This window comes from Melitaea cinxia, chromosome 4, assembly GCF_905220565.1.
Source record: "Melitaea cinxia chromosome 4, ilMelCinx1.1, whole genome shotgun sequence".
Classification (NCBI taxonomy): Eukaryota; Metazoa; Arthropoda; class Insecta; order Lepidoptera; family Nymphalidae; genus Melitaea; species Melitaea cinxia.
The window spans coordinates 7,853,838-7,925,926 of NC_059397.1; the positions used below are offsets into that span (position 1 = coordinate 7,853,838).

The 72,089-nt window shown below is 33.5% G+C and overlaps 3 protein-coding genes and 1 long non-coding RNA gene across 5 annotated transcripts in view; 1 reads left to right on the plus strand and 3 right to left on the minus strand.

Moving 5' to 3' along the window:
• Positions 1-2,248, plus strand: part of LOC123670535 (glutamine-dependent NAD(+) synthetase) — a 12,691-nt gene extending 10,443 nt beyond the window's left edge. The window contains exons 11-12 of the mRNA XM_045604026.1: positions 548-724; positions 1,482-2,248. Coding sequence (XP_045459982.1) covers positions 548-724; positions 1,482-1,613 — 309 coding nt within the window. The 3' untranslated portion in view covers positions 1,614-2,248. The remainder of the gene's footprint in view (positions 1-547; positions 725-1,481) is intronic.
• A 289-nt stretch (positions 2,249-2,537) lies between these two features.
• Positions 2,538-5,931, minus strand: LOC123670536. The gene is made up of 7 exons (XM_045589360.1): positions 5,892-5,931; positions 4,396-4,506; positions 4,147-4,215; positions 3,998-4,057; positions 3,695-3,736; positions 2,909-2,977; positions 2,538-2,643 (listed from the first exon to the last, which is right to left on the minus strand). Exons 2-7 carry the CDS (start codon positions 4,463-4,465, stop codon positions 2,636-2,638), a joined length of 318 nt encoding a protein of 105 aa, XP_045445316.1. The 5' UTR covers positions 4,466-4,506; positions 5,892-5,931; the 3' UTR covers positions 2,538-2,635.
• A 16,366-nt stretch (positions 5,932-22,297) lies between these two features.
• LOC123670097 (transcriptional regulator ovo-like) lies at positions 22,298-45,507 on the minus strand. Of its 2 annotated transcripts, none has more exons than XM_045603607.1 (4): positions 45,109-45,507; positions 23,786-25,440; positions 22,975-23,400; positions 22,298-22,531 (listed from the first exon to the last, which is right to left on the minus strand). In XM_045603607.1, the coding sequence occupies exons 1-4, from the start codon at positions 45,266-45,268 to the stop codon at positions 22,346-22,348; spliced, it is 2,427 nt and encodes an 808-aa protein (XP_045459563.1). In that variant the 5' UTR covers positions 45,269-45,507; the 3' UTR covers positions 22,298-22,345. The 2 variants fall into 2 exon arrangements, with proteins under 2 accessions (XP_045459563.1, XP_045459562.1); XM_045603606.1 differs by having other exon boundaries at positions 23,729-25,440.
• Positions 40,675-42,725, minus strand: LOC123670098. The gene is made up of 2 exons (XR_006745870.1): positions 42,646-42,725; positions 40,675-41,299 (listed from the first exon to the last, which is right to left on the minus strand). It is a non-coding gene; the product is annotated as an uncharacterized LOC123670098 (long non-coding RNA).
• Positions 45,508-72,089: the final 26,582 nt, after the last annotated feature.

Sequence of the window (72,089 nt, forward strand, 5' to 3'; positions counted from 1 at the left end):
TAAATAAAGGTTTCGAATCGACAAGATGTATCCACAATATTCGGATAGTGGCGTTATTTATGTCAGTAATATAAAAGGATTGACAAATATATTGATTGTCAAATATTTATGCGTGCGTTCAGAAAATTATTTTCTGTAAATAGCTTTTTTCCATATACTAATGATGCATTTTTAACAAAAAATAAACATATGACATTAATTAATCATTATATATTATATAGGTATTTTGGTTTTTCAGTATGAATATGATGAATCTATACTAATGTTTTAAAGCTAAAGCGTTTGAATTTTCAAATTTTTCAATAAAATCTCAAAAACTACTAGTTCGAATTGAGAAATTCTTTATTATTGAATGTCCATTTTAGGAGGAAGGCTATAACGATATTGTAGCAGTTTTTCATTCCCTGAAAACATGGATGAAACGACATTTTCTAAAAAGGAATCCTAGCTAGATCGATTTATCGCCCCAAATCGATCGATTATCGATTCAGATATACAATAATTGCTCGTTTAAAGGTATTAGATTTAATTCTGAAACCGTATTTAGGTGGCAGAGAAGGTGAAGCACTTCTTCCGCTGCTACGCCATCAACCGCCATAAGATGACGGTGCTGACGCCCAGCTACCACGCCGAGAGCTACAGTCCCGACGACAACCGCTTCGACCACCGCCCCTTCCTCTACCGCGTGCACTGGACGTGGCAGTTCCGCGCCATCGACGACGCCGTACGACACCATAACACTGACTCAGACTAGTTTTAGACTTCAGCCTGTAGTATCCCACTGCTGGGCATAGTCCTCTTTCCCCATGTAGAAGAAGGATCAGAGCTTAATTCACCACGCTGCTCCAATGCGGGTTGGCGAATATATTTCTTACTATGAGTAACGGTCGCTATCAGGTTTACACGTAACAACAGGAACCGATAGCTTAAAGTGCTCTCCTAGGCACGTTAGGGAGACCCACAAGGACTAACAACCAGACAGGAAATGAATTGAATGAATTTGTATAAACACAAATAACCACTCCGAGCGGGAATTGAACCCGCGACCATCGGTGTTTTGTCGCCGCCGACACGGTGCACGCACAATTACATCAGAGCGTTCGTCAGTTTTAGACATTAGCCACAAGAAGATCACAAAATCACTAAATAAAAAACAAAAAATATTTAGAAACAAAACATTGAATAAAGAAGACGGACAGTGCTATTTATTATTAAAAATATCAAATATCTTAGTAGTTTTTTTGTTGCTGTAATAATTATGTATTATTTGTTAATTGTTAAGCAGTAGGTAACATTCGTTAAAAAATTATTATGGTACGACGTAAGCCTTATAAAAGTTATCGTTTACCATAGCCATGGCAAAGAAAAGATAATAATAATTTACATAGTAAAGTTAGTTGTTTTGTGATTTTAAAAATAAAAAACGAATTATAACCGTCACTAAATGATAATTATGCAAATACATATATTTTTAATTTCAGGTGGCGCAAATGACTAAAGAGAAGCGAATATTACAAGGTGATTGTAACACAAAACAAGAGGCTTCCAACTCGAGCACAAATATGACAACACATTACAATATGCGACGAGACAGGAGGGGAGTACTTATTTAAATAAATGGAAACAATATGATTATTGACGGAGCGAAGACATTCATGATTACATTGATGATTCTGAAAAAAAATCGCGATAAATATTAAAATGACAATTGTATACACGAGTCTCGTATTTCTCTGTTGCATTATATTTAAGTATTTAAAGTCATTATTTTTTAATTGAAAGTGTAAAACATTTTAATTTTACCATAAAAAATTCTGCATCGAAGTACTCTCCAATGTCAGTTAAATGTACAATTTATTTGAGTTACAATCCTTGTACAAAATGACTTGACATCAGTCAAGCTGATAACGTACCTAAAACATGTTGAATTACAAATAGACACATAAGTAATTCTTTACAGATATATATTTTTTTTATAATATAGTCATTCAATACTTGACATGTTTCAGTCAAGAATATATTTTCTGACAAATGATAATAGATTTTATATGTCGAGAGAAAATAGTAATATTTTCAAAATTCGTAGTCTTAGCCGTACTTTGCTACGTCAATGAAATAAAATTTATTTTATAAAAGTTACTATAACTGTGTAATATTTAATATTGTAATATTAAGTAGTTGTAACATTAAGTACTGTAATGTATAGTTTATTGCATTGTTTTTTTTTTATTAAAAATGAGATTGGGTAAATAGGTGTACTTGTAAGTACATCTTAGGCGCTTTATCGAATTTAAAATATATATATTATTATGTTTATTTGTAATTGTTCCTAAAAATATTTTAGACTTAATAGCTTATATAGAATAGCTCAAATAGTGACTTATTTTATTATGAATTTACTGTTCAAATTGTTATATATTTATAAACCCGTACAAAATTATGAATATACAGAAATTGTAGCACAAATAATAATAATCAATATAAATATATAGTATGTATTTTATTAATATATAAACATAATTTGTTTAACGACTTTATTTTTTAAATAATTTATTTTAACTGAAGTGCTAGCTGTACTTTTACAATTTAAATAAAAAAGAAAAAATTTAAATGCTTGTGAGCGTTAGCCAATCCACTATAGACCTGAAAAAAAATTAAAAGATTTCAAGTCATCACATTCAAGATTTTGTTTAATTCAATAATGTTTTGCATTACATTATAATATTTAAATTTAAGTATTAAAATTTACATAAAAAAGTTTAGACTTATTAATTGTACTACTTACATTTTAATTTACGAGTAAAATCATCAAAATTAAATAAAAGAAAATGAATCACATTAAATTTAATCTTTTAAAAATATTATTACAATTATTTTAAATTTTTTTTATGTACGTTGTAAGAATTACCGAGAGAACCTAGTGGACTGCTTATCGCGTTCGAAGCTGCGCTCACTGCATTCGACACCGCGTCTTTACCTGGAATTTCAAATGCTGTGTTTGCTCGCTAACGAAAAAATCCGACTTCAACTTACATCGATAAGTAAAATAAAGTATTCATCAGATCTCGATTATATTTAAATTGGACAACACGACAAATACCTGTTTTTGATTAAAAAAGGAATCATCAAAAACGAAACACCAAGTAAAAAGTCACGTGTTACCGTAAAGAAATCAGTCGAATTGAGAACGGTATTATTATTACTTCTTAGCATATAGTTTCAAATATTGATTAAATATACTGCTCAAGTAAAAGTGCATAAGATTTTACCAAATAGTTTTTATTATCATTAATAGTAGGTTTAAGTTAGTTATTCCTACGTTTCAGCCTGTAATATCCCACTACTGGGCATAGGCCTCTTTCCCCATATAAGAGAAGAATCAGAGCTTAATCCACCACGCTGCTCCACTGCGGGTTGGCGGATATATTCCCTACCATGAGTAACGATCGCTATCAGGTGTACATGATAACCGGGACCGACGGCTTAACGTGCTCTTCGAGGCACGGTGGGGAGACCCACAAAGACTGCACAAACACCCAGACCACAGCAACCTGTATGGCCAATACAAATGTTTGTCATGTGCGGAAATCGAACCCGCAACCGCCAGCGCAACAGGTACAATCCATGGCTGTGACCGTTGCGTTAACGCGGCGTCAATATTCCAACGTTAGTGAATAAAACAAAAACAACTTACTTGGAATATCTTTTGGTATTTGTTTCATGAGATCTGTAGCGGCTGAAAAATATTTGTAATTTCATAATGTTTACTGTTTAGAATATACCACAATAATAATATGACGATAGTTGCTAGACCTTTTTAAAAAGCTCTGTGATGAAATATGATTTTCATGATACTCGTATCCGATATATTTTTTAATGATTGCTTTAAATTTCTTTCAAGATGGTGTATATTTTTTTTTGCTTTTGAACGTTATTTATAAATATTGATTTAGTTCACTTTCCTTAATCTCTATAAAAATCATTAACTTCAACTTACGCAAAACGTCCTTTGCTTTAGAAAGTACATCTGCTCCAGCGAGAGACGATGGTGATACTTCTGAAATAAATATAGTTTTTTTTTTAAAATATATTTGTATAATTTTCCATGTAAATTAATGTTGTATGCAAGTCTTATAAACTACTTACTGGACACTTTCAAAACGTTATTCATCATATTTTTGCCCATGTTGGCGACGTCGCTAAGATTAAAGATACCTAATCAAAAAAAAAAAAAAAAATTAACGATATATGAAACGATACATAAAAATTAATAATTTGATAAATCGCCAGGCACGGGTGAACCAGGGCCCTAGATAATGTAAACAAATGACATGACAGTTGACATATTTATTATATTTTGAACAAAAATTGTGGTTAAATTTAGTAGGTACTTACACAACAGTTTAAATAAAAAATTGATAAAATTTGCCCAAGCAGATATCACGGTGTTGCGGAATGTTGACATGAATGTACCTGGTTTTACAATATCGACAGGATTAATTGGACCTGAAAAGTTGTTGGTGTTACAAACAATAGACTGTCAGAGTTTAAAGTTAAAATTAGCATTATTTAAAATATTATTACTCGACTATTCATAATTTAAATTTGTTCAAATTTAGAAAGGCAGCAAAATGCGATAGCTTAGAGTCATTCGGGGCAACTGTGCGCACTTTTGCCTTTCATACGATACTGTGTCTTAAATATTAAAGCTAAAGAAATAAAAAGTTTATCCTTGAAAAGAGTATTTATTAATCTATAAATGGAAATTAAAAATTAAACAAATTTAAAGTAAATCTTTTTGCAATAAACGATTAAAGAGAAAAAATCGAAATGCGTTTACTTGACCCATATTTCGGGTGTGCATCATTTTGGGGTAAGTCAACGCATATGGGGTAAGTAAACACATTTTCAGTAAAATACAAAAAATATTATTTTGGGGACAATACTTTCTGGAAGATCCTATTATTAATTCAGTCTTCATTTTTAGTCACAAAGGTAATTTAGAGATCAATCATATTTATCTCAATCATAGAGTTAACTGTCACCATGCAAATAATTTGTGATGGGCCTCCGTCCAATAAATCATCACGGCATCTTTTCTGAGGGTAAATAAACGCTGGTGGGAGATATTGGCCAGTAACTCTCATGCAGCAGACTGCTGTCACGGGGACGCCTCTCTCTGCGGATACAACTGTAGCCACTACCTTTTTTTAACCAACTTATATATGTATATATAAAACTCTCCTATCCCTAATTTGGTACCATGATAAGGAAACCAGGATCTGATGATGGGATCCCAGAGAAATCGAGGGAAACTCTCGAATATCCGCATAACTTTTTACTGGGTGTACCGATTTTGATGATTTTTAATTTAATATGAAATATGTATTTTTCATACAATTGCTCTGTTTTTATAGAATCTATCAACTTGAACTTTATTAAACCCCATAGCTCGAGACAGACTGGTTACTTACCCACTGCGCACAGTTACCCCTGATTACTTTAACGTAAAATGTTATGTGTACGTACCTTGTCCATCTTTAATTAATTTTGAGATATCAGTAGCATTAGATGCTGGAGAAAAAACAGTTTTTCAATTATGTATAGGTGTTAGGGACATATATTTTGAAAGAGCATGGGAATAAATGACACGTGTCTTAAAAATAGTGTAAATATACGTGATTGTCATTAAAGTAACCTAGCTCACGTTGCAAAAGAAAATGTTTACTTTTAGAAGCACCAAGAGCAGCGTCTTTTACTTTTGGTGTTTCGTTAGCAGCGTCGGCTGCTATAAAATAATAATACAATTAAACGGGGCAATTTATTTACTGGGTTTAGCAGCAGTAAGGTTGTACTCGTTTAACGAAACGAAAAAGTTACAATTAACTTACCAGTATCGGCGGGGTGAGCGTTCTAAAAATGTAAGAAAAATTAATTTGTATCTTGTAATAAAAACTGGTCCTACAAACACATATTATAACAGATTTAACTTACTAAATGTGTCGTAGTCACAATGAAAATTAATAACACGATAAATTTCATATTTTACGTTGAGATCGATATATTTTCTGAAGCTGTTTTATTATACTAAAAAAGAAAATCGAATTGAGACACTTTATAAAGAAACAGCTACGTACATACTTTACTTTCGTAGATACACCTGAATAAATAAACGCACAAGTTCAATTTGTGCAAGTGTAAATAATATTCAAATCTTGTTTGAAATTTTCAATTTGATATTGCGTTTATTTGTGTATCATAATTTGGATTGGAATGGAATAGAGTAGAAAAAATAAGCACGAGAATTGTTGTCTACATATTTCATAGTAACGAGGTCATGTTTTCTGGGTGTTATAGATATAAGCAATAACAATAGAAAGATAATTTCGTCATTGTCATTTTCCAACAAATGAAAATTGGCGCCAACTTCATAAAAATATAACTACGTGCATATAAATTAACATATTAGATTCTTTTGGGATTACGAAAAAAAATTCAATCAAATCCATTCAACAGTTTTTATGTAATACGCAACCAGGATACAGATAGAAGAAAATAGCGTGTGTATCAGCTTTGACACGCAACTGGAGTTTAGGATTACCGTGATATTTTAAAACTAGAATGTTCTATTAAATGAATCACATTGGGATTAATTAAAATAATAAAACTCTACGATGTAGTAAATGCAGTATACCAAGTATACCAATACTGTTATAACTATTTCGTGTATAAACAGCTAAAAGCGCTGTAAAGCGTCACTCACAACGTCACTGCTCATCTTTGTTTCACAGACACTACATTTTTTTTTCATACCACGCGCCTTGTATCGTTTCTTAAGAAGTAAACTCCAAAAAAGTGGTTGTGTCAGCTACAACAAGCGATTGGACCTTGGCATTTAAAAAACGAATGTGTTTTAGACCACACGACAAGTAAATCTTCTGCATAATAGTCCGGCACTGTGTCTTAGATATACGAAACGTAACTTTATAAGAGAGAAAGAAAATATAGGCTCGCACTCCTCTCTCTTGCTCCGCTCACCTCGCCATATAACACTTTTCGTGACGCTCTCGTCACGCATTCACCAGCTTCCTCCCCAAGTCAAGGGTGTGTAACGAAATTTTACTTCAAAATATTTTGCACCACATGATATGATAAAAATTATTTATATCTACTTGAGTTTGACAAAAATAAATCGCGAAATGGTTGGCTGAAAAATTCATGTCCAACCTATATACATATATACTCGCCAACCTCCATTGAAACCAGATAAACCATGTCGTTGAAAATAACCAGTATCAATAAATACCAATTTATCTGTTTATACTCGTACGTGCCAGTTCAGTAGTTACATAATACATACATACATATATATAATCTCGTCTCTTTTCCGTAGGGGTAGGCAGAGACAGTGGGGTGCATAAAGTTTTTAGATAGGGTAGGCAGTCAAAAAAAATATGAACAGCCACTGTGCACTTACTTTCTCGCAACTTTTTCATTCAAAGCGAATTACTACTATTACGAAATTACTCTGTGGAATGTTGCGATTATGCGATCGTGTCAAAAATCATCATCATCACTTGATGATGATGCTGATTTTCGACATTAATTAATTAATTATAACATTAATAAATTAAAAATCATAATTATTGGTAAAAACGGTATCGAATTCAAGACAATTTGATTTGACAGGTTATTCTTAGCCTGTGCCTACTCTCATTGTTAAACCGACCAATGTTAAAAACAGAATACTTTGTTCGTATTGCATATGACGCGCGACATTATAAAATTGCAGGATTATATAATGTCCTACTGTCATTTCTAACATTTTGTTAGCTATTGTAGGCAGAAGTTTCATAAAAGGCCCGTCGTCGATTCGCGCAAAGCGCTGATATCGCATATATGACGGCGGGTATTTTAATTGAAGCGGATTTAAATTGAATTATGGCTTATGTCTTTTTTAAAAATATGTAATGTTCATGTTTTATATATTATTTTTAGTAATATGACAAGTTAGGCAGTGCCTTTCTGCCTATATGTAATGCACGCTACGGCGCAGAGACCACTTCTTTCCACTGGCCACTGGCACGATCCTTACACACTTCTTTCGCTTCGTCCACTTTCATTATTCCCTTCATACATGCTCTTTGGTTTAGGGTACTCTTGATCTATCCTTTTTTCAAGATGTCTCTTATTTGGTCTCGAAACGTTCGCCTTTTTTTAGCGTGGGGGAAATCCTTATGGACACCCTCCGGCGCGGGGGCCCCGGAGGGGATTCAGACTCTTACTGAATAAAAACCGCCACGTGTGTCCGCCTAGGCGCCTATGTGACGGTGTCGCGGGAACGCTGTAGCATGCTTCCGCAAACCCCACCGGCACTTGCCCTTGCGGGCCCACCGCGGTGCAAAGCGCCTCGGAAGGCGCGCTCGAACACGAAGCGCCCTCCCCGACTTGGGACCATACAATGCGGACGACGAATTCCCCGACCCATCGCCCGCTTGGCTACCGCGGGTGAGGAGAAAACCCCCCGCCCGCCCACCGTGCCCTACGGCACCGTGCCCCAAGGACGCCACCTCCTCGCGCCGCCCCGGTACCCCAGGCCTAGCCCGGGCGCACCAGGCCTAGCCCGGGGCGGACAGCGCCAACCGGAGTCGACAAAGCCCAGGGTGGCCCCGGCCCCCCACACACGGGCTGACCGCGGCCTCGGCGCGAGTGCGCGCTTTCGCACGCCTTAGGGCGGGTGAGCGAACCCCACCCACCCCGTCCTCCACGTGGGGGAAGGAAGAACCGACCCCCACGTTACCGCGCCGTCTCAGTAAAAGAAAAATTTATACTGTCGTTTGTTACACAATTTATTCTTTTAACTCATCGGTGAATATTTAAATAAAAATATATTTTTTTCAATTTTGAATTTAATATAGCCTGGCAAGGATAATTTCAGCCAACTCTCGCGATTTATTTTTTAATATACCAAAGTTAATATAAAATAATTTTCATCTATTAAATAGATGGTTGAAGTTCGTTTCTAGTTCGGATCTCCTACATACAACAATAAGTAAGTAGGTACGGTACATATTTATAATAATGTTTGCAGACAAACGAAAAAAAAAGCCGACTTCAATTACATCGACAAGTAATACAACGTAGATCGACGAAAAAATAGTCAAGTAACTACGCGTTATCAAAGATTACTCAAAAAGTACAGTTACATGATAAACATCAGCTTTTGATTAAATTAAAAATTATCAAAATCGGTACACCCAGTAAAAAGTTGTGCGGATTTTCGAGAGTTTCCCTCGATTTCTCTGGGATCCAATCATCAAATCCTGGTTTCCTTATCATGGTACAAAACTAGGGATATCTCCTTTTCAACAAAAAAAAAGAATTATCAAAATCGGTACATCCAGTAAAAAGTTATGTGGTATAATACAACGTAGGTCGACGAAAAAAGCGTCAAGTAAAAACGCATTATTAGATATAACTCGAAAAGTAGTTGTTAGATCTCAAATAAATTTAAATGGGACCAATTGACACACACCACCTTTCGATTAAAAAAAATTGTCGAAATCGGTCCACACGGTTAAAAGTTAAAAAAAAAATACAGTCGAATTGAGAACCTCCTCCTTTTTTGGAAGTCGGTTAAAAATACTAGAAAGAAATATGTAGAGACTAAGAAAATTAAGACTCAAAATTTTTTGTTTACCTATTGTAAAATAAAAATTAATCACAAAAACATTTGCGTTATACGTTCCAATGTGTTCCATAGCTTATTGCCATCTTGTAGGTAATGACATAATGCGTTCCTGTAGAAACTTTTGGATTTTTGTTAATATTACCCAAATAATTCTGAAGAGATTGAAACAGACGACTATCTGAGAGTGCATAGTCAGGACTATATGGCTCATGCATAACATTTCCCAATCAAACTCACTCAATTTTTTGATGAGAATTTTTGAAAAGAGCGATGCTATCGTATTATTTCACAATGACCGGGAAAATCGAGTGTAACTGTTATTCATATTGAGCTTCGAAGTATACGCACCATTTTATATTTAAACAAATTAATATGTAAGGAAAAGTTTATGAGAAATCATCCTTAGTTAGAATTATTACTAAAAAGGCATTTCAAGCAAACAATGTTTATTTTGTGTATTATAATATTTTAGTGCTAGGTTAACATAGTAGTTTTATTTAGTGATTAGTATGACAAGATAAATAGTGCAGGAGAAATTTAAAATTGAACCAATTCGTATTGTATACTAGCTGTACCCGCGATTTCGTACGCGTGTAATTTAATAAAAAAGTTAGTTTAGTTCTCAGAGTTATAAAATAAATAAATTTTTAAAATAAGAGTAGCCTAAGTTACTCCTTATTTTATCAGCTATCTGTCAGTGAAAGTCCAGTCAAAATCGGTCCAGCCGTTTCAGCCGATTAGCCGGATTAACAAACAGACAGACAGACAGACAGGTGTTTGTAGTTAAACTCCTCCGAAACGGCTTGACCGATTCTCATGAAATTTTGTGTGCATATTGGATAGGTCTGAGAATCGAACAACATCTATTTTTCATACCCCAAGCTATAAGGGGGGAGGATTAAGGGGTTTAATAACATATATGACAAAACAACGTTTGCGGGATCAGCTAATAGATGTATAAAATTTTATAGAAAATGTAAAATGTTATTATTTTCAGTTATATTATAAGCTACTGTTGTATCTTTCACACCTTCCAATGCTATCTGTAATTGCATTGTGATATAAACTGTAAGGGCTGCCGCGAGTCTAAGAAACATTCCTGAGTTGGTTTCGATCATGCCATAGATTGTACCGAAGTAGTTTCTCGTGATTAAAGTCTTAAGAATACTATCAGCGATTTGTATAATGTTTGCTGTAAAAAAAAAGTAAAATCTATGTTAAAAGAACCATGAAATCAGCTAAATCGATTAGGCTCGAATAAGGCTTGTTATACCTTTCGTAATAATTCGAATAGGTACGTCAGATATTCTTGAAAATAGAAAAAAATGTCTAATGTAAAACAAAATTTGGTAGATAAGAGAAAAGTTCATCATTACAGCCTATACAGTCCACTGCTGGACATAGGCCTCCACAAGTTTACGCCAAAAATAACGTGAACTCGTGTGTTTTGCCCATAGTCACCACGCTGGGCAGGCGGGTTGGTGACCGCAGTACTGGCTTTGTCGCACCGAAGACGCTGCTGCCCGTCTTCGGCCTGTGTATTTCAAAGCCAGCAGTTGGATGGTTATCCCGCCATCGGTCTGCTTCTTAAGTTCCACGGTGGTTGTGGAACCTTGTTATCCCTTAGTCGCCTCTTACGACACCCACGGGAAGAGAGGGGGTGGCTAAATTCTTTAGTGCCGTAGCCACACAGCACAAGAGAAAAGTTAGTTTAATTTATTAAAAAAAAAAAATATTAAATTAAATAACTCTAAAATTGCTTTGCTAGTACACGTTGAGAACTTACGTGGAATCGAATCTTTTAATAGTATATATGTACATATTAGTTTACTTCTTTCTGTCTCGTCGTATAAAAAGTCTAGCTCGATAAACGCACACACAGAAAATATCCAGGAACCGGTTACCCAAACTGTTGCAAAAATAGTTTTAATATGATCAGGCTAAAAGAAGAATTTTTATTTAAGAAATGATTTCGAAATAATTAACTAGGTATTTTCTAAACTAAAATTTCATAAAAATTATTGAATTTTTTTTAGACGCCATTCATTTAATAGGTGACCTCGGGTTTCTTTTTTGCTTCATTTATAGCCTCATAATTCATGGAGTAGGTAAAAACTCACGTATACGCAAACAATAACACGATCTCATATACTAAGTATGACCGAAAATTTTATAATATTTTATGTGAATAATATTATTAATAATAATATTTTATGATAAATAGAATGTTATTAGATATTTAAGTATTTTTAATTATAACATAATTGACTATATTTGATTGTAAGATCATTATCCAAGATAGTTGTCCAAACCACATATAGATTTTATAGAATTTTTATTTAAGCTAATAATTATGCTTATATAAAAGAATATGAAACTTTCTCCTTTTTAAAGTAAGATACAAAATAAATAAGCAATTTCGCAATTGGGTTTAAATTTCCATTTCAGGGTTCCGTACCCCAAAAGAGAAAACGAAACCCTTATTATATTGTTCTCCGTCTGTCTGTCAAGACCCTTTTATCAGGAATGCGTGGAGGTATCAGCTGAAATTCATATCAAATACCTAGATCTAAGGGTCTATTGTCCCTTAGTGCTGTGAAAAAATCAAATTTCTAAGCCAACGCAATCAAAAGATATAGCCGTTTACGCTGCAAATTTTTGACACTCGCAAGGAAATCAAAACTTCCCGTGAACTTAGAATCTTGAAAGCATAAATTTTTAGTTACATGATGTAGTTAAAAATATTGTTAATAGTGTTGTTTGTACGAAACCCTCGTTGCGTGAGTCCGATTCGCACTTGGCCGGTTTTTATTTTAAGACAAATTTATATTAGACAGGTAATTGATTCATAAATATAATTTATGTTAAAATAAATTGACTCAATAACTTTTTTAACTTGAATTTTCAAATGTCAAAAGCTAATATTAAGATCCTTTATATATAAATAAAAGTCATACCACTTACCGTTATTAAATACTCAATAAATGCTTGTACAGCTGAAAATGTCATTACAATCAGTGTTATAATACTGGTGAGAATCTGAAAAATATATATATTAAATACATATTAAAAGCTTAAGTATTACAACTGAAACATAAATTAAATTACTACTAAGTACTATTATTACATCTTAACCTAGTTCAGCGATATTACCCGTGTTGAGTTTTAGTTTAGTTTCTTGTAAAAAAAAGCTATTCGTGGCATTTACGATCTTGGAGCTCGAGTCTCCCTACGGGATGTTTTCCAAAAAGTAGACATATTAACAGTTGCGTCGCAGTATATTTATAACAATATTATGTATATTCACCAAAATATTCATTGTTTTGAAATAAATAGTAATAATCACATTGTAAACACGAGAAGGAATAACAAAATTGTAACTCCAAGTTTCCGACTGCGCAAAGTAAACGTTTCCTTTCTGGGTCATGGTATTCGCATGTATAATAAAATCCCACAAACGATTTTGGAATTGTCTCAACATAAATTTAAAGTTTTTATAAAAAAATAATAATAGATTATTACTCGGTGCAGGATTACATAATTGATAAAGATGTGTGGACTTAGTGACGCTGCATTTTATGCAATATGTTACTAATTTTGTACTAAAACACAGTTTATATATTATTTTTCAAAAGAGTAACTGCGGAATTTTTTTGTCGATTCTTCTCTGCAGAATCTACATTCCAAATCGGTGGTAGCTCTACTTCTACAAATATAATAATTTATTTTTGAGGTTTTGATTTGTAAAATGACGATTCGAAGGTGCTCTTGGAGCCTATTTGAATAAAGCTGTTTTTGATTTTGATTTTGATTTTGATTTTCATTTAATACAGATCAAATAATTATGTTTGCTCACAAACGAAAAAAACCAACAATTACATCGACAAGTAATACAACGTAAGTAGACGGAAAAAATTAACTAACGCAATAGTCGTCACTACGATTTTCGAGGATTTCTCTCGATTTCTCTGGGATCCCATTATCAGATCCTGGTTTCCTTATCATGATACCGCACTTGGGATATCCCATTTCCAACAAAAGAAGAATTATCAAAATCGGTCCATAAACGACGAAGTTAACCTCGAACCTACATATATACGGTCGAATTGAGTAGCCTCCTCCTTTTTTGAAGTCGGTTAAAAAGCAAGGTTACTCCGTGAGTTGTAGTGAACCTACAATAATAATTTAAGTTTTTATCTTTCAATTCTAATAGTATTCTATTTTCAAAATACTTACAGTAAGCCGACAATATTTTTCAAGGATACGTAGCTGGAGATAAATAATCTTATACGTTTCTGTAAAATCTAGGCACTCAGCTCGATTATGAAATTTGACCAAATCGTCATATTCATTTTTCCAGAAAAATCCATCAAATAATATGTATTTCGGAAAATACGTAGGATTTAATTTTGCTAATTTTATTAGCGTTACATTAAGATATCGCACTCTCATTGAAAGAAATAACATTGTCGAGGCGAAGAAACAATAATTGTAAAAAAGAAAGTTAAATCCAAAAAACATTATTACGGCAAATTTCATTGACCAATCTGATGTCCACATAACACAATAAATTATAATCAAAGCAGCTTGAATAATCCCCACTATTACGCTGACAATAACATATTGTTTTGCAGGAATATCTCTCATAAATTTTGTTTCTGCACCCCCTAGGATAACATCGATGTCGATTAAATTGTTGAACAAAATCTCTCCATATGTCCAATGTATCCGTGAGTTGTTGATTAACATCGAGTCTTGCACGGCTATTGTTACTAGTATGATCAACCTTTCAGTTGTTATTGCGAGCGACTCATTTGAATTACTGTAAGTATATAGTGCAGATAAATGCCAGATAAACAAAAATGATACTAAACACCATTTCGGTGTTATGTTTTTAGAAACAATTTTTCCATTTTGTATATAGAATGGCATAAATCCTAATATTTTCAAAGGCCATAAAATGTGAAAGCGATTAATTTTTGCCTCGTATTCCTTTAGGAACTCTTTTCTTTGTCGCTCCATAGTACTGTCTAAAACCGTTTATTAACCGGTAATACACGTTTAAGGCATTATATTTTTTCATCGATCACGAAAATTAAATTTTGATGTTAAGATAGCTACGATATTTGTATAATGTTTTTAATCCCTTGTGGGCTTAATGGTGCGGTTAAGTAGAAAATGATGTCGCAAGCGAGTACAAACGAGCTGTACTTTGAAACAAAAAAATATATTTTTTTGTCTTTCAAATAACACGTCATTTATGACGTATTGAGTCAAAATATATTATATTATTATCGTTATTGAAGATAGTTAATTATATATTTTTTTAAACTATTAAGAGTGTCAAACAAGTGGTGGACCGTAGTCCACCTTATGGTAAGCATACAACGTAGCCTATGGATGCTAGCAACTCTAAGAGAATTGTAAGCGCATCGCCGACCTAGCCACCGACCTGACCAGGAGATCTGGCTACCTTTCAGCAGTACAATACTACTTATGAGCAGTATTATTGAATTGTAATCTTCTGTAAAGATTGAGGTAGGGCATAGCAGGATATATCCTGCTCCAAATAGGAGCAGCCCGACTGGGAAAGTTTTTTTTTTACGTGGGGTTTTTTTTACCTGAGGGTTATGTCTCCTACTAACAAAAAACCACCACAGGTCGAATCGTGACAAGTTATCACAGCACGTCTATCTAAATATCTTATAATATACACAGTGTCGTCTGTTCCTACGGAAAGCTATCTATTAATTTCTTTTTAATAAACACTTATAATTTATGTTGAGGCATTTGCAAAATTATTAGTGGGATTATACATGCCGTTGAGTGAGTCGTTTTCCTTGCGCAGTCGGAAGCTTGGACAATAGCCGACTTATATAGCTAAAAATGCTTTTTGTGATAAATAATATTTATCAAAAATTATATTAAGTATATTATACAATTACATACATACATACATACTACTACATACACACTATCACCGTCATAGAAACAAAACATATAGAAATGAATACAAATATTACACGCAGACTAAGGTGGGAATAGAACCCGCAACTCCCGTAGCAGACAACAGGGCCACTACAAACTACGCCAAAGGGCTTGTCAAGTTAAACCAATCTAAAATTTTATGAAAAACTTACCTTTCATATTTTTTACACGCTGACGTAATTTTGTAACCGCCCTTTCGTAAAAACTCTTCACTACCAAGTAATAATACTATACCACGTATAAACTATACGTTAAATAAATAGCATCAGGTAGAATTTTTGTCAAAGAAAAATAGTCGAACGATTTGAAAATAGAAGAAAACTACGAAGATTTTTTACTACAAAGAAAGTTTACTTCTTACCATTAAATATTATATATAAAGACTACAGATAACGAATAAAAGTTAAAGTGCATATCCAGATTATCATTAAATATCTAATCCCTATTTTCCCAAACTCTAAAAATGAAATCTGAATCTAATTTTTAGATGTTTATAAACAGCCTAGACGAAATCGTCCTTAACTTATTTATAATTTGAAGTGAAAGGGACACAGGATATGCTATAATTATGAAAACCATTTGTTGATTGATACAAAACTTTCATTATCTATATCGTTTAACAACCGGGCCGCGACTTCGTCCGCGTGGAATTAAAAAAAAAGTTATTGTTCAGTTCGCAGATTTATAAAATAAATAAATTTCTAAAATAAAAGTACCCCTTAATTACTCCTTATAATATCAACTATCTGCCAGTGAAAGTCCCGTCAAAATCGGTCCAGAAACAGATAGACAGACAGACAGAAATTGTAAAAAATGTTATTTTGGTATATTTACAGTGTAGTATCCATATGCATTTACTAAAAAGCGTTATTTTTTATATTACAAACACACTCTAATTTTATTTATATGTATAGATTAAAGGTCAGAAAAAAATAATTGATACTATTAGAACTCATACGACTAATGAAACTTGAATAGCCGTTTGAATGTTGAGAATACTATTTTGTTCTTTATTTAATTTTTAATTCTATTGCAAGTTTGTTTCTAAGACATTATGCACCTGTTTCACATTTCTTACCCTACTTAAAGAGAAGGAATTAAGTTCTGTCGTCTCAGTGAATGATCCTAGGCTTCCCTGACAACTATTGTATTCGTTTGTTCAGTGAACGTATACATACCCGCTAGCTGAGGCCGGAGGCCAATTCTAAGATATCAGTAGTTAAAGTAGTAATTAAAATTATTAAGTTATAACCAATAACTATACAAAATATTTGAGCAATTCCTTATAAGAGTGCCAACTATTTGATATTGTTTTAGCAAAATTATACATGAAAATATTTTTGTGGGATAAGATACTTTTGTCAATTTATAGGTAGTTTGTTTATTTATTCGCTAAAATTGTCGGTGAACGACAATCAATTAAACATCTGTCTCTTTAAAATTGAATTTGTATCTATGAAAAACAAAAATGTCCAAATTCCGAAAAACTAGTAATTTCTTAAAGCATGTTCAGAGTAGCACAGTGAACGATGGAGATATTCCAATTGTAGCTTCTTAAACTTAACAGTCTCCGATTTTCGAAATCAACTCAAGTGGCTCCCTGTCTGCTTTCGCAGGAATACTCACCTCCTTTCTTTACTTTATTCTGTACTTTTTCATCCAGATACTCCCCTTTATCTAAAAAATCGCTTTGACTTTCTCTGTGACACTCATGAGCGTTCCCTCAGGTCATCTTCAACCTTAACACTCAAAACTCCTTCCCATTCATTCCTTTTATTCAAACTCCTTTTCTGTTAAAGCTGAACAACTTTGGAACTCTCTTCCTCTATCCTCCTATAAGAAAAGCTCAATTTCTTTCTTGTTTTAAAAAATGTCTAAAGGCGCATTTTTTTGTCACTTAATACGACATGTCATATGCCCAAAGGTTGTCTGGAAGAAATCGCTCTTAGCGATAAGACCGCCTTTGTACATCTTTCTTTGCATGTATCACTTTTTTTGTAATGTTTCTTTATGGTGTACAATAAAGAATATTTATTATTATTATTATTGTTCAACTACTTTTTATTTTAGTTTGCAATTATTGAAAATTCTGCGAGACAGTAGTGTCCCAGAAGGAGAATGACGAGCGCCGCCGAGGCCTCCTGCAGGCGATGTACGGGGGTGCGTAGGTGGCGCTACTTAATGCGCCTCCAGTAACGCCCCTGTGCCCATGTCGGGCCAGGATTGGAACGCGGTCCTGCTAGACACGGCGTCGTCGGGGTTGTGCAGAGGTGAGCCGGACAGTCCCCATGGAGAAGTCTGGCCTTTTCGCCGAAGCCAGCCAGTCGCTGGAGGGATCCTGTTGCCTGCAGATTCGGGACCCTCCAATTAAAGCGGCTGAAGGCTCCCCGCAGGGGTTTTGGTCGGTATTGCACCACCGAGTGCTGAAGCCGACATACGGTCTAGGAATGCCTACCCGGGCATTCTGGATATCACCCGTAAATGGGTTCCCCTGCGATAGCAAAAAAAAAAGGTTTTGTAGATAATACCAGGACATTAGCAATTGCGATATCGTTTTCGATGTCTACCAGCCACCAGGTGTTTTATTTACGCAAAACTAATAAATCTATAGTGTGCCTAAACTACTGTACCCACTTGACGAATTTTTGAATACAACTTATAAACGGTATGTAGTTTATGTGGTTTAATTTAATGCCTTTTGTTTATATCCTGTATATCAATCAATTAAAGCATTGAAGTTCAAACAAATTTATCTAAATGGAAATTTTATTGGATGAAACCGAAAGAAAAAAAAAATAGAAAAACTTTACTGCCATAGAGTTCGATAAAATCAAATTGAAAACGAGAGCCAGTGCTTGCACGAAAACAGTGTGATAATTGAAAATAAAACAGAAAATAAATTTTTTAATCTGTATATATTGCTTAATAGTACAGAATAACAAGGGAGTTTCCAAAAAATATGAAACTAGAACTTGATATTGAACTCCAAATGCTAATAAATGCAAAATAACTGTAGTTATAATACCAAGGCATTGCGCTATCACAATATTATGGAACAAATGAACATGATCACATGATAAGCCGATACATTCAATAAACGTTCAGATCTATCAATTTCGATCGAATTGTAAAAATATTATAACAATTTTAACTCTTTTTAAAATCTCATATACACTAATTAGGTACTATATTATTTAGATAAAATTAATTTTACTAAATTTACTTCTACTAACTAATTTAGACATATTTACAATTTGTCATTTTACCCACTAGATTCGCTGTGAAAGCGCAAAATAATAAACAAAATTGAGCATAATAGAATTAGATAAAATGTTTCCTTTTAGAATAAAAGCTGTTCACAATATTTATCTCGAAGTTTAGGTATGCAATAACAATTTACGCACATAATAACTTAAAAATTACACAATTGGATAATTCCCGCACACACTCACAGCACAGACAAATTCCAAACATTACATAGTTTAAATTATATAAATATATCTAAAAATGCAGTTCAACTTGGTACGACTTTTGGTTGTGACTCCTGAGACGCTGTCACAAATTTAAAAAAAAATATACCATTATAAGTACCAACAAGGAAAAATATAACATTAAGTACATAACACTTAAAACTTGTGACATTAATATTTTGTGTTATAGTTTTGAGAGACGATTAGAAGCTAATATCACTAAACGAGGAAGAGATTCCTTATTTCTTATATTGAGTTATTTCAAAACCTTATAGTCCGGTCAAATTAAACCAGAAAAAAAGAGTAAAACTACATAATTTAAAACTAGCTGAAAATTGGTGAAATCGTTCAAAATATAATTATAAATAAAATTTTAAAGTTCCCCATCTTTCCCCTGTATGGAAGGTCAAAGGTAAAAAAAATGAGTTTTTCGCAATTTTCAGCAAAACGGTAGCTTTATCATAAAAATACTTCAGATAAAAATTGTAGAGCATGAAATTATCTTTAAATAAATACTTTTTTCCTATGAGCCACCGTTTCTGAGATATTTCATATCATAGATTCAAAAATTTGTAAAAGTCGTAATCGTCATAATATTAGCTTTTATTTTATTTTTATTTATTTTTTTAACTAACTGATTTCAATTTCGATTTTGATTTTTGTTTTTAGTCTTGATTTTAGTTTTGATTTTTGATAGGGTGATAATTTGTGATAATTTAATATATTGTAATTTTTTAATTTTAATTTAAACTGAATGTCATTATTTTTATCCTTTTAATTGATTGAATTTTGATTTTAGTTTTAATTTTAATTTTTTTTTTAATTTTAATATTGATTGGATTTTAGTATTGATTTTGTCTTTAATTTTAACTATTGTAATTTTGATTTTTAGTATTTTTTTTTAATTTATATAAATTTTAATTATTGTAATATTAAACATTTTTGAATATCATATCAAAAATTTACCGCTCCAGCGGGATTCGAACCCGCGTCTCCGACTGACCGTGTCGGCGCTCTAGCCAATTAAGCTATGGAACGATATACCCGCTAGAGCGAAATTTATGATATGATGATTTTTATTTTCGGTTTAAGCGCCGACACGGTCAGTCGGAGACGCGGGTTCGAATCCCGCTGGAGCGGTCAATTTTTGATATGATATTCAAAAATGTTTAGAATTCCTAATGTGTGGGTAACACAAAAATAAAATCGTACATATTATTGTAATATTGATTGAATTTTAGTATTGAATTTGGTGATGATTTTAATTTTGGGTTTGATTGCATTTTAGTATATTCATTTTGATTTTAGTGTGATTTTGATTTGGTATAATTTGTTTTGTCACAATTGTTAAAACTAACATAGTTTAGGAAAAACATGTAACTAACAAAAATATGGACATATCTGAATTAAATTATTATTATTATTAATATGCAGTCATCTTTTCCGGGAATATTATCAAGTTCAAGTGTGGCTTGGTTATCAGCTAGATCCTACAAACTGGGGTTGGAAGTTGGTCAACAATACATTAGAACCAGTTCAAACCTTCCACACCAGTTCAAAAAGGGATGCAGTGCAGTATGGTTGCAAGAAAGTTGCATTGTTTTGTACAAATTGTCAAGGCCGGTCATGCTCTAATGTTGAATCACCAACAGTGAAGGATTCGTTTGATTCCAACGAAGTGACATGCGATACATTGCTATTGATGCAATTTACTTGCACCCAGAATGAAGATCAAGAAAAAGAACAAGAAGCTGAAGATCGAGAAGAAGAATAAGAAGAAGAATTTGAAGGCTACGAATCAGACGAATTTGTGGTGTCATGGGACACCATGGACATCGGATAGTATAGAAGCAACACAATTTGAAAAAAAAAATGTTGATTTTTTTATAATATTTTCTAATTCGATTTTTTTTTTAAATTTTGTTACAAATACCGTAAAATAAAATAAATCAAACAAAATAATAATAATAATAATTCAAACTATAAAGTAAAATAAAAAAGTGTCTATTTATTTTTGTCGACAGTATAAAATTACATAAATAATTTAAAAAAAAGTTTCCTAGTAATATTTTAGTTTTACAAACGTCATATTATACAGTCGTGTGACTCATATTAGGTCACTTCCGTTATATATTTCTCTAACGGTTTTAGTATCACATTTTTTTTCAATTCGCTCGCCTAGCCAAATGTCAAGCCTGCCGTAAGGAACTTCGTTCCAATAAACTTCACTATTTTGTTTTAATTTACATCGCTTTTATCTTTTCCAATCTTTGGTAATTTTCGTTATTTTGCAATAGTTTCAAATTAAACATGATCATAACTGACCCGTGGAATAGGCCTACTGGGGAAACCACGTTAAAAAAAATCGCGCTAAGTACGCTACCTCATAGGTGGCGTGGAATCGTGTGCATATTATGACAATTACAACTTTTACAAATTTTTGAATCGTTAAATCTCAGAAACGGTGGCTCGTAGGAAAAAAAGTATTGCTTGTTGTTAATTTATGTAGCTTCGAATGTCTACATTGACCGGACTATTATTGGCATTGATTTAATTATTATTATTTATGATTTGGACAAAAACTGTCATCCGAATCATAAAGGTTTCGTTTCAAGTCAGCGAAAATATTAAGACATATTTAGCACCGTACTCGCCCAGCCAATCTTGTCAAATTAACGCTGGTTTGAAATGAACCTAACAATATAATTTCGATAACATTACAAATATTCGTCAACTTATAATTAATCGTTATTAATTATATTATGTCTAAACTTAAAATAAATCCCGTACCATCACCCATGATTGCACATAATACCCGATACTTTGATTTTAAATTGCAGTCGCGCCTTTTTGTAAGGCCAGTGGATTTCCGTGACTGTTAGTTAACAAAAGATATTTTGGAGCGGAACACACGATAACGATGTTGTTCTTTATGTTGAACCTAAATCGCAGAGGAGTTACAAATTCAGTTAATACCTACATTAAGTTTGGAAGACAGAAGATAAATATTATAAATAACTGGCGTGAATTAATTCCACTCGCACTGGGATTTCAAATCCGTTTGAATTTGTTGTTTTTTTTTTAATGTAAGGACGGAATAAATTATTTCATTGTTTATTATTTGTACCGAAAGAATAAAAACACAAAGTTTCTTTTTCAAACCAGTACAAAATTGCTTTTATTTATTAGGAATTTTTTAATTGTGAACTGGCATAGGCAATTGGCCCAGTAGTTGATTGGCGAAAGATGCATTTGTAAATTTGAAATGCCGCTTGTCGTAAAATTTTAGCAGCGCAGGAGAATAAGGATGTTGCTTTTTTAGATGCATGTAATGTTCTTCAGGTTCTGATGTTGTGTGACCGCATTCTTCACATACGTACATCTGGGAAATAATAGAAACATTTTACATTAAATTTTATTCTAACGTCTTCAATCATCAATATCATCACTTTTAAAAGTAAATGAATAAAATCGTAGTTATAATAAGATAAATAACATTAAACTAAAAAACCATAAGTACATATATATATAATATAATAACTAAAAAATATTATTAAAAGGAGTCCCTTTAGGCAAGGTTCCGAAGAAGACTAATTCTTTGTCCGAAGTAGCTGCCAGCTCTTCGGTCTCCTGTGACGTCGAATAACCTTTTTGCTATTTTCTTAAAAAGCCTTTTAGCGAAAGTAAAGTATTGCAATGAAATTATAATCTTTAGTGAAATATATTCTGTTAAATTTAATTAAAATCTAAAAGTAGTTCCTAAATAAAGATTATAATAAATTATAATTTTTATTTATTATTATTACGTAATAAAAATTAAATTACCTTAGTTCTTCTTTCTTTATATGCATAGGTATGCTGAACACCGTGCACTTTCAAGCAATGAGACTCTAAAGAACATCTTTGGGTAAAAGATTTTTCACACAAATTGCATTTATAGGGTCGGACTCCTGTGTGTGTTCTGGTGTGTCTTTTTAGGTCAAAGGTGTCATTAAAACCTTTGCCACAAAAAGTGCAAAGATATCGTTTAACATCAGAATGACATTTCATATGTCTATTTAAAAGTCTTTGAAGACTGAAGTTCTTTGAGCATACTCTGCAAACAAATTTAGTAGGGTCATCTTCACTGACTAAAACTTGCTTATTTTTTTCCTCTTCTCTTTGTCTTGCATTTGCCTCAGTAGCTAAAGGATTTTTAACACCATGTCCACCGTTTATAAATTCTAATGGAAGTTCAGCTGGCAGTCCTAACTGTAACAAAACATTATAATATTATATACTTATTTATAATAAGGACAGCCATTTTGAAAATAGGAGTCAAAATATTTTCATGTGATAAGCTGAGCTTAATCAATTATAGCTGTCCTCTATAACATTTTTAAAGAAAATTTTATGTGACATATGGAAGAAATGAAATTGCATTAGGTAGAAGCAAAAGTTGATTCAGGCTCAGCGTTATATGTTAACGACATTAAATTTTGTCTTCAATGTCAACAATGATCAAAAAAATTTAATCTTATTTCATAACATTAAAGACAAATTGAATTGAAGCTTCGCCTTAAAATCAAATAATGCTTACCCTCTGTTGCAAGATTTGAATTTTGCTATCGTTGACAGAGCCTTTCTTGAGACTTACAGCAGCAGCAGGGCTGAGCGCAGAGTTCTCGATGTGATTGTTGCTATCCAAAGAATTATTTCCACCCGGCGACGGTAGTGAAACACCTGTTGGCGAATCTAAGTTCGCAAATGGGAAGCCCGGCGATAGTATTTGTTGCCTTTGTTGGAGTTGCACATGAATTTGCAGTTGTTGCATTTGACCTTCATTATGTTGTAACAGAGCAGGATTTAATTGCATCAGTAAATCTGGCCTTTCCTTGGCAAAGTTGTACGTAGAATTTTGTTCTTGGTTTGCAAAAGCTAAGTAATTAGCTTTTTCATAATACTGTCTGCTTAAATTTACTTGCTCTGCCAATGATTCTATATCTACAGCATTATGCACGGAGTCGGGAGTTATTGAAGATGACTCTCGTAATTCAGAATCGGTTATAGATTCTACATGATTATTTAACAGACTTGCAAAATCCTCTGTTGAATCTGAAAGATTTCCTAATATTCCTTCATTTGGAGCAAATGTTAATGTAGTATAGAATTGGTTATTATCTATAACATCTTCTCCCATATCTACCACCATGGAATCGTCAAAATTACTGCCATAATTACCAATGGCACCAAGATTTTCTATTTTGTTCTCATAATCAATTTCTTCATCTTTCAGCGCTAATCCATAATGGGCATTCTGCATTAATGAGTATTGTTTGCTCTGTTCTGGAAAATTTGTGTTTGGGTTTTCAGCATTTTCACAGTCCATATTAAAACCATTAATTATATTAAAATCGTTAGAGAAATTACCATTAGCGTTAAATGTGTTTTGGCCACTTTTAGTAGAAGGTCCTAAGGTTTCATAAAAAGGGGGAAGACTACCAGTAGGTGGACTGTTTGGTCCATAGTTTGATCTACCATCCCGACCATTACCTCCACTGCCTGAACCACCTCCTAGAGCACCACCTCCACCAGACGATGGGGTTGCGCTTCCACTACCAGAACTAAAAGTCCCTGATCCACCACTGTTTTGTGAGTTTCCACTTGAACCACTGCCGCCGGTTGATCGCCCATGACCCGCGGCTGCGTTGATGATTCCAGGTACTTTGGTTCCAGGTCTGTTTCGTAATACTAATACGGGTCTAGCTAAAATTCCATTCGCAATTTTGGAACTGCTTGTTCGTCTTTGCTCTCTTATTTTCTTTTCAGTTTCTTCATCTTCAGATTCACCTCTTTTTTTAGCAATAGCATAATCAATAGGCTGATCTTGTTCAGGTTCCGGAGTGGGTAATGTTGCTGGTAGTGTTACGTCAGACAGTTCTTTTTTACTATCACGAAATTGCGGTTGGGATGGTGTCCTTTGTATAACAGATACTTTTTGGCAAGTGACATTATTGTCAATACCGGGAGAAGGCGTTGACTCCGGAGAAGGTGAATTTGTAGAAGGAAGGACTACGGGTTCATTTTCTAATAAATCTTTTTCTTCTTTTATTAATGGTTTTTCCTCGTTTTTATTGTCATCAGCCAGAACAGGTAAGTATTGTTTTCGTTCTGCTTGGGTAAGTACATGTCCTCTGTGGCTTCCATATGGGATTTCACCTCCTAAAATAGAAGATATGAACCTTCTAGGTTCTTTTGTGCGTCTTTCTTGAGAGGTGTTTTCACCATGGTGTTCACCAAATACGTCTCGATCTGAAAATAAAATATTTAGATACTATATTGTTTATATATTTTAGTTTGAAAATATTTTAGTAACTAAAGGTTTCATTTAAACAAGTTACTGAGCAATGACTATTCTTGTTAATTTGTAACGTATTCGTGTAGCGTCGCAGGCGTAAGACCTCGTTGACGTCACTGGTATGTGCCTCCATAACGGTAATACTCGCCTCCGCCTTACACACCCACATTAACGATATATTTGTGTGTGTAAGTGTCGCATTATTAAAATTGTCGCTTTAGTGACAAACTCAAAGTCATGTTTTTAGCCTAATAAACACATTTAATAAACACGAGTACTAACTACGAGAAATAAGTAGGAGTTTCCTAAATTTTGTGACTATTGTGATAATGCTTTAAAAATTAAGCTCAAGTAAAAGACATAGTTTTTATATCAAAGACAATGTCACCTTACTTTTAATTAAATATAAAATAAATATATCAGGAAGGAAGCGATTGAACATCAAATTCTCTAGTTACATCTAAATATGCGTAGGTAGCCAGTGAAAGTCCCAAGGTTGGTCAAAACGAGTTCCTTTGCCCTTTCTCGGCTTTTGTTAGGGATTCAAGGACGAAGCCTGCATTGTTAAGTGTTTTTTGTTTATTTATTTTTTTGTAATTATATGGGTCTCTGTAGACGGGTGAGACAACATAAAGCTCTTTATAAAACTATGTAGGTAAACAAATTGCATATGACGCTGTAATTTTGTTATTGTCTATTGATAAAAATTATTAGTAGAGTACGTGGTGACTGTAAAAATGCATGTTTTTATAATGCTATTTTTAACAGAAATGTTGAACACTATTACTGACTGTAGTTTTGCAGAGTATTTTGTGTTATTCAAAACGAACGAGCTTTCCCGGTGTTGTACTGGTACCATAAAAAAAAACTGAAAATCACATTGTTTTATGAGCATTTCATGTAAAAATCTGTTCAAGCTGGTCATAAATGCTAATTGTTTTCGATTTTAACTATTTTAAATAACAAAATGTTTTAATATAAGTAATATGGTTAGATAATTAAACTACAAAATAAAAAAAGATTTTAAATTATTTCTCTTTACCTGTTTGTATCGCTATATATATATGGTTCGCTTAGTATCCAAAATGGGTAAACTGATTTTTGTGGCATGCTTTTGCATGTATTGCAGTAGCTGATGCTGTATGGAGCCACTTAAGTTACTTTTGTATTTAAATCGAAAGTTTTACATTTTTTCGCAAAAAAAAAATATAAAATTATTTTTAATGTCTTTATTTTATTAGCCGACTTCAAAAGGAGGAGGTTACTCAATTCGACCGTATATATCGTCGTCGACGTCGTTTATGAACCGATTTTGATAATTCTTTTTTTGTTGGCAATGAAATATCCCTAATTTGGTACCATGATAAGGAAACCAGGATCTGATGATGGGGTCCCAGAGAAATCGAGGGAAACTCTCGAAAATCCGCATAACCTTTTACTGGGTGTACCGATTTTGATGATTTTTAATTTAATCGAAAGCCGATGTTTATCATGTGGTCACATTTAAATTTCATCGAGATCTGATCACAAGTTTTGGAGTAATCTTTGATAATGCGTATTTACTTAACTATGCGTATTTTTCGTCTACACTACTAATTGAAGTCAGTTTTTCTTCGTTTGCCTGCAAACACAATTATACTGATACTAGCTGTGCCCGCGGCTTCGCCCGCGTTTAAATCAGTGAGTCAAAAAGTTTTCCCGGCAAACTTGCCACGATGTCCTTAGATGGCGAAGTGGCTTCTTCCGGACCGGGACAGATATAATATCATAAATAACGGTTCGTTATTAAACAGGTTTGTTATTTTTGTTGGCGTCCTGTCGTGTTGGCGCATTGGCGCGTTAGCACGTTGGCGCATTGGCGTGTTGGCGTGTTGGCATGTTGGCGTGTTGGACTGTTGGCGTGTTGGCGTATTGGCGTGTTGGCATGTTGGCGTGTTGGCGTTTTAACATGTTGGCGTGTTGACGTATTGGCGTGTTGGCGTATTGGCGTATTGGCGTGTTGGCGTATTGGCACATTGGCGTGTTGGCGGATTGGCACATTGGCGTGTTGGCGGATTGGCGTATTGGTGTGTTGGCATGTTGGCGTGTTGGACTGTTGGCGTGTTGGACTGTTGGCGTATTGGCGTGTTGGCGCATTGGCGTGTTGGCGTGTTGGCGTATTGGTGTGTTGGCGTGTTGGCGTATTGGCGTGTTGGAGTGTTGGAGTGTTGGCGTGTTGGCGTGTTGGAATGTTGGCGTATTGGCGTGTTGGCGTATTGGCGTGTTGGCGTGTTGGCGCATTAGCGTGTTGGAGTGTTGGCGCATTGGCGTGTTGGCGTGTTGGCGCATTGGCGTGTTGGCGTATTGGCGTTTTGACGTGTTGGAGTGTTGGCGTATTGGCGTGTTGGCGTATCAAAAAATCCGTTCTTAGCGGACGTTTACTAACTATAATCTACCTCCCTGCTAAATTTCATCTTTGTCCATCCTGGATGGATGGACCATCCAGCGGCTTTTGAGTTCTCGTGATGAGTGAGTCAGTGACCTTTCTATTTTATATATATAGATTACGATGCATTATTTGGACTCCTTTTCACCATCTATAGAGCATACATTTTAAATTTCGTCTCTTACTTTAAAAACATAGGACTTTCATACAAACTTCCAACCCCCGTTTTATCCCTTTAGGGGTCGAGTTTCGAAAAATCCGTTCTCAGCGGATGTATACGCCCTATAAGGAACCTACCTGCCAAATTTCAAGTTTATAGTTGTTATATTTTCGGAGATTTCGTGATGAGTGAGTCAACCTACCATCCCCCGTTTTAACGCTAAAAGGGAGTTGATTTCTAAAGATACATTATTTAGACACCTTCTCACCATCTATAGAGCATACGTTTTAAATTTCAAGTCTCTTACTTCAAAAACATAGGATTTTCATACAAACTTCCAACCCCCGTTTCACCCCCTTAGGGGTCGAGTTTCGTAAAATCCATTCTTAACGGATGTCTACGTCCTATAAGGAGCCTACCTGCCAAATTTTAAGTTTGTAGGTATTATAGTTTTGGAGATTTCGTGATGAGTGACCTTTCGCTTTTATATATATTATAAACTAGCTGTGCCCGCGGCTTCGCCCGCATTGTAATTAGTTTGTCACAAAGTTTTCCCGGCAAACTTCCAGTGAAACTCTCATCAAAATTGGCTTAGCCATTCCGTAAACCTTCCTCTTGAAGCCCTCTCTCCATTGGTGAAACCGCATGAAAATCCGTTCAGTAGATTTTGAGGGAATCGATCATATACGCTTTTGGGGACATTGTTTTATAACTAAACTACTGTTGCCCGCGACTACGTCCGCGTGGTTATAAAGATATGCATTACTATTAAGCTGCTTAACGCAAATTATTTTTTTATTTTAGTCACTTGAAATGCTTATCACTCCGAGTAACTTTTTCAAACGCACAATTTAGTATAATTTAATAGTTATTTTTATAAAACCTCTCTATACACCACATTTTTAGTTTTATTTTCAAGCTGCAGTATAAATAGCCTTTCAGGCGAACTTATAGCTGCTGTATATGTTTCATACAAACTATCAACCCCAATTAAACCCCTTTAGCGATGGAATATCGCAAAATCCGTTCTTAGCGGACGTCTACTAACTATAATCTACCTTCCTGCCAAATTTCATTTTAGTCCATCTTGGATGGATGGACCATCCAGCGGTTTTTGAGTTCTCGTGATGAGTGAGTCAGTGACCTTTCTCTTTTATATATATAGATTACGATGTATTATTTGGACACTTCGTCACCATCTATAGAGCATACATTTTAAATTTCAAGTCTCTTACTTCAAAAACATAGGACTTTTAAATACAAACTTCCAACCCCCGTTTTATTCCCTTAGGGGTCGAGTTTCGTAAAATCCGTTCTCCGTGGATGTTTACGCCCTATAAGGAACATATTTGCCAAATTTCAAGTTAATAGCCGTTATAGTTTCGGAGATTTTGTGATGAGTGAGTCAACCTACCATCCCCCGTTTTAACCCGAAAAGGGAGTTGATTTCTAAAGTTACATTATTTGGACACCTTCTCACCATCTATAGAGCATACATTTTAAGTTTCAAATCTCTTACTTCAAAAACATGGGACTCTCATACAAACTTCCAATCCCCGTTTTATCCCCTTAGGGGTCGAGTTTCGTAAAATCCGTTCTCAGCGGATGTTTACGCCCTATAAGAAACATATCTGCAAAATTTCAAGTTTGTATCTGTTATAGTTTCGGAGATTTCGTGATTAGTGAGTCAACCTACCATCCCCCGTTTTAACCCCAAAAGGGAGTGGATTTCTAAAGATAGATTATTTGGACACCTTCTCACCATTTATAGAGCATGCATTTTAAATTTAAAGTCTCTTACTTCAAAAACATAGGACTTTCATACAAACTACCAACCCCCGTTTTACCCCCTTAGGGGTCGAGTTTCGTAAAATCCGTTCTTTACAGATGTCTACACTCTATAAAGAAACTATCTGTCAAATTTCAAGTTTGTATCTGTTACAGTTTCGAAGATTTCGTGATGAGCGAGTCAACCTACCATCCCCCGTTTTAACCCCAAGAAGGAGTTGATTTCTAAAGACACATAATTTAGATACCTTCTCACCATCTATAGAGCATACATTTTAAATTTCAAGTCTCTTACTTCAAAAACATAGGACTTTCATACAAACTTCCAACCCCCGTTTTATCCCCTTAGGGGTCGAATTTCGTAACATCCGTTCTTAGCGGATGTCTACGTCCTATAAGGAACCTACCTGCCAAATTTTAAGTTTGTAGGTGTTATAGTTTCGGAGATTTCGTGATGAGTAAGTCAACCTACCATCCCCCGTTTTAACCCCAAAAGGGGGTTGATTTCTAACGATACATTATTTGAACGCCTCCTCACCATCTATAAAGCATACATTTTAAGTTTCAAATCTCTTACTTCAAAAACATGGGACTCTCATACAAACTTCCAACCCCTATTTTACCCCCTTAGGGGTTGAGTTTCGTAAAATCCGTTCTTAGCGGATGTCTACATCTTATAAGGAGCCTACCTGCCAAATTTCAAGTTTGTAGGTGTTATAGTTTCGGAGATTTCGTGATGAGTGAGTGACCTTTCGCTTTTATATATATTATAGATAGATAGATTAGTTGGGTATGATTGAGAATTTTGGACATTAAATTGGTATTGGGTGTAATTGGTCACTGAATATCTCATTTTATTTCATAAAGCATTTAAAACATTACGTGAAATACTAGAAATTTACAAGTGTACATTACGAACATCTTAATTGAGTTTTAAAATTTTGTTTGAATTTGAATTGTTTATCCTAGTAACGGATTAGCTTCTACAGAGATTGTTATTTTAAATAGATTAACTTACGAATAACCAACATTATACACGCAACATTGAAGTCATCGTAACGACGTCTATTTAAATAGTGCGGTTTTTATTCTAAAACGGTAAGTCAAGGTCCCGTAATTACCATGTCCATATCTATTCAGATACTTGCTGTTTCCTGTCGAGAAACTGTACGGACAACCTTGAATGCGAGCAGTCATTATTTGGCGATTACAGTGCTAGCCTTCTTTGCTCCTCGCTTTGGTTTTTGGCATAAATTAGCTATGGTCATTAAAAATTTTAACATACAAGCTATTTTAAATCCTATGTCTTTTTATTTTGAGACTAAATTACTTTAAGATGTTTTGCACAAAAACAAAATACACAGACAGCGTATGGCTAATATTATTGTAGCAGCTTCGTAATATCACTAAAAAAGTAATATTTTTTTCAATATTAGAGTTGATAATTTTATCAGGATATACCGGTAATGATAAATGAAATTGTAATTTAGCCGTGTGACATTGAGATCGCTTTAACCATCATTTAGCAATGATGTTACAGGAAGTTGAAATATTAACTGACTCTGCGACTACCGTTATTAAATACACAAATTCTAATTAATTATTTACTGACGCATTAAAAAAAATCTTTTATTGTCAAGCAACATAGGCTTATAGTTGGTTAGTACAATATAATTACTTAAGAACTATGTAAGTAAAACAAAATACAAACAAAAAATAAAAATTAATAAATAGAAATAAATAAATAGCTACCACAGGGAGATTGATCCAGTCACATTTTATACATATAACTTGATAAATCTCCTCATGGTCGGCCCATCCAGACTTTCTTCAAATAACTTCAGGATGCTGTTGGTGCTTACCCTCACCCTTTGTATTGTTGACGCCACCTTCTTACGCATTATCGTGAAATAATCGTCAGTGTGAGCATCTGCAAACATCCCTGACGCACTATAGTAATATGGTAGCCTCAACAGCGCCCTGAAGGACCTGGGACGTGTGCCGCTCTTCGGGTACAGCTAGCCCAAAGGCTGCTGGTGTAGAATGTTTGGCAATAATCCTATTATCGCCTTAAATGGCGATACATTTTTTAGATGTCACAATCATTATACGTTTCTTATTTAACTAGTTTCGCTCGATATATCGGTTGATTATGCAATGTCTAATTATTAATGAGGAACGTGTTTATTTTATGAGTTTTGTTAGTTATTACTACCCATATTTTATCATACCTTTTAAAATTTGGTATTAATATTGATTCGCATTCAAGTGAATATAAGGAGACTATAAAACAGGTCACATCTAAAGAAAAACTGACGAGAAACAGCGGGCGGACTAGCAGGTATGTCCTTGCGCTTGGGGTTATCGTACGCTAGTAGCATTTAAAGTATTAAAAACTTAAAACAGCTATGAAGAACCGCTTTGGATGGAGCACATTCACATAAAATTCCGTTCAAACCTTTTTTCCATAAACAAGCGCCGATAGCACACGGTACATCGGGAGCGCACTGGCCGCAAAGGATCGGTTAAAAGGTCACTTGGAAGGACGTTATTTTTATTCTGCATTATTTGTTGTAAATTAGCCGTATGGAAGTTTACTTTTAGAATTAAACGTGCTATGTCTACCTATATTATACTGTTTTTGTTTACGAAATAATGATAATTAACCGTTTGTGAAATGAATTAATTATTTTGAATATTAATTTTAAGATCACCTAAATTATAACATGTAATTATACAGTAAACGAGCCTTCCGGATATTATCAGCAGAGTACTGTACAAAAAACGTCGCTTTATTATTTCTTGCCTCTAAACGAACAGCTACAAAAACTGTTCAACGCTTTATTATTACTTTGATCACAGCATGAATCACAACCAGATTTGGCAAGGGTTAATGACCTAAATATGTTTGCCGAAGTGTTCAAGGCTAAAACAGACTAATTTAGTTGACTGAATGGAAAAAAATATCTACATCTAATATGAACGTAAATTTATTTAACATATTTATTATATCTACTACATTTTATAACCGTTAATGTTCAAAGAAGTATGAGACTCGGTGTCGGGACATTCAAGGCCTTTTTAAGCCAAATTTTTAGTCAATGATAAATTAAACAATGCTATTGGATTTTCTTAATAAATAATAATTAAATTGTTTCTTTACAAAAAAATATAACCTACATTTTTAAAACGAATTAACGGCAAAAGTCATTGTTTTGCAAATTAAAACCTACAAGTTGTATTTTGAGATGATTCAATTGTTCTGTAGAACGCCTTTATGTTGTCGTCAAATCTAAGATATCGTGGGCCGCGATCTGTAAATTGCTCCGAAATACCTACACGAAATGATTATCTCTTACAGCATGATACAACAATAGCGGAGATGACCTTACTCTTGTATGTTCGCGACGTTGTCTTTTAAATAAAAAGAAATAAAAAATAAAATTGCCGACTGTACAATTTAAAATATCCATTCAATTGTTTTGAAGACTTAATGAATTCTACAAAAACGTGATGTGAGTGTAAATGATAAAGATAAAACCTGTGAAGTCAATATTTTGTTAGCGTTAAAATAATGTGGTTTCAAATGTACTGTTATCACAATGGGCGAGGATCAATCAGTCTTTCTTCTAGAATGCACTTAAAACTACCGCTTATCTGTATCAGACCTCAGTACAATAATTTATACCGTAGACTTTGAAATATGTGGATTTGTCCTAAGGAGAAGGTACATATTAATTCCACTACTTATTACTGTTCATTTGAGTATTTATTATGAGACCACAAGTTTATAGCTGCTACGTTGTTATGATATAATACGAAATAGAATGAGTTATAATTAAGGCAGTACTTATAAACAAATATAAATACAAAAATACCGTTCGGCTTAAACCAACTAACCTTAATTATTCCCGTAATCGCTATGTAATATATTTTAATTACACAGTTACAGTCAGAATATATAAAATCCATTGGATGTTTTATCTTCTTATTACTTTATACCATCAATTACACAATTGATAGTCTTAAATTCTTAATAGCATCCGTTATAAGTTACGGGCAAATCGTATAATTTATTTGCTGTCCAAAATTTCGTAGTAATTGTATGCAATGCTGATTTCGGTCCTTTTTTTTCCACATAGTATACTGTATAGATACTGTAATACAGTATGTAAACATACAATACTTAATTTACCTAGTCACTGTGTGAATTTCCTAAGTATTGTATATAACAACAACAAGTGATCTCGTCTTAACTGAAAATGAAAGAATAAAGTCATTTGACACACAGAAAGACATGGATCAAGCTAGATTATAGTTATACATAAATACATCGAAATTAAATTACTTCTTAAAAGTGTCTATGTAAACTATACATTAATATTAAAAACATTCAACTTTTTTAAACATGCTAAAAGAACCGTTATACGAGTAAATAAACTGTCGACTGTTGTAGCAATACAACTAATTTGAAATTGTATAATGTAATAAAGTATGGAATATAGAGATATACATACACAACACACGAGTTCACGTTATTTTTGGCGTAAACTTGTGGAGGCCTATGTCCAGCAGTGGACTGTATAGTCTGTAATGATTGATTGTAATGATAAAGATATAAGGCTAAAATAAGTATGGATTATTGTCTTAAAGGAAGGGGATTTAAAGACTTAGTGAATAAGTTCAGAAATGTTTTAAAATATATGTAAGGAAGTCCTTAAAGTAATTTTAAATTAAAAAACACCATGGGAATGGAATGATATTTTACATATCAAGATAAACGTTAAAGAAATAAACGTCTTGTTATAAAGGTAACTTATTTCTGTAATTTAAATCAATTGGTTTTTTTTTTACACTTCAAAATATTGGCAGGAAATTGATAGTCATGCTTAATTATAAAAGAAATTAAGTCACGACTATCTCGAATTGTAATCTGTTTTGTTTTCGTAATGTTTTTTGCGATGACGTCTGTAAATATTACATAATTGATTGCTATACATTGTATTGTAATTCATTCGAAAACAGCAAGATTGATTTCGCCTGTATTACGTACTAGCGATCCGCCCCGGTTTCGCACGGGTGCAATGCTGATACGAAATATACTACAGAATGTCTTTATTTATAGTGTGAAGCTAGCTATGGTTATTGACATAATAACAACAACATTCAAATATTTGTCGTTAGATTACACGTTGTTACAGAATGCGTTGAAGAAATAAAGGTTCACTGCTCGTTCCCCGTAGGTGATAGCGTGATAATATGTAGCCTGTATGTTGATCCGACTTCTTAATAATATTTGTGCCAAATTTGAAGTAAAGCCATGCAGTACTTTTTGAGTTTATCCCGGACATACATATAGACAAACAAACAAACAGACAAAAAATCTAAAAACTATATTTTTGGTTTCGGTGTTGATTGCAGATCACACCCCAAGTATTCTTTTAAAAAATTATTCAATGTACAGTTTTGACTTTCCTACCATTTTATTATATGTATAGATAATGGAGAAGACTGACTGGAGGATCATATAAAATAACTTGTGTAACATGTTTAATATACATTTCATACATAATCTAGAAGCCGTATAGATACACAGCTCTTCATAAGCAAGTAAACAATTGTCAAAAAAACACAAAAATATATAAATATAGACGCAGGTGTATTTAATATAAATGCTGAGCAATTAAACTGCAGCCCGTATCTCGGTAGCTCATAGGAGAACCGGTGATTTGAATATCTTAACAAGACATGTGTGACCATTCCTAGAACAAACGCGCCATCATGTGCAACCCATCTTGCTTCGGCCACGCAAAAAATATGCCCTTATACACTCTTTAAGTGGCATCTTGAATCAGCTTGTTGACGTTTAAAAGTCGCTTACGTATATGTATTTGTCAATTAAGAGCAAATAGTTTATTTGCCTTTGTATATGGAATTATTGAGTTAAATTCAAATAGAGATGTATTACATAAATCAACATAATACTTAAATGATTTTAGATTATCACAGAGTAGCGACATAATGCATATACCTATATTCATTAATATTTTTATTGAAAAATACTTACCTACTAACATAAATATCATGTAGCTATAAAATAAATATTCTTATTTTTAAATGATTTGCTTACTGTAGATACTGTTGTGTGTAGTTACTGTAGATAGCGGTTTTGAGCCACTTTTTAAGACAATTTGTTATACTTAGATACATTTGTAAGATCATATATTTAAGTCTTATTTTGTTTAAGAACATAGGAACATTTTAAATGTAAAAAAAGAAATGGCATATTTTCAAACATTTATCTTCAAAGGTACGATAATCAAACATTTTAAAGAGCGTTGAGATTAAATGCAATTGTTCGGGCCTCGCCATTCCGAGAACGGTTTTACTCCACTATGAATGTATTTTTTTTTATGATCGCAAATCTCTGAAAAGGTAAATCGTTAAAAAGTAACACAATGGTCGAAGGATACAATGGCGAACCGGCCACATGGCGAAATGCTTTTTCGTTTTTTTTCACTCGAACTTACTTTGTTGCAGTTCAGGTACTATGTAAATTTTAGATTAAAGTTAGCTTTGTTTAGAATAGAGTATAAAATAACATTTGTTAAATAAATAGAAATAAAAAAAAAACACAATCATTTATCATAACGCACCTTTAATAAAACAAAGATGTAACTCAAAATTTGTGGATTTGGAGATTTTACAATAAAACGTGTCTTCGTCGCGTAAAGAATAGGTAGACTTCGACTCCGGCGTTTTAACTATAAGATACAGAGAGATACGCGATTGTTGCTCTCTTTTCTATCAACTGGAGCTGACAAGTCAGTTCTTATAAAGTGGCGTGATTCAGAGATGCACCGGCAGTGAGCGTAGATTGAAGTTCTGTCGTTTTTAATAACATCAAATAATTCGATATTGGATTAAAAGGTAAATATGGAATATTTTATTATTTAAAAATAAAAAGATAATTTTTGTTATACTTCATTCTCTCAGAAAACGCATTTGATGACGATATGATGACATTTGGATTTACTTCGTTTTTGTTTTAAAAATTGACAAATTTTACAAAGTTAACGCCTAACACTTCAGTTTTATATTGAAATATATGCCTTAGTTGTTGGAGTAATTGATTAAGTATCACTTTATTGTAATAAATAAGGCTGTTTATAAAAGTTACTTTTGTTTACTTCTTTTTATTATTTAGAATGACGAAAGATAAGTAAAAACTTTCAACATTAATTCCCTTTTCGTGTAAAAGTTAAGAATAACTTGTAACTGTTGTGCTTATTTGTATAGGTTTTGAAAATTGTGTCGTCTTAGAGCTCACAATTTTTTTTAAGTTTAATACCACAATCAGAAACTGAACACCACAATGAAGAGTTACAGCGTATCGAGCGTAAAAGTTATAAGATAAACATAATAGTGTAATAAGTTATAATTTTTTTTTCTCATCTGATTACTGTAATAAATGTGAAAGTTTATGAGGATGACATATGGATGGATGTTTGTTACTCTTTTACGGCAAAACGACTGAATAGATCATTGTCATTCAACAATCCTGCTACTTTGACGTTAAATAACGATTACGATTATTATTCATCCTTAAAATATACTGCAGTATTATCAGTTATTGTTATTTTAGACTAAAGAAGTTATGCAGGTTGAAGAGGAAAATCAACAAAATACATATATCTCCAGAGCCCAAAAAGGTAACTGAAGAGCTGACGAAAATGATGACACCGACTCAATATTTTACTGTTACTTATGAGTTGACGAGAAAAATGACACCTAAATAATACTAGCCATTTACAGTCCTCTAGTTCGTCTTCGAAATCATCTTCATCTAGTTCCGATTCATCTAGCTCATCATCGTCAAGCTCTTCTAGCTCATCTTCATCCAGTTTTTCAAGCTCCAATAGTTCAATGCCTACCCAAAACCCTGCCCCACAAAACGTTACAACGGATTGTAAAGAAAAGACGTCTTACAGCAATTCACCACAAAATAGCGAGAGGCAGCAAATTCAGCTGAGAGAGCGACGAAATTAAAATAGTGTGGCCAGTTACAATATTTCTCCAGCATACACAGATCTAAGTGACGTCGACCTGAGTGACGACGATCCACTGTAGATTTTAATACGTTTTTTAATAAGCCTATCAACAGAAGAAATTTTATGTTTGAAAATCAAAGTTCTTCTGACTCTGACTGCAATAATAAACCAAATATTTGTCAGTCAGTTCAGCCTATTGCAATGCACTGCTGGACATAGGCCTCCCCAAGTTCGCGCTAGACATCCCGGTTTTCCGCAATCCTCATCCAGCTTACATCGGCAATCTTACGTAGATCGTCGGCCAGAGGACGTCACACACTGTGTTTGCCAAGACGCGGTCTCTACTCCAGGACGCGTCTGCTCCAATAGCCACCGGTGCTGCGACACAGATGATCAGCCCACTGCCACTTCAACTTGCTAATTCTGTGGGTTATGTCGGTTACTTTCGTTCTCTCGCGGTAGTCTCGTTTCTAATCCTATCTTTGAGGGAAACCCCAAGCATGGCCAGTTCCATTGCACGTTGAGGGACTTTATATTTGTGGACCAGTCTCTTGGTCAGTGTCCATGTCTCGGCTCGGTATGTTAACACAGGCAGGACGCATTGCTCGAAGACTTTTGTCTTCAAGCATTGCGGAATCTTCGAAGTGAAGACTCGACGAAGCCTGCCAAATGCCACCCAGCCCCACCGAATCCTCCTATCCGCCTCCTTCTCAAAGTTGTTGCAGTCTAGTTGGATAGTATGGCCTAAGTAAATATAATCCTGAACAACTTAGAGAAGGGTAACATCGACCTATACCTGTCTCGGTATGACTTGGTTGTTAGACATAACTTTCGTTTTGTCCAAGTTCATACAGAGAACGACACGTCGGGAGGACTCGTTTAGACCGGCTAGCATTTGGCCTAACTCATCTAACGTGTCCGCAAAGATGACGATATCGTCGGCGAAACGAAGGTGAGAGATGTATTCACCGTTGACGTTGATGCCTTGTTCCCTCCAATCCAAGGTCTTAAAGATATCCTCCAGCGCAGTGGTAACAGTTTCGGTGATATTACATCTTGCTGTCTTACTCCACACTGCAGGGAAATAGGTCTTGTTCTCTGGTCCTGGACATGAACGGTCATCGTCGTTGCGTCGTACATACATCTCAGTACCACGATATATAGCCAGTCGATATGACATCTCTGCAGAGAGTCCAGGACAGCCCAGGTCTCGACAGAGTTGAAGGCTTTCTCGCAGTCCACAAATTCCATACACAGCGGCTGATTATATGTCTCTGTCTTTTGAATAATCTGCCGAATAGTATGGATGTGGTCTACGGTGTTGTAGCCATTTCGAAACCCAACCTGCTCTGGTGGTTGGAATTCGTCGAGTCTTATGGCGAGACGATTCGAAACTACCCTCGAAAACAGCTTATATACGTGACTTAAAAGTGAGATCGGTCTGTAATTCTTCAGCAGAGACTTAACGCCTCTCCTAAAGAACAACTAGAACAGCACTACCACACTCCTGGACCACAACTCCGGCGTAGTACCTCGGTGGATGTCAGTGTTAAAGAGTCTTGCCAAGTCTTTTAGGGCAGGTCGCTCTGCGGCTTTAAGAAGCTCAGTTGTACAAATATGTGTGGGGGCCGCAAAAGGTCACTAAACGTTGAAAAATGGCATCAAATTAGAGCAAAACGGCTCAGAAACATAGGCCAATCATATACGTCAGTGTCAAAAGCTCGTAAACAAATCCAGCTCGTTTTATAAAAGATACATGTACCGAAAAATGTAAATTCAAATGTGCAGAAAATATTGATTCCGACGGTATTTAACTTAGGGTTTCACCAACCAAAAAAAGGTCAGTGTGATCTATGTGTATCATATGATAATTCAAACAATGAGAAAAAACAAGATGATAGACAATATAAGAAAGAAGAGACTGCTGATTTTTATACTATTTACTAGCTGACCCCGCAAACGTTGTTTTGCCATATATGTTATTAACCCCCTTAATACCCCCCCCCCTTTTTTTTAACTTAGGGGTATGAAAAATAGATGTTGTTCGATTCTCAGACCTACCCGATATGCACACAAAATTTCGTGTGAATCGGTCTAGCCGTTTCGGAGGAGTTTAACTACAAACACCGCGACACGAGAATTTTATATATTAGATTATTTGTGGTTAGTTGTTATTTGTGATTTTAGGAGATATTTACTGGAGACTAATTGTACCTAATTCTTATAATAGTACATAGCTTTTGTTTTGTTTAAAAAACAATATTTGAAGCCATAAAGAGATATACAAATATCAGATGATTCATAAAAATTTGTTTAATTTAAAAAAAAGGTGATAAATTTCAGTTTTCGTTTTATAAAAAAATGATGCATTAGTACATACAACGTCATAATTACAATTAAATAATTATAAAACGAAATATTGTGATTTATTTTTAAAACTTTTTGTTATGTTTTAATACTAAAGAGAATTTTTTTGAAATACTACTTAAAATATTAAGTAATTTTTGGCATAAAGAGATTTAAGTCGGAACTTTTTTTTCATCTCCATTTTACAGCTATTATAGATTTTAACACAGTTGTTTTTCTATTATTCTATTAATCTCTGTACTTTAAACTACTGATATCAATAGTAAAAGTCATTAAGAGCATTACAAATAATTAGTAATTTTTAATCAAACACAATGCGGAAAAAGTGCTAAACTTCAAACGCCAATTCCCACAAATTGCGATTTTTGAGTTACATCTTTGTTTTATTAAGGGTGCGATAATTCATATATTATCAGATGATATGATATCATTACTTATTAGTTTTTTCATCATTAAGTTCGTAATTGATAACTGAGGACCTCGCGAACCCAAACACGTAAAAACGAGTGTGTTTTTAAACAGCATTGACATCAAACAAGTCAAAAAGTATTTTGTTCGTCTTGTTATCTAGTAATTTAAAAATCACATTATACGAAATTCAGAAAAACGAAAAGTCTCTTATTTTAAATCATAGTTACCAGTTTTGGTTCTTCATCTCCATGATCATATTGAATTATCATTAATATCAACGGCCACTCAGGTAAAGTGGTGACGTTAAACTAAACGCCGGCAGTCAGTGATTCGATTTCCGCTGGCGACGCTCTCCACGTTTTTTTTTATCAATATTCATTTTAGGTCTGAGAATTTTTTCCCGAGGGATTCTATTGTAGGACACCATACGTGTAGCGTGTAAGCTTCATGGTATAGCTGATATCATAGACACATAATATCATTTGTCAGTCTAGAGAGAGAAGTTTTGAAGTTACCAATAGTGGAGCAGAGTAGTAAATTAAGCATTTATTCTTCTTCTAAAAATCGAAACGGCGTTAGCTCAGAAGTGGGATGTGTAATGTTTTTGTTTACTGTAAATACAAAAGTATTTTATTAGTTTAAATTGTTATAACTGTGCTATTTAATCTATAATATATATAAAAGCGAAAGGTCACTCACTCATCACGAAATCTATAATAATATATATAAAAGCGAAAGGTCACTCACTCATCACGAAATCTCCGAAACTATAACAGCTATAAACTTGAAATTTGGCAGGTAGGTTCCTTATAAGGTGTAGACATCCGCTAAGAACGGATTTTATGATATTCGATCCCTAAGGGTTACCCCCTTAGGGATCGAATATCATAAAATAATATAATAATATAAAATGGGGGTTAGAAGTTTGTATGAAAGTCCTATGTTTTTGAAGTAAGAGACTTGAAATTTAAAATGTATGCTCTATAGATGGTGAGGAGGTGTCCAAATAATGCACCGTAATCTATATATATATATAAAAGAGAAAGGTCACTGATTCACTCATCACGAGAACTCAAAAAACCGCTGGATGGCCATCCATCCAGAATGGACAAAGGTGAAATTTGGCAGGGAGGTAGATTATAGTTAGTATACATCCGCTAACAGCGGGTTTTGCGATATTCCACCGCTAAGGTGGTTTTATTGTGGTTGATAGTTTGTATGAAACATATACAGCAGCTAAAAGTTTGGCTGATAGGTTATTTATACTGCAGCCGGAAAATAAAACTAAAAATGTGGTGTATAGAGAGGTTTTATAAAAACAACTATTAATTATACTAAATTGTGCCTAAAATAAAAAAATAAATTGCGTTCAACATCTTAATAGATTCGCATATCTTCATAACCACGCGGACGTAGTCGCGGGTAACAGTTAGTGTATTATAAAACAAAGTCCCCAAAAGTGTATGTGATTGATTCCCTCAAAATCTACTGAACGGATTTTCATGCGGTTTCACCAATAGAGAGAGGGCTTCAAAAGGAAGGTTTACGGAACGGCTAAGCCGATTTTGATGAGAGTTTCACTGGAAGTTTGCCGGGATAACTTTGTGACACACTGATTTCAACGCGGGCGAAGCCGCGGGCACAGCTAGTTTCATATAAACTTGTAATTTCACTTTGTTTAAAAATAACCCTGCGTAAAGTAATACCATCACATCACTTCAGCCTAGGCAAGTAATACCATAAACCAAACATATAACTGTTAAGATTTTTAATAGAAACAACGTTCATGAATAATTCCGGTGTTACTAAACTAAATTAACATTTATTGAACTAAATATGCTATGAAACGGGCTGTGCCTGGAGCCTCAAAGATATAATCAGAAATATGACTATCCTCAAGAGAACAAAAGTAACCGACGTAGCCCGTGGAATCAGCAAGTTAGAGTGGGTTGCTCACGTGTGTCGCAGTACTAATAGCCGCTGGAGCAAGTGTCTTGGAGTGGAGATAGCGTGTTAGCAAACGTAGTGTGGGATGGATGCCCTTATGATGCCCTTTGGTCCGCTAGACCAACGATCTACGCAATCTCGCTAGCGAAGCTGGCGAAGATTGTCAGATGTTTGGCGCGAACTTGAGGAGGCATATGTCCAGCGGTGGACTGCGGTAGACTGAAGCGAGCGATAGTTGTAGACTAAAGTCATAAAAAATAAGTATGTTTTGTATAAGTTAGGTATATGTATTATGTATGTGTTAGATATGTGTTATTTATTATGATGTTTATCTTAGTGTAATAAAACTATGTATAAAAAAGACAATGATAGCGACGCGTTGAAATCTTTTGTATAAGATATTCACTAAACGCTATATTTAAGCTACATGACTGTTGTATTATTTTTACTACCTAAATATTATTCAATTAATTTACAGCAAATAAAACAAACTTTAAATTAAATTTTGCACTCCATTAATAAATTACACATTATCTAATCTTCTATTTAAACAATAATATAGTTTTAGCGAAATTAATAACAATTACAAATAGACTAATAAAGTTGACTTTATCATTTATAAAAAAACTACAATTGGTTTTAATATAAGCGGCAGCGACGTTCCCCTTGCCCTTATTTATAATATAATACTTATCCCCTGACCTTACGAGCAATTTGCCCTTTTGTACAGGTGTCAGTTCACCTGGAAGTATGATCTACTCAATTTACCCTTTATGTCAAGTGTTCCGATAATAGGAATGCGGGCTTTCCGTAACGGTACGCCCGATCAATATATTTTCTTTGTTTTAGCACGAAGCAAATTTAATACTGGAAATAAATTTAAATGTTAACATTTAAACACAGCTAATGTATGTAAAACAACATAAGTAAAAAACAAATTAATTAATATAGAAGTAAAAACGTCTCAATCTCTAATTAGTTCGTCATTTAAGATATCTGTTTTTGTTCGCCATTTCAAGTTTGATCATAGCGGCCCACAATTAAACTTATGTATTTGTACGGTGTATTATTCAATGTAACGTTCTTGAGCGAAACGGTCAGCAAGCAAAAACAGTTCATTTAATGTAAAACCGTAATACACATTGTAGTTATTATTTAAATGACAGAGATCGCGGTGAGTGACCTAAATACAAAGCGACGAGCGGAAGCGCGCCATTGTGCTGCAATCATTGACACCTCAAACCACGGTTCCTGTCATGATTCGACTTGCCCATTTAAAACTGCACATACTCGTCTGGCTGTAAAATACGATGATAAGTATTTAAAACCAAAGCTTGTGTCATCGAGTACTTAGTTTATGGTGTCTATCTATTAACTTGATTTGCTTATCGTTTTTTTTTTTTGACAACATAATTAAGAGTTCAAGGCAATATTATATGGTGTTTATGAAATCTTTTTTCTACTTTTGGATTTAACTCCAAATCGTCTGTAGAGAAGAATAAGGTAAACCAGGATTCCCCTATTTCTTTATTGAAAAGTTCCATTTTAGTGTAAAATGATAGGTCATAACGATTGTAATTCTTGTTATATGATCTAAGAGTCAATGTTCGAATGGCCTTGAAAATGTTTGGAAGGCGAAGGATTTAGTGTTACAAAAAACTAGGTACATAACGTATTAGGTACGTAGGTACATTTAATTCAAATAAATGTTTTTATTTGGGTACACAAATCAACACGTGCGTTTCGAAACATTACTATTTAGTTCTAGTCGTTTTTAATGATATAAACTTTATTTTACCTATGAATTTGCATCTTAAAAAAACATACTAATGTAATAATATACTTAGTCAAGTTTTAACATATTTGTGCAAATTAAGAGTCTGCGAAAAGACGCAAAAACATTACAGTTATAGCAGTGATTCATTCGCTGTATGTACCTGACACCGTTAATATCCTTGGTGACGTTTCATCCTACTCGGTTATATTTTACATAATACTGAACAAAACAATGCAATAAAATAAAAATTAATTGTTCCCGTTTTATTAGAGCTTTATCCAATGTGTTTAAGATTTTGGCTAAACAGCTCTAACATTTATTAAACCTTTTAGTTAAACAGAAATGGAGTTGCATCTACAAAAATGCATAGTTATATTATTGATAAAATCAGTTGACAAAAGAATAACACATGAAAGATCACGCAAGTAACACATGACCGCAGGTAGACATTTCTTGGCTTAGCGTGGTCGGAAACAAGATTCTGAGTATTCTTTTTTTGTTTGGGCGGGTAGCCGTTATGGAGAAAATAAAGAATAAATAAAAGTAGTTCCCTAAAACCCGTAGTATAATTATGATAACTGTAGATTATTAGGTTTAATTTATGTTGTAACTAAACCTCAAATAGCGAAAATATTTGGAAGTATAAAATTGTTAAGAACTCCAATGAATGGGCGCATTATTTGAATCGAAACTCACCGGCACATTCCTTGTCCTTTTTCGAGAGGAGTGGTATGGGACCGTCATCGAGAGGAGAGCCAGGGCACAGCGGGTCACCTTTACTGAGAAGTTCCTGACCCTCCTGTAACCCAAGTTGCTGTTCATGCAACCGCTTCTTTATAAGGAAAATTTTCGGCATTTTTAGTCGCTAATTAACACTGCACTGGATCCTTCTGTTCGTCGATAATCACAAGTTCATATAAAAAATCACCCCGTCCAAAATCGGTAAACACAAATTTGCATCATAACACCATACAGTAGGTTTCCTCACGCCGCTGTTTACTTAGTGCGGAGCAGCTAGCGGCACATACAGTACCGTTGGCCGCTGCGAAAGGACTGCGAGATCGTAGGTGTGCGTTGCCCACGACACCGTTGCCCGAACAGGTCCGCCCGCGCCCGCGCCGGCGCCGCCCGCCCGTCCCCGTGCGCCCGCGCCGACACCACTATAAAGCCGAGTCCACACCAGGCCTTTACAAATACAGATTCCAGTAAAAGTACTAGGACTTAATACGACCCGGGTGTGTTTTAATAATACCGTATTTATAAGTTTTAAGGTGCGTGTAATTTATGACACTCACTCTATATCTAACAAAACAAAAATAATTATGTAATTATTATAAACTAGTAGCAGTAGATAAATATTGTTTATGTTGATACTACTATGATTATAATTACCCTAATTACTATTATATTATCTCATAAGTGTCATATGTAAGTTAATAATAACAAAATGATGTACGAGTATAATGCTTGAAATATTCATGGACACTTAACAATTAGCTGTTTTAAAAGTAATTCTTTAATAAATTCTTGGAAAAAATCTTAAAGAATCTGTGTCAAGCAAATCATCAAAAATGAATCATAAAATTTTCGGACTTCACGTTCGATGAAGTGATTTTTTAAGATGATATGGATAATATCTTCTATATTATCGTTAAATCATTTTAATAAATATGTATTAGCGTAACTTAAAACAAATGTACATAAGTTTTGCTGTTAGAATATTTTATATCTGTTTTATCTCAGCACTCAAAACAGTTATATTGATCATGTTTATTCAAGAGTTCTGTCCTTCTTTAACAATTACAAAAACTTTTCAGGTACGAAATTGTCATGGCTATTGTTTGTCGGCATCCCTTAAAGTAAGGGAATCACTGACACATTTCAATATATTCTATATATGTTTTCGGATACGGATTTTTTTTTTCTATCTGAACGAAAGGAATTTTACAAAATAAGTCATAAAGTAAATAAACAATAACATTTTACGACTACCTTGGTGTAATCGATATTTCTATTCCCATATTATTGCCTTATTGTTCTCTTATTAAAGGGAAAGAAGAGTTTTATTCATATTATTACATTACCATTACCTACTTTTTCATACTCTAACCGATTTACCTAAAGAGTTGGGGTATTTTGTACGTTAATAAGCCGAGAGAAATGTTTGATATGTTTTTTTTTTTTGTAAGAGCCGAAAAGTTCGACAGTAAATCGCTTCTAATTTGGTAACAACTTAATATTTCCGTCTTCATGTATTTGAGTAATTATTTATCATGCCTTACTTCCGTTTATTTTGTAATACCGCACCGTTCTACGAATAACAAACCCTTATAAATTCAAAACTTTATATCATTCTTTGGGGTGCTTGACTTAATAGTTTGTAGGTATAAAAGGAGCTTATTCCGGTTCAAATTGTCCCAAATAGTATGTTAAAATATAAATTTCTGCGAAAAAGGTATTTATTTTTGTTGGTTCGTATTCGTTGTGTATAAACGAGAAGAATTTGTATTGAGATTATTTGCGCCTTATTTACGTATGTGTGAGTGTGCTTCGAATACATTTTAAAGATTAAAAAAAAAATTAAATTATATGAATGAAAACCACCTCATACTTTAATAATTCCATTATTTCATTGCTAAACTCAAAATAAACCTACTATTTAGAGATACTAAAATTATAAATAACTTTACACGCGACGAATATCAGAACTGATGTGCTTATCTTATATATATATAAAATTCTCGTGCCACAATGTTAGTTATAATACTCTTCCGAAACGGCTGGACCGATTTTTATGCAATTTTGTGTGCATATCGGGTAGGTCTGAGAATCGGCCAACATCTATTTTTCAATACGCTAAGGGGGGGGGGGGGGGGGGTAAGGGGGTTAATAACATATATGGCAAAACAACATTTGCGGGGTCAGCTAGTTAAGACTATAAAATTCTCAAGAATATTAGATTGGTACAACATATCTTATACTATTAAACGAGCAATTCTTGTATATATATATATATATATATATATATATATAATCTGAATCTCGGAAACGGCTCCAACGATTTTCATGAAATTTAGTATACAGGGGATTACGGGGGAGATAAATAAATCTAGCTAGGATTCATTTTTAGAAAATGTCGTTTTATCCCTGTTTTTAGGCAATGAAAAAATGGCTACAATATCGTTAGAATAAGAAGGTAAATTTCGCATCTGTCAATAAAGTTGTAATAGCTCAGGGGAAATCGGCCGATCGCGCTCGGCCGAAAAGATCATGGTTCGAATCCTCACGTATTCCAGATCGATTATCGTTTTTTTTTCTTTTTTTTTCTAAAAAAAATAAAATCGAAAAATATTATTCATATTTTATCAATATGTAATTCGTATTTAAATATGATTTTCAAAAAACACGATTTACTAAAAATACCGAGCTAAGCTCGGTCACCCAGGTACTTACATAATATAAACAGTCGTTGCTTTAGCAACATAATTATTTTAATTTTAAATATATTGACGAATAAGCAAAACCTACACTTTTCAGGTCCTAAAATTAGGGATATCATCAATCATTATGTATTAAACTATTCGTCAAAAAGTCTGAAGATACCATAAGGAGATAAAATATTTCGCTAACACATAATTATAAAGTAAAGCAGAAATCGCCATCGAATGGCCAGTTTAATTTCTTTTTAGTGATAAATGAATGATATTTTCTTTTATAAATCCATTTTAGTTCAGCCATGTTGTCATGATCAATGCCTAATTATAAAAGATTTTATTGATAGCTACGCAATATACGAGTAGCTTATATTTGAAAGAGATTTATCATCATATCACTACCATTTTCTACCTTATCTATTTTTATATCGTAAAATTTATTATATGAAATTTATCTATATGTATAAAGGACTGCTTAATCTAATGATATGCGAAGTAGTATAAAATAATTAAGTAAATATGATTAACGTACACACACACCCGTCTGTTCCTCAGGTAGACAACTTAGTGCCTGTGTTAAGATATCAGCCGGCTGATAAAGATATTGTCACTGAAAACTATGCCAACGGGCTAGTTAAATAAGTTAAAATAAATCTGTAAATTATCGTTACTCTTTTGGAAAAATAGCGAATTTGATAATAAATAATATCAGCTAACCCGCATTGGAGCAGTGTGACGGATTAAGCTCTGATCCTTCTCCTAGATGGGGAAAGAGGCCTATTTCCCAGATGTGGGATATTACAGGCTAGAACGTGATAGTCGGATTGTGACTCCTCCTTACCCCTAATAATATGGGATGTTGTGTGGATGTCTAACTAAGCGAAAGAAACATTTTTTTTGTTTAAAACAAAAAAAAACTTCTTCATAGATATAAAATTAACAAAAGATACCGTTAAACTATAATATAGTTTTGTCCATCTGATCGGGATCTATTTGTTGTCAAGCGACTCATGTTTACTATAGTCGTCACAAAATAATAGGCCCGTTTTGTTTTCGATACCCACGATAATTCGAGTTTGTATGAGTATTTGATCGATTTGATTATATATAGGTACTGTAAAGTGCATTTGATTAAAATTTTGATCAGAAATTTAATTTAAGCTTTAATATTGTAGGTAATTTTAAATAATACATTGGTACAAAAGATTAATTTGTTTTTATTTTATATTTTTATATTGTTTTTTAATGTTTACACGAATTTTAATCATTATAATGATTTTTTTTTCGGATTTTATCGCGGTTTATTTGCCAAATCAAAATTTTATTTATGCCTTTGAGTGCCAAGCTCTTTTTTCCAGTAAATATCACTACACAATATTCAATTACGATTAAAATCGAATGAATCTGGTGAAATTCAGTAATTAATTAGTTACAGCACAAAAATGACTTAGCACGTAACTGTTTTTGAGACGTTTCGTAATAATTAGAAATTGCATGCTACATATTCTATCATATTATTTAACGCGCCAAAAAATTTATGTATTTTTAAAAACACTATGTAATTAATAATTCTTTTATTGTTTTTTACAGTTTCGTACCAAGTTACGCTCTACGGTATTTGTCAAATGTCAAAACGGGCCTCTTATTTGTTACTACTATAAATATCAACAATACGCACTAAAGTTTTTTTGGAGTTAAAAACATAATGGAATAATAAATGAAATAGTAGCGCTGAGCAGTGACGCCGAGAAAGACATAATACCGCGCAATGTCTATATTGCGAGAAAGAAAGGAATATGGTTTTAAATATTACTAAGGAGTATTATTTTGAGTTTTTTATAAATCTTCATTATTTTATTGTTGTTGTTGATGAGTGGTTTTTTTTTCAAAAAAGACAAAGCTGATGAACCCAGTTGTTTTTATTTAGGTATTTATTATAATTCTTTTTTTGACATTATATGCTTTTAATAATTATGAATGTATTATTATTGATGTGTTTTAAACTCTGACTTGATTTTAATTGTAACTTCGATTGAATTTTACTATGGATGTATTTTTAATTTTGACTTGATTTTAATTGTAATTCATACAAAAAAATTTCACATAAAATAAAAATCACACGTGTTACAGCGTGTCATACTAACATTAGTTTTTAAGTTATAAAATTGTTACTACTACCTACTTGTATGGATGTAAATCTTAATTAAATAAATAATAATAATTATTATTATGTTACCCAGATTGTAGGATTATTATATCTATTAAAGGCAATGGAGAAGCGCGAGTGACGTGAATTAAGCTTCAATTTTCTATAGGCAGAGAGAGGCCTAGCTTAATTCAACATCCACACAACAGCCCACATTATTAAGGGTAAGGAGGAGTCTCAATCTGACGATGACATGCTAGCGTGTAATATCTGACTGCTGGGTATTGGCCTCTTTTTCCATGTAGGAGGAGGAATGGAGCTTAATCCACCACGGTGCAGTGCGGGTTGCCTTTGTTTTTTGTTTGTTACCTCATAACCTTATAAACTGTACATATTAATAAGTGCACAGATTTTGATGATACTTTTTACATTCGAAAACTGCTGTTTGTGATGTGGTTCAAGTTAAATTGAGCGAGATTTGACGAGTACTTTTTGAGTTATACCTAACGATCTATATTCAATTGATTTGACTGCGTTGATGATACTCTCATTTCATTATTTGTAAATAAAAAATAAATAAATAAATAAATAAAATAAATAAATAAATACATACATAAATATATAAATAAATATCTACACAATACACGCGGTTGTCTGTTCCTAAAGTAAGCAACTTAATGCTTGTGTTATAGGTAACAGCCGACTGGTATAGTTGCATTTTTTAAGGCTCCGTACATTAAAAGGAAATAATGGAACATTTATAGGATCATTTTCTTGTCCGTCTGTCTCTGTCAAGATCCTTTTTTTCAGGAACATGTGTATCAAGGTGTTTGCGTAGAGTATCAAGATAAAATTCATATCAAATACTCAGGCTACAGCTGTGAAAAAATCAAACTTCTAAGTCAACGCAATCAAAAGATACAGCCGTTTATGCTGCAAATTTTCGACACTCGCAAGAGAATCAAAACTTACAGACTACTTCTCGTGAACTCAGGATCTTGAAATTTGGTACGAAGCAATGTCTTATAGCACAGATAAAGGAAAAATTGCGCAAAGCATAAATTTTTAGTTACGTGATGTAACTAAAAATATTTTTAATAATTTTGTTTGTGCGAAACCTTCGGTGCGCGAGTCCGACTCGCACTTGGCCGGTTTTTTTTTCAATAAACATATTTATAAATAATACATATATAAATAAAAATATATTTTACACACAGACTCAGGGTGGGAATCGAACCCACAACCCCCAGAGACTACTAACTGCGCCAACGGACTAGTCAAACTTGTGGATGTAAATTATTTCGATTTTGTCGATTAATTGGATTTTTTTTATATATTTGAGAACAACCACAATTGTACTGTTGCATATTGTAATTGAGTGTTAAGTATGGAAAATCAACTGTATAACACTTTAGTATTAAAACATTACAAACGTTAACGTTAAATTAATATTGTAAACAATATAGAACGTTCGTAGTGAATTCTTACATCGTTCTGTGTGCTTAAATTGCGCAACTAAGTATAAAGTACTAGAGGCTTGCGCTTGCGCCGGCCGGTTCCGCGCCGTCGACTCCGCTCAAGTTCTCGGCAACGTTAACCTCTTTCAAGTTTAGCTACCAACTCGACTGGTAATAATAAGACTTCTGGCATGACATAGATAGACTCTAAACATTTGTACTGATAACAGTTAATAATGATCTATTATTACTGAGCTCTTCGTCATATACTAGATATTTAAAGTAATTCTTTAAGTTCTATGACTTTCAAAGATTTAATTTTTTTTTATAAAATAATATTTTCATAGGTTTGTCTTCCTTATCAAATAATTCCTTAAATTCTCGAAACATAAAAAGGAAAAAAAAATAGCAATCTTCGAAAAGCATCGATTCTCGAAATAAATCGAGAGCACGTTTCGGTAAAACCCGATTTTATTATACGTATGTAATATATGCGTATGTACCTATATTCGAAGCTCCGCTTACATCAAGTGTGTCGCCGATACAGATCATCATACAACGTTATACTTTATGCATTCACGATTGCGATGAAGCACGCGCCATCAGCATTTGTAGCAACTCAAATACTTAGCGATCCTATTAATTCTTATAACCGGTCGAGCGATCAAGCGAGGGTTGATATTGTTTAATTAATAAATAATAAATAATAAATAAATAAATAATAAATAAATAAATATCTACACAATACACACACGGTCGTCTGTTCCTAAAGTAAGCAACTTAATGCTTGTGTTATAGGTAACAGCCGACTGGTATATAGCTACATATTTTTTTTTTTTCGATAAACATACTTATAAATAATACATATATAAATATATAAATAAATATTTATATTACACCCAGACTCGGGGTGGGAATCGAACCCACAACCCACGGAGCAGAAAGCAGGGTCACTACAAACTGCGCCAACGGGCTAGTCAAATTATGGAGGGAGGAGTCAATTAATGGAGGTTCCATTCCTTATTTTCTTTTTGTTTACCATAAAATGTATAATGTATGCTTGGTTTAAAACTGTTGAAATTAAATTATTTTGTTGGCAATATTTACAGAACATGAATATTTTTTCGTATAGACATTCAGGTGAAAAATCTATTCATAATTAGTAAATACGTATAAACATTTAATTTCAGCCTATCGCAGTCCACTGTGGGCATAGCTTCCCAAGCTCGCGCCAGACATTCCGGTTTTCCGTAATCCTCATTATCTTATCGTCGATCAAGTATATAAATAATAGGGACAGATAAATTTGTAGTAAGAATGATTCGCTTCAGCCTGTAATATCCCACTACTGGGCATAGGACTCTTTCCCCATGTAGGAGAAGGATCAGAGCTTAATTCACCACGCTGTACAATGCGGGTTGGCGCATATATTCCCTACTATAAGTAGCGATCGCTATCAGGTGTACATGATAACAACCGGGACCGACGGCTTAACGTGCTCTCCGAGGCACGGTGGGGAGGACACTAGGACTGCACAAACACCCAGACCATGGCAAACACCTGTATGGCCAGTACAAATGTATGTCACGTGCGGGAATCGAACCCGCGACCGCCAGCGCAACCGGCACAATCTATGGCTGTGGCCGTTGCGCCAACGCGGCGTCTGTAAGAATGATTAACTGTCTCTAGTACGAATGATTAACAATTGTAAAATCATTGATTGGCAAAGTTTTTGGTACTAAAACTTTTGCCAGTGGTTATGAAAAAAAAATTCAATTCGGCGGTTCGTGAATTTGCCGGTCCGTGGGCTAAAACTTCTTACGTACCAGCGTTACGTACCACGGTACGCCCTTGTATACATGGGGCCTGCGGGCCGCAGTTTCTCGCCCAAGGCTCTAGATTTTAATAGAACAAGTATCGTCGATTCTTGAAGTAAATAACTTCTTTACGCACGCTTGACTTGGGTAGTAATCTGGTGAATTCGTGACGAGAGCGTTACGAAAAGTGTGGTGTGGGAGAGGCGAACAGAAGTTCATCATCATCATCATCATTACAGCCTATCACAGTCCACTGCTGGACATAGGCCTCCACAAGTTCACGCCAAAAATGGCATGAGCTCATGTGTTTTGCCCATAGTCACCACGCTGGGCAGGCGGGTTGGTGACCGCAGTGCTGGCTTTGTCGCACCGAAGACGCTGCTGCCCGTCTTCGGCCTGTGTATGTCAAAGCTAGCAGTTGGATGGTTATCCCGCCACCGGTCGGCTTTTTAAGTTCCAATGTGGTAGTGGAACTGTGTTATCCCTTAGTCGCCTCTTACGACACCCACGGGAAGCCCCTCTGGGTGGCTAAATTCTTTAGTACCGTAGCCACACAGTACAACAGAAGTTGAGAGGGAGATATAAATTAGGTGGAGCTAAAGAAGTTTTACTTCAATCACGTGGATCCTGAAGGCCTTTTCATCCACGGGACCCTGGGCTTAAGCCCATTAAGCCCTTGAGTAGATGCTCTGGTTGTAATAGTGTGACTTTAATGTCTTCTTCAAAAACATTACTCATCTAACCCGACTGCCTATTTTTATACAACCTGTGATTAGTAGATATAAACAAATAAAAGTATTCTGTTTTATAACATTACTAGCGATACCACAGAATGTCTTTATTTATAGTGTGAAGCTAGCTTATAGCATGGTTCTTAACATAATAACAACAACATTCAAATATGCGTCGTTAGATTACACGTTGTTACAGAATGCGTTGAAGAAATAAAGGTTCACTGCTCGTTCCCCGTAGGTGATAGCGTGATAAAATGTAGCCTATATGTTGACCCGACTTCTTAATAATATTCGTGCCAAATTGGAAGTAAATCCATGCAGTACTTTTTGAGTTTATCCCGGACAGACAAACAGACAAAAATTCTAAAAACTTTATTTTTGGCTTCGGTATCGATTGTAAATCACACTCCAAATATTAGTTAATAGTTATATAATTAGTTAATATTTACGAGAATTATGAAAATTTTACTTAGGTAGTGTACTTTTAATTTTTTCCTTATTTTTCTGGAACTTGTATTTTTTGTTTCTCAGTTTGAATTGGATTAATAAAATTCAATTAATCCACTTCTTAAAATATATTTACTTACATAAAAAACACTACGCTATTATAGCTTTAAGTTTAAATCGTAAATTCATAATCTACAATTGAATGATAATCTGCTATAATTACGATTCGAAAAAATAAGTAAATAAAGTAAAATTTCTTAGATTAATCTCTATTTAAAAATATTGTTTAATAAAATACACACTGTTTTATCGATATTGATAATAATGTCCCTCCTGTTGTTTGTAACTTTTTACTTTAGATGCAAAAGGTTTTAAACATAAAGTTACAACAGTTCGTTACGTGAATTAGTTGTCAGAAAATTCTTAAATGTTCACATTCATGTTTACTATGTACATATACCGGTTGTCAAAAGGTGCGGGGAAAGAGGCGCGGGAGACGCGAACTGGGTACAGCGACCGCAATAATGCCATTATGGTATTAAAAGACGGATATCATCGTATTATATTTACGTAAAATGTGCTTTATTACAATAGTACCAGAGTTGAATTTGAAGTACAGGCGGTTTGAGATGCGTATTCTTCGTTTGTGGAGGCACTAGCGTTGCCGTGCCGCAGCGCCCAGCCAGCATTGCCCATTGCCAAGATCACGGACCGCGCGGCGAATGTCAGCCACGTCACGATCAAGCTTTGTGCTAACATTGAATAGATCTAATTTTAAATAAGATGTACTCACCTTTGGGTAAAAAATCAAAAATAAACTAACTATACTTGTAGTGTTATTTATTAAATTGGGAAAGAATTTTTATATTACATAGGTAAATAAAACTAACATGTCCTAAAACGTTTCATTGTTTCATTTTAAAAAGAAATTTGTAAAGTTTGTGCATGATAAAACATTTCTTGTTTCCAATAGCATTTATATACCGGTAAAATTATACGATCTTTTTTGTCAATGTAAAGTAAATTTAGCAATATTCTGTATGTAGATAGATAGCCATCTTCAATATTTATTGTTTAATTTATTTACAAATCACGCAGCTCCCTAAATCTGTCGCTATTATGCAATCATCGCACACATATACAAACGTTTTTTGTCCATACAATAGGTACCTCCCCACGGTAAATAGTGCCTCAAGACTCATGACAAGTTTTACCTCGCATCGTCTTCATATATAATAGCCCTTGCCCTATCTTTATATGGGCCGAACTGTAGACTCCCGCAATCCTCATTCAATTCACGTAAGGTAGCGGCTCTAAGGACCGGGTTTTTGTAATAGTGCAACAGGTAGAAAGGAAAGGATTGCGAGTGTATAACGAGCGAGACAGCGATATATCATCTTAGTCACCCGTCCCGTTCTTGTCGGACGGTGCTCTTAGACGTGCGGCGCGAGCGCAGGAATGCCGTACGATTTGTGGTTGTGCATGCGGACGGCTCCTATAGAATGATATGTATATTTTGTAGCTTAGCGCTTTACCAACACACACTGCCCTAATGCGTATGGGTCATATAGCGGGATCACAGAGTTTAACCAGTGAAATTAAATTGAAAGGGAGTCTGATCATTTTTCTTTATTTTAAAGTGTTTTGTTATTACTTATCATGTATTCTATTAATAATTTGTTTAAAAAAAAAAAAAACAATATATATATTTTTTGCAATAGCAATTTCTTAATGTACATTATTTAAGTAAGATTAAATTATACTTAAATATAATGAATACATTCAAATCTGTTTTCTATATAAGTCTGAAAAAAATATATTTGTGAGGCCATATTTTAAGTCAATATCATAGTATTTATTATTTTATATAAAAAAAATGATTAATTTATAAATTTTAATTACATTCTGTGAAACACTTAAAAAAATTTAAGTAAAAAATTACAAATAGTTCGCATAGACAATGTATAGGTAGATCAGTTTCATTACAACTCTATACAATGCTTTGTTGGACAACAACATCACCAACTATTTAATGTAAAATGTCTGCGGTTTGAGATTGACTAATTGATGAAATATTGAATTGAAAATATCGATATCACTATCTGTTACCTACCCGTATACTTAACGATCTTTGTAATATTCTACACCTATACATATAATTACATGTGTATGTAATAATTTGTTGGTAAAGTTATGTACTAGTAATGTTGGTTTCTTGTGTAAACATGACGCTTGGCCGCCGGTCACATAAAAAGTTTCCTCCAAGATCCGGTCACACTGGTCTGTAAGATCGACGACCTCAGTTCGCTGTTTGGCTTAATGGAAATTGCTTTTCTTACTTCACTGTAACGATAAGGATGCTTTTTGATTGGATAATATTGAAATTGGTTAATTCCGCTATTGATCATTTTAAGATTTTGTTTTATTTGTAAGTCGTGGGATGTGGCGTGTTTAAAACTTTGTTCTGTCGTAGAAACAGTTTTCTTTCTGTAAGGTTCGAGCATGCGTCCAAAGCTTGTAAGTGGAACTTGTAGTCTGTACTTTAATTATGCGAGATATTCCCCGTTTCCTACTTACGGTCTCAAGTTGTCATGTGATTATATCTATTTACTGATATATGCACGGACGTAATTATCTTTAGAGATTGTCAGACATAGGTTTACACTTCAGCCTGTAATACCCCACTACTGGGAATAGGTCTCTTTCCCCATCTAGGAAAAGGATCAGAGTTTAATCCACCACGCTGCTCCAATGCGGGTTGGCAAATATATTCCCTACTATGAGTAACGATCGTTATCAGGTGTACATGATAACAACCGGGACCGACGGCTTAATGTGCTCTCCGAGGCACGGTGGGGAGACCCACAAGGACTGCACAAATACCCAGACCACGGAAAACACTTGTATGGCCAATACAAATGTTTGTCACGTGCGGGGATCGAACCCGCAACCGCCAGCGCAACAGGTACAATCCATGGCTGTGACCGTTGCGCCAACGCGGCGTCAGACATAATTTCTAGAAAGTTTTTTTGCTGAAATACATTTATCCTTAAAAACTATAAATTCTATCACAAAACAGCGCATAAATTTAATCGTAAATATAACAAAATCGTAAGTAAACAATGAAGCAAAGCTATAATAGAATATTATAAATGACAATATTTGAGAGCTCGTATATTTATAACGATGCAGTTACCGATTATAAAAATATTATAAAACAAACATAAATCATAGCACGTCTCGAACATTAATTTATATCTAATTTATAATTCACCCCGTATTTACCCCGTATTTCCTAAAAGTGTGTCCGTCAAATATGGACTTCTACTCAATCGCAGTCGTAGCGCTGCGCCTCCGCGAACTTACATCAGCGGCGATAACATTACGCGACTTATGATACCGGTTACGCCGACTGCTTCTAACGTCGACATGATGGCTGCGATCGCTGCAAATGTACTTTCATATAAACATTTCTTAATTATGTTCCGTTATTAATAGCTTTATTTATTTATTCATTTAATATTTCATAGCTCATATACGAAATACAACATTTTACAATATTCAAAAGAAACGTGTAATAGCGTAACTACTAAAAGTGATTTCTTATAACACGTGTAGAGGAATTATTGTAATATAAGAAAAAAAATTTAGGCTGTTCTAAAAAAATATTTTATTTGTATGTTATTGTAAATTTTCAAATATTGATAAATTCTAGGCTTTACCTATACATTCGATTTACTCTCTTTATGTTATAATTCTCATATTCACTTCTGGGTATAGGTCTCTTTCTCCATGTAGGAGATGAGCCCAGCTATAGAATGTTACAGGCTGAATTGTGATAGTATAATTCTAAATTTATCGGCTGTCATCGTTAATTTTTAAATTGCGTCAGTATTCAGTTGACTTATTTTAAGTTTTGTCTCAAAAACTTTTCTATCAACTTCGGTTTGTTCAGTAACCAGCCAATTGTAATATCTCGCGTAGTAGTTCTGACGAATGAACTACAGACGGAGGCTTAAATATCTATTTATCAAGATTGCTCATAAAGATGAATCAAATAGTTCAGTAAAGTATATTTGTCACAAGTATTTTTAAATTCCAGGGTATACATTAATCTTATGATAAAGGCAGAAAATTATATCTTAAAACAAAAATCCTCAACTTTAGTAATTCATGTCCATAAAGGTAAGTCCTAGAATTTCTCGATGTTCGAGCTTTTGTCATAATAGAATCGGTATACATTATGTTTTTTTTTTCTCCTAAAATCGATGAGCAATATTAATTACATTACATTTGTATTATTTCTATTATACGTATAATTAAATTACATTTTAATATTTACATGACAAGTAATAGTGAACTAAAAAATTTAAGAGTTAGTCACCAGAGATGCTACTGCGACGCGTACTGGCGAAGAGCTAAATAAAACGCGTTACAATAGTGATGTTGCAATGCAAGTCGCGGGTTTAGCGGTCGCGCTCGGCGGTGCAGCACGATCTAACGTTCCGCTCTGCGCCGGCGCACATCCACCCTCCCCTCCCCAAACTAACTCCCATCGCACTAAGCTAGCCCTGACCGAGACAGTTCGTGCCATTACGAAACTGTCTATCGAGAAATTCTTTCTTGATCTACGTTGCTTGTTGCTATAAGCTGGAACGTGGATGTATTATTTATTAAAACTTTATGAATTTAGAGAGGACTAAAAAATTTGTTAATACAAAATAATTAACAATTTAATAATGAAAAGGCCTGGTATTGATTGTCGACGACTTTCAATTATAAATAATTTTAAAATTTTGAAGTAAAACAACGTAAACAAACGCTTGACTTGTGTAGTAAGCTGGTGAATGCGTGACGAGAGCGTTACGAAAACTGTGATCGGATGAGGCGAACGGAGCAAGAAAGAGGAAAGAGGTGCGAGCTCAAACTTTCTGTCTCTCTTTCTCTTATAGCCAGTTACGTTTCGTATATCTAAGACACAGTGCAGGCCTATTTAATTGTGCAGGCCTGTTGCTAAAGAAGTTTTACTTCAGTGTGGTCTAAAGCACACTCATTTTTTATTACGATATAATAGTGTAGTTATAAAGATCATTTCAGTGGTTCTTATCGGTTGTTTCATTAGAGATTATCTGTAAAATGATGACTCGACAGTACTTCGAAAAGCTTAATTGAATAAAGAATGATTTGAGTTTGAGAATGATTTTATTAATGTTGCGTTAAGAATAAAAATTCAACGCAATTTTTAATAGCATTAGTGTATGCGATAAAATTATCCCCATCCATTTAAAAATTTTTTCAAGAGCCCACCTCTATATTAAGTTATACTAATTAAAAAAAAATACCGTCTAGCAGCTTTGTTTGGAAAGGAAGTAAAGAAATTGACAGACACTATTTGAAAATGTGTTGTAAATTACGATGTTTTTAATAAATACACCTGCTAAATTAATTGTCCTTTACTGTAATTAAGTACAAATATTAAACATATTTAATTTAGAATTTGGATTGGCATTCATCTATTTCGGCAGATTAAGTTCTTTGGTTATTTGCTGATATCGTTTCCCTTTATCTTTCTTTATAAATTAATTTGCAGGTGCTGTTATTAAAACAAAATTTTGGCAACGTGCATCGTCCTAATAGCCTAACATGATGGGTTGGTGCCATGACATTCAAAATTTTGCACCTGCTTTAAATGTTATTTTGTTTCAAGGCTTGCTTATAACAAAAACAAAATATTAATAAATTTTCGTTAGATCGTTTGATTTGTTTATTGCGAAGTGTGTGTGCACGCGGGGTGCACTAGAAACAGCATATTACAACAAAAATAAAATTGGCTATAAAACTTCTTTTTTATCCATCATAAAACCTTGGAAACAACTTAACAATATTAATAAAATTCTTAGTCTAATTAATTACTTCGCTTGAAAGAGTTCATTCGCTTTTAATAATAACAACGTTTTATAAGAAAAAATATATAATTTGTACAATAGTAATTAAAAATTGTTGAGTTTTTTCATTCATATATATATTTTTATGTTCAACTATGTTATGTAAGTTTTATAAACTTTTTAATGCTTCTTTATGTTTGTTTAGTATATACTGAGAGCTTTGCTTTCGGAGACTAAGGGCCTGTTTCACCATTTGTGAATATCGCTACTTGACGGATGACGGTAATAAACAGATAAAAGTTTTTGATATGTTATTCTTTTTTACATTCAAATTCCACTATATTAACGAAATATTTTCATTCGAAAATGTGAAATTAAAGTAGTAGTTTATTATTAGAGGAGAAACAGGTCCTAATGGTCTATTCTACCTCTTAACTCTCTTTCTCGTTGTTTAAGTCTATTCAGAATTTATGTGTAGGATAAACAACCGCTGAAATAGGCCCTGATCATTTGAGGTGTAAAGTAGTTTATATCTAGGTTTATTGATTATAACCATGTATTTTAATCTACGTAATGTCATGTCATGTCACCTATTGTAATATGTGTACATCGTATAGAACAAAAAAACGAGTGTGCTATAGACCACACGACTGAAGTAAAACTTCTCTCCATCTAAGGTATATCTCCTTCTCAACTTCCGTTTATCTCGCCCGATCATACTTATCGTAACACTCGGCACGCATTCACCAGCGTACTCCCCGAGCCAAGTGTGCGGAAAGAAGTTATCTTAAAAAAAACATTATCTCTAAGAAAGTAATAATAGGTAATTAAATATATTAAGACATTCAAATAATTGTCATAAAAATAGTACGTTCAAACATCGCTTCGATCAAAAGATGTTTATGAAGATAAACAGTAAGTGTAACGAATGGACAGGGAGTTCAAGACGCTAGCCTGTTACAAACACTATGCATATTCATGTATTCGCGTCCTCCTTACAAAATGTCGCGACTAACATTGTCCCCACAGCGTGACACGGTTCCGCTTTTAACTATTAGGAGACACTAATTTGTCAACACACGATATAGATGATTTGAATACATATCACTCACAAAGAATACATAACACTCGCATACATCCGTTAGGTACTTTACTAATGTTAGTTTACATTTCTTTCAATTAAAAGTAGATTACCTTTTAAAATGTTCATTATTTTCGGTCAAGAGTATTATTCGTTTTAAGGTTGGCTAATAATTAGAATATAAAGTTATTCAAGCTACGTAAATTGAGTTAATATTTAAAAACTTTCGAATCAAGCTGCCATGGCGATACTATTTTCATTAATTACAATAGCAATACATCGAATTAATATGTCTGTAGAGTTGAGCGGAAATTTTTATTTTTAAAGACTACTAATGTCAAAGAAACCTCGGTTAAATACTTAAATCTTTTAATCAACAACGTCATTGTAATCGCCGAAATGGTTCAAGTGCATGACACATAATTCATGCATATTTTTGAAAGTAAAGTCGCCGTATCAAATATGTCACGCATTGGATAGTGGGTTTTTATATGCATATTAGAGAAAAAGATTTTGAGACATTAAGCTATAATCCGTAAGGAACAGTGCTTTGGACTAAAGTTCTAGTATTTCGTAAAAGAAGGGGATGTTTTTGTTCAGCAATTCATTTACGGAAGTACAGTTCAAAATGTATACAAAAATAGAGTTAAATTAAAGTAAGGTATATTTAAGCAATGTTAAAATAACAACTTTGTACTAAATGTATATCTATTATCACGGCTTATATGGTGCGTACTGCAACTAAAAAAATAAAACAATATACGAAATGTTTAAAAATTTTAAGCATAATATGTCACACGCACTTATGACTACTATTAATTTGGTATTTCGCGCAAAAAACTCTTCAAATTGTATTTAAAATTCGATTCAAAGGTCAGTTTTGCTAAATTTACCATAGAAATAAACTATTCAATACCTAGATACAAAAAAGATAAACGTGTGGTTAAATATAAACTTAATAGACAGGTAAATTAATTGAAATATGCAACAATGTATTACTGGTGAGGATTAGTCAATAAGTTAAACGTATGTACATACTTCATCTAGTTGTATTCAAATTTGACGAATGGCGCAAAGGTCAACAGATGAGTTGTTTTCAATTTAAATCATTTTATTACAAAATAATTACTTTATAATCGATTTGTTACACATTTCATTATCAATATATTTTATTTCTGAAAATATATTTAAAAAAAAATTTGTTTGACACACACTAGAAACACTAGAAGTTCATAGTTTATAACCTAGTTAGGTTGATAAACAAGCGTACGGCTCACTTGATGGTAAGCGATTACCGTAGCCTATAGACGCCTGTAAATCTAGAAATATCGCAAGTGAAATACAAAAAGCACGTTGCTGATCCTATCCTCATTCCCTCGAGGAGCTCTGGTCACCACAGGAACACAACTGCTTGAAAGCAGTATTATATAGCTGTGATCATTTGTAACGTCGAGGCTCCCCAGTCGGGCTGCACTAAATTTTTTGCAGGATATACCCTGCTGAGCTTGAAAGTTTTTCGTTAGCTTTTGATCACAGATATAATATATAAATATTACAACAAAAATAAAATTGGCTATAAAACTTCTTTTTTATCCATCATAAAACCTTGGAAACAACTTAACAATATTAATAAAATTCTTAGTCTAATTAATTACTTCGCTTGAAAGAGTTCATTCGCTTTTAATAATAACAACGTTTTATAAGAAAAAATATATAATTTGTACAATAGTAATTAAAAATTGTTGAGTTTTTTCATTCATATATATATTTTTATGTTCAACTATGTTATGTAAGTTTTATAAACTTTTTAATGCTTCTTTATGTTTGTTTAGTATATACTGAGAGCTTTGCTTTCGGAGACTAAGGGCCTGTTTCACCATTTGTGAATATCGCTACTTGACGGATGACGGTAATAAACAGATAAAAGTTTTTGATATGTTATTCTTTTTTACATTCAAATTCCACTATATTAACGAAATATTTTCATTCGAAAATGTGAAATTAAAGTAGTAGTTTATTATTAGAGGAGAAACAGGTCCTAATGGTCTATTCTACCTCTTAACTCTCTTTCTCGTTGTTTAAGTCTATTCAGAATTTATGTGTAGGATAAACAACCGCTGAAATAGGCCCTGATCATTTGAGGTGTAAAGTAGTTTATATCTAGGTTTATTGATTATAACCATGTATTTTAATCTACGTAATGTCATGTCATGTCACCTATTGTAATATGTGTACATCGTATAGAACAAAAAAACGAGTGTGCTATAGACCACACGACTGAAGTAAAACTTCTCTCCATCTAAGGTATATCTCCTTCTCAACTTCCGTTTATCTCGCCCGATCATACTTATCGTAACACTCGGCACGCATTCACCAGCGTACTCCCCGAGCCAAGTGTGCGGAAAGAAGTTATCTTAAAAAAAACATTATCTCTAAGAAAGTAATAATAGGTAATTAAATATATTAAGACATTCAAATAATTGTCATAAAAATAGTACGTTCAAACATCGCTTCGATCAAAAGATGTTTATGAAGATAAACAGTAAGTGTAACGAATGGACAGGGAGTTCAAGACGCTAGCCTGTTACAAACACTATGCATATTCATGTATTCGCGTCCTCCTTACAAAATGTCGCGACTAACATTGTCCCCACAGCGTGACACGGTTCCGCTTTTAACTATTAGGAGACACTAATTTGTCAACACACGATATAGATGATTTGAATACATATCACTCACAAAGAATACATAACACTCGCATACATCCGTTAGGTACTTTACTAATGTTAGTTTACATTTCTTTCAATTAAAAGTAGATTACCTTTTAAAATGTTCATTATTTTCGGTCAAGAGTATTATTCGTTTTAAGGTTGGCTAATAATTAGAATATAAAGTTATTCAAGCTACGTAAATTGAGTTAATATTTAAAAACTTTCGAATCAAGCTGCCATGGCGATACTATTTTCATTAATTACAATAGCAATACATCGAATTAATATGTCTGTAGAGTTGAGCGGAAATTTTTATTTTTAAAGACTACTAATGTCAAAGAAACCTCGGTTAAATACTTAAATCTTTTAATCAACAACGTCATTGTAATCGCCGAAATGGTTCAAGTGCATGACACATAATTCATGCATATTTTTGAAAGTAAAGTCGCCGTATCAAATATGTCACGCATTGGATAGTGGGTTTTTATATGCATATTAGAGAAAAAGATTTTGAGACATTAAGCTATAATCCGTAAGGAACAGTGCTTTGGACTAAAGTTCTAGTATTTCGTAAAAGAAGGGGATGTTTTTGTTCAGCAATTCATTTACGGAAGTACAGTTCAAAATGTATACAAAAATAGAGTTAAATTAAAGTAAGGTATATTTAAGCAATGTTAAAATAACAACTTTGTACTAAATGTATATCTATTATCACGGCTTATATGGTGCGTACTGCAACTAAAAAAATAAAACAATATACGAAATGTTTAAAAATTTTAAGCATAATATGTCACACGCACTTATGACTACTATTAATTTGGTATTTCGCGCAAAAAACTCTTCAAATTGTATTTAAAATTCGATTCAAAGGTCAGTTTTGCTAAATTTACCATAGAAATAAACTATTCAATACCTAGATACAAAAAAGATAAACGTGTGGTTAAATATAAACTTAATAGACAGGTAAATTAATTGAAATATGCAACAATGTATTACTGGTGAGGATTAGTCAATAAGTTAAACGTATGTACATACTTCATCTAGTTGTATTCAAATTTGACGAATGGCGCAAAGGTCAACAGATGAGTTGTTTTCAATTTAAATCATTTTATTACAAAATAATTACTTTATAATCGATTTGTTACACATTTCATTATCAATATATTTTATTTCTGAAAATATATTTAAAAAAAAATTTGTTTGACACACACTAGAAACACTAGAAGTTCATAGTTTATAACCTAGTTAGGTTGATAAACAAGCGTACGGCTCACTTGATGGTAAGCGATTACCGTAGCCTATAGACGCCTGTAAATCTAGAAATATCGCAAGTGAAATACAAAAAGCACGTTGCTGATCCTATCCTCATTCCCTCGAGGAGCTCTGGTCACCACAGGAACACAACTGCTTGAAAGCAGTATTATATAGCTGTGATCATTTGTAACGTCGAGGCTCCCCAGTCGGGCTGCACTAAATTTTTTGCAGGATATACCCTGCTGAGCTTGAAAGTTTTTCGTTAGCTTTTGATCACAGATATAATATATAAATATATATATTAGCATTTTTGAAGTTAAGAGAAATTTATTTACATCAAAATAATTGACATTACGTATGGAAGTGCGTCTTATTTTTGCATAAACCTGGACTGCTATTGTAATTCGAAATATTATTTTAACCTTTATTATTAGACCCGGTTAGGTATTGATCAAAATAAATATAACTAATCATTAGTTTAGTGTTAATATAATTTTTACTCCTCAATATATCTTGTGTTTTTTTATTATCACTTCGGAAGAAAAAAATTTAGAATCATGAAATTTTATTTTAAAGCTTTTACTACTTACTTATAAGTTCACATATCATTTAAATAAGCATGTCAGCGTTTTTGAAAATCCGAAAATTATGTGTGCTGAAATAAAAATCAGTTATAAAACATACGTGAACCATAAATGTGGTATAAAAGATATCTAAAATTGTTACAATATAATAATTATTCACTGTTATAGCCCCTCTGTAAATATTATCAATTAATAGGCCGGCGAAGCCGCGGGAAACTGCTAGTTAGTAAATGTAGGTAAGAACGAAAACATATTAACAAATTCTAAAGACATATAATAAGAAAGAAATATTCAGTAAAGTTTCCAGTTGTTTAGTTAAACTTCAATCGCCGTCGAAGTCCGTTACTGCGCTAATTCTTTCTTACGATATGATAATCACAAAAGCATATAAACTGGAGGATGTGACAATGCAAAAACGGATGAGTATATATTGTAAGTCTGACATCTCAATTATGAGGCAGTCTAAAAATTCGCACCATACATGAAAAAAAAAAGACAAAAACGGTATCTGTGCCGACGACCTATGAAAGGATGCTATAATGAGAAATGTTTCTATATAGTGTGGTAACTCAAAGGAAATAAGTTCACTGATGTACAAATTTTAGCTAAAAATAACTTAAACGTAGTATAAAAACGTATTTATGAATAAATCTCCCTAAACACAGAATAAGTAGTAAAACTGAATTTGTCTCACACAAGGCCATTGTTTGCCTATTCAAAGAATGATTTTATCAGTACATGTTAATGAAATACAAAGATCAGTCTGTGATCGGAAAGTCACCGTTTCATCTTAAAAATAGCGGGACGCTAATTGGTGGCGTGAAGTTGACTTCACGGTTTTATTGGGATAGGTACATAAACATTATTAAAACTGTCTTATTGTTAACTATTTCACTTCTTAAATAATTTTATGAGAAAATTTAATATTAATTAATGCACGTCTAATCTTTTTTATTAGCTTTATAAATGACTTGGTGAAGTCTAGACAAATGGCCTCCCTCTCCTTTAGGAAGTCGACTACCCACGACTAATTTAAAAACTTACATAAAAGGTTCAAAAACTTTACTTTAGCTGGTTGGACAAAGTTCGTGCTATACAAATGTACTTAATATAATTACATAATATAAATATTGAAGACCCATTACTTACCTAGACTCTTAATATGGAACAATGATTTCTGCAACAGTATATTGTAGATTGTTAATAAAGTCTTAAGGTTTTAAGGCGTAATTTTATTGAATATGTAAGTATACCTACTACTATAAAGTCCCTAATTAAAAACTGACGAAATGGAAAAAAACGAGTGTACACTCGGATGAATGGAATCGCAAAATCACGAATTCTTTGTGAATTAGCGGTAATTAGTTCCAAATCCGCAGACTTTTGTTTTTAAATTTTATTACATGCTAAGTGTTAAGGCAAAAAGTTTGAGAAAATCAGTGCGTTTTGAAAAAAATATCGTTAATTTGTAGTAGAAAATCGTCGGAATTAACTTGAGTCCGTCATCTTATAAAATCTCTACAGTCATTAAAAACTGGAAGTTAAGTAAGTTCTTAATTTAGCAATCATACAAATAAACACTTCACACTCAACGGCCAACAGTAGGCTTCACTCCTATGTTGGATGTCCGATAACATAGAATACAAATGCTCAATATACGGTAAACATCTGCATGGCCTATACATATGCTTACCATGAGCGGCAATCGAACTTGGGATTGATTCAGCGAAAAAGCCGTAGGTAACGTCGTATTATAATAAAAATAGTTATGTTATCTATTGTCGTGGCAAGTATAAATAAAACTTTAATATTTAAGCAGTCTCAAAATCAGAACGTCCTGCTTAAATCTAGTTGGTAGTGTATACAGCGCACGTCTTGGCAACAATTGTGAGCGGATGGAGTCAGGCCAGCGTCCGGTCTCAGTATGGAGCAATCCCGCGACATGTTTTAATTATTGGTTTAACTGCTACGTGTCAAAATACGTTCTTGTTCGTAACGACCAGCTTTGTTGAGTAAACACTTTTCTTAATAATATGCAGCATTTAACGATTTATAGCTTTGTTATTAATAAAGGTTGATATGTTAGAATATAATTTCTATAGTTTTCTTCGTCTAAAGCTGTTCTTCATGGTTTATCCGAATTGAGGTTTTATTCCATTCCATCTTTAGTAGGTGCTTTCGTTAGTTTCGTTAAAAATCGAAATATAACTTATGTATTGTGTTTAGTTAGTCCTTCTCGAACCACACTTAAAAGTAGTGTTTTAGCAAACATTTTAACAATATCGAAAAAACAATAAAAATTGTATCGACTGTGAACATACATACGTCGATGCGGGCGCCCACACAAACTGACGGAAGTAATGTGTACTCGTATGGAGATATTAGAAGTTGGTTCAGATACTATTCGTGCATATGTTGAACTGAATGAGTTTGCAGCCTGCATTATAATTACAAAAAGCATTATTATACGTTTTATTAGTTAAAAAGTATTTGCTTATAAATGATTGTTTTAAGATTTATTAAAAATAATTCATATTTGTATATTATTACAATTATTTTTTACTGTAGACACTGTTTCGTGGTTTCTTGGGCTTGAAGCTGTAATTCTATTGGCGTATATTTAGTTAAAAATAGGTAAATAACAATTAAATTTATATGTCTAGGATTGTTGTTAGTTAGTTGCTTTTTGTTTAGATTCATGGATCTAAGAATGCAAACCAATTTAGAGAATTAAAAATCTTATCCAAGTATTATATGAATAGGTCGAAAATATCATCACAATCAACATAGGTTAGAACAAAAAATACATAATTAGGGTGAGTCTGCTCTAGTCTCAAGTGTTTCTGTATAGCCGAGCGTAAATGCACATTTTTTTTAGTCCGGTTGACAAGAGTCAGGGTAAATATCACAAAAATAAAATATAAATGAATGGGAACTTGAAAGGAATTGAAAAAATTATTAGCTAATAAGACAATAATTCTTGGAAGTGATTTATAGTTCATGAACGTTGCACGCGAAACCGTCATCCCTAATCAATTTTACGGAATTAACTATCTTGTAACTCGCCATAACTTGGCAACGACTGAGAGTAACTGTAAACCTCTCTTGGGCTGACCATTGTAAAAAGTTAATCGTTAACAACTGGAGCAAATCGTACAATCGCGCTAATTGTAAAATCAATTAAATTGATATTGTGCAATATTCGATGTTGAAGCACAGAAGTTTATCAAAAAATTTCTAATCTGTTACAATATATAGTGTATCTATATATATTGATTTAGTTTAAATTGTATTTATGACATTTTTACCAAAATCAATATACCTACCGATCAATATATATTTAGTATTGGTGGGTAGTTGGTTTTCAATTTGATACCTCGATAGATTATAAGGCTTATATTTAGCCTCTATTATTAAACAGTTTGTATGTGTTTTTGTAATAATTTTAATGCCCTTATAACATAAACTAGGTAATTAACTTAAATTGTATATTGTTATAAACATTTTTAGCTTTATTTTTAGTAGACTAGTAGAAAAAAATATAACCCTCCTTTTGTACTTCGCCATTTTATTTCATTATTTTTTTATTTAGGAAATAAACAGTACAATAATACAACAAATTATTAAACTTATAAAGCTAATACACACACCAATTAAGTTTCCAACAGTAAACAATTCACAAATGAGCTAAAAAGCACATTATTAAGAAATAATCGATGAACTACACACAGAAATATAAATAATTCAAGCAATACTAAAATCAATAATTATATATACAAAAGCAAATCGGAAAATTTCATCCAATTAGTAATTAAATAATAAATAATTAAAAGATAACAAATTAATTTTTTTGAATAAAACAACAACTAACACTTACTTGCTTATTCGGAATAAAAAAAAAAAAAACAATTAAATCGGTAAAAAAAGAAACCATTTAAATGAAGTATAAATAATTCTAAGCCTAAATATAAGCCTACAAGTTTGTATTGTTATTGAATAGTATTACGAATGGTAGCAGCGGTGGGCGCTTATAAATAGTCGGATTGATGCAAAAGAGGTCGCGGAGGAAACGAGAGGAAAGTCGATAACCTCGACAGCCTTATTGCGTAGCAATGTCTAGGGTAAGGTCCCCAGCACCAAAGTGGAATAATGCTGTCGTCATTTGCTTAGTTCCGTAGGCGATTTTAATGTTACATTTTACAGCCATTCTCTCTCTCTTTTATATGTAGTTTCAATTTCTATCAAGCGATAGTGATAGAACGAAGTCAATGCGATTTAAATAAACTTCACTGGTCGTGTTCGTGTTAATAAGTCTGACAAAAATAAAAAGTTTTCTTTTCAATATAACATAGGTGTATATAATATTGTCGTAGTAGATACGAGAAAATAACGCATGGGGAGGGTTGTATATAAACATTCTTATATCGTTAAGAGAATGTTTACGGTGAATTATTTTGAATAAGTTAAAACAATTTTGGCTCAAAAACATTTCAAAGCTGCCAGTAATGGCTAGCCCGTTCGCCTCCGAGCTAGGTGTTTTCAAGAGAAAGAGAGAGGGTAATGCCCTCTGAGGTTGTTTGTGGCAAAAAATGGGGACACTGAGACCGGCTTACTTATTTCGGTTGCGTTATGAATCAGCACGAGATAAACAATATACCTAACTAATTAATAATGTACCCGCATTTGAAAGTCAAATAGGTCATGCTGAAGTTAATATGGAAATTCGAAAGGAAAACGTGTTTCTCTTGAAGTGCGCAGTCATAACTTAGTAAAATTTAATCAAATTAAATGAGTAAGTACGGAAATAAAAATCTTATAAAACGGCTAATATTTAATGCATTTATCTTCCTTTATGTTCTCTTCTAAAAAGCGGTATAGGTACAGGTGTATCACTGATAATATGTATAAGTCCCTGTATAACTTATTGATAATATATATGTCCCTACTGACGCGTCATAACACAGCACTGCCGCGCGCGCACCTTAATCTGACGTGCCGTGATGGCGCTGTTTCAGCAATCCCTGCAACCCGCTCATCTGACGCGAACCGGGATCGGTTCTGATGCGACACAACAGAAGCCATCACGACATGTCAAAACGCATCAATGTAAAGGTTGTCATACAAAATGTATTATACCGATTCTGTTCTGATGCGACACGACACGACACGTCAGTCAAATATAAATCCGCGCCTTCACTTGCGTTCTTCTTAAAGACTGATTTAAAAAAAATTGTCGAATTGCGATACTATAATTTTATGTAAACACAGGGGTAGGTGTATGAGTATAATTAATTATTAATTTAATCAATTGTCTTAAGAATAGATAATCGATAACAGAGAGTCACCAATAAAATCAGGAGCTATAAATATTTGATTTCTTTTTAAGATTTTCAATCAGCATTGTATATTTAATGTTCAATTTTCGTTATAACCAGTGATTAATTTTTTTATTTCGTAGTACTGTAGTATCGAAACCAATAGAAAATAATAAGAATAAATTTTTATTTGCAGACGGAAAATAAAAAAAATAAATAAATAAGAAATGGTACTTACTATAGTTTCCAAAAAGGAAAAAAGCGTGCAAAATAATTGTTGATTTGTTATTTTTTAAATCGCAATAATTTTGCAATTAGAAAATTTGAGGGCTTCAATTATAATATTTTAAAATCTTTCGTAGGTAATCTTTGGTAGGTAGTTAGAAGCCTAGTAAATTATTATCAAAAAATGTTAAACAACTTCCTAAATGAGTTATATAAAAACAAAGATGATTACGAAAGTTGATCGTTTTCCGGAAACTATTAAAGTGACCGTAAATAAACTTCTGTTTATTTGTCTTGCTCGTGTTTATTTTACCTTATATTTATCCTGAAATTGTTTTTATAAATGTTTAATAAGTGATATGTAAAACGTTAGCTTATATGACGATCGACCCATTTCTGACATCGAGCATAAGGCGTGAGATATTGACCTTTATAGTTATTCAGAACGCAAACAAATCGGTTGGGGTTAGCAGAAAGTGGCCATTGCCTTGAATATCATAGGAAACATATTAAAATATTATTTAAATCATTTTTCATGCTACGATCATTTTAGTAGATTTTTTTAGTCAAAACTTTACTCAGGTTGT

Coding starts and splice junctions, on each gene's coding strand:
- LOC123670536 (XM_045589360.1), bottom strand. CDS start 4,465: ATGTCAACATTCCGCAACACCGTGATATCTGCTTGGGCAAATTTTATC. Junction 3,737..3,997: donor TAAAGCAAAGGACGTTTTGC/GTAAGTTGAAGT, acceptor AATATTTTTCAG/CCGCTACAGATCTCATGAAA. Junction 2,978..3,694: donor AATACCAAAAGATATTCCAA/GTAAGTTGTTTT, acceptor TTGAAATTCCAG/GTAAAGACGCGGTGTCGAAT.
- LOC123670097 (XM_045603606.1), bottom strand. CDS start 45,268: ATGCCGAAAATTTTCCTTATAAAGAAGCGGTTGCATGAACAGCAACTT. Junction 25,441..45,108: donor AAAGGACAAGGAATGTGCCG/GTGAGTTTCGAT, acceptor TTTTATTTTCAG/ATCGAGACGTATTTGGTGAA. Junction 23,401..23,728: donor TTCAAATCTTGCAACAGAGG/GTAAGCATTATT, acceptor GTTTTGTTACAG/TTAGGACTGCCAGCTGAACT.